Source organism: Schistocerca nitens, chromosome 4 (genome assembly GCF_023898315.1).
Source record: "Schistocerca nitens isolate TAMUIC-IGC-003100 chromosome 4, iqSchNite1.1, whole genome shotgun sequence".
NCBI classification, from domain to species: domain Eukaryota; kingdom Metazoa; phylum Arthropoda; class Insecta; order Orthoptera; family Acrididae; genus Schistocerca; species Schistocerca nitens.
This window is the reverse complement of record NC_064617.1, coordinates 458,419,367-458,491,455: the sequence shown is the minus strand read 5'-3', so window position 1 is coordinate 458,491,455 and position 72,089 is coordinate 458,419,367.

Genomic DNA, 72,089 nt, shown 5'->3' with positions numbered 1-72,089 from the left:
GCTACAACACGACCTACTGACATCGCATCATATTATGAGATGTGACTTAAATTACATTTCCATCATGTTGCATTCCGTGAGATCTGTTCAGCACAGCGATTGTACCGTGATTAAAACACGAAATATGTCAGCAATCAGATGTTATTCAATCTGTACTTAATTGCAGATCTATTTTTCATCTGCAGTATAGATAACTTCAATATGTATGAAGTGTCTCACGTAAACTCAAAAGTTTTTCAAATGCACATGTTATTACTCGATTTTACACTGTACAGAGCGTAATTCAATTTTTTAAGTAGGCTATGTACACTGTAAGACAGTAATATGCGTATTTTCAAGCCTGTTGGGTCTAAATATTTCATTTCATAAGCATTGACAATAGTTATACTGTAGATGAGATCTAGATGTGCAATAAAGTACAAATTGAATCACGCCTGACTGCTGACCTACTTCCTATGTAAATCACATTTGTTGAGAGATCAATTGGATTTGTTGCCATATAGCCAAGGGGCGTTAATGACGAACATGGAGGCCAGTTCCATAGGCTATTGTTCAAAAGGAAAACCGTATCAATACAAATGGTGTACCACCTATGTTGTGAGACTACTGCTGCTCCATAAAAAGCAACGTTATTGTTGCAAAGTATCACATGAAATTGGGAAAGACATATTGTTCGATATGATGTCCTTTATTTTTCTTCACTCATCTTTCTCATTTCTTTGATCCCTTTGTGTATGGTTCAAATGGTTCTGAGCACTATGGGACTTAACTTCTGAGGTCATCAGTCCCCTAGAACTTAGAGCTACTTAAACCTAACTAACCTAAGGACATCACACACATCCATGCCCGAGGCAGGATTCGAACCTGCGACCGTAGCAGCCGCGCGTTTCCAGGCTGTAGCGCCTAGAACCGCTCTGCGACCGTAGCAGTCGCGCGGTTCCAGGCTGTAGCGCCTAGAACCGCTCGGCCATCCCGGCTGGGTCCCTTTGTGTACAGTAAGATTATTTTCTGTATTCATTTGGAAGTCTTACTGGGAAAGCAACTCATTTGGCCAGATCTTTACAATACATAAGCTGATTTATGAATTTAGGGTAAACATTATACATGGAAACTGCAGACGCTACAGAAATTTTGAATGTAATTCCGGATTCAGGGGGCGAATTATAAACCAGAAACATGGTATATTATTCTTGTACATGAAAATAGCTTTTTGTTGTTATTGACAAAGTTATTGGAAATAGGATTAGGATCTCGAGATGCTACAAGTCGTTTACAGCTGAGACCAAACTATCACTGACAATACAGGCATCCAACGCTTAGAAAAAAACCAGCCCATTCGTTCAGACTGACGAAAACATGTTTGCATATAATCTGGTAAAAGGTCATGGGAAGCAGCGATCCCGGTACTCAAACCTCTCCTACCCCAGGAATCATAGTGTGGGGCGATATTGGGTATGACGGCAGGACAGGTTATACAACTGCTGAAAGAAGGTTGAATGCCTACCAGTATGTTGTAGGGACGGTAAACTTCGTTCATTACCAGGGCATTTTACAGGTGGATAATGCGAAATACTAAACTTTACATCATATACACTTTGTAGATACAAGGATCACTGACTAGCATTCTCCCTCCCCAGATTAGCCAGCTGTAGAGCGCGTCTGTGATGCGATTGGAACACCCATACAGGGAGGAATGTTCAATATTAAGAAATATGACAAGAACAATCATTTGAAGCCATAGTGTCTGGTAAACACGGGGTCTAAAAAGTATACCTTACGAGCTAAGAGCACTTCTTCACCGTCAGTACTGCGGAACAAATCTTTCATACTGCATTCTTTTTGCTTTCCATATTTTGGAAGGTAGCAGTATGAACCAAAACTAAAATTAAATGTCCAACAAACACGGCTCTAAATTGCTTACATTAGAAGCTATGAGCACTCGTTCAGTAGAAGGCATGTGTTTCACAGTGTAAGGATGAACAAGTGCTCGAACTCGTAAGGCATGCATTTTGGAGGCCATCTTTACTGGACTCTCTTGTTTGAATAACCGTTTCTTTCACACCCCTAAATACTCACCATTGTTCCTGGGAGTCCTGTTTTTTATGTCTTCATATCATCGTCCAAATAGAAATCTTAATGACCTTACACAGCATGATTCGTAGGCATGGCAAGTGACTCCTCAAGACTACGTTCGGAGGTTTACGTGCATTAAATAGGATGCGCATAAAAGAACGTGGCAGGAACTTGTACACATTGGTGGGGGTTCCATTGTGAACAACTAGCGTGAGGTAAGCAGGTACCGTTCAACAGGTGAAGCATATGTACAAATACGTAACTTACACAACTTCCAAGCTAGGGATGGCGAATCTGAAAACGATGGTGCTGACAGGTTATGTCAATTACGACCAATAATTTGACAAATTTAGACTTTCTATTTCAGTAGGCTACCGAAACAGAAACTGTAGCGTTAACATAAGTATCAGCCAAACCAAAACATGATCCAACACACACTGTCAACAAGAAACCTCATAAAACGAAAACGGTGTGAAAATGTAGCATAATTTACAACATAGTTTAGTAAGATACGGACACCGTAAAACAAGGAACACCTATCATATGGAAATTGTGTGCCAGCCACCCTGTAACGTATTTGGAAGTAGCATCTTAAAAATGAAATTTTCTACTTCTACTTCCGCTCGTTACAATGTAAGGCACCTTTCTCCTTCTTTAGTCTCTTTATTGTGGTTCCTTTAGTCATCTGAAGCACAGTTTAAAAGAGATATTTGGTTCCTCGTTTGCCCGTTCTGACAAAAACTTTTGCCTTGTCACAAAATGACGTACAGCTGATATTGAAGAACTTTACCTGCAATAGTGGTTCGAAAAGACTTCAGAACCACCCTATGTACACTACTGGCCATTTAAAGTGCTACATCCCAAATGACGTGCTGCAGAAGCGAAATTTAACCGACAGGAAGAAGATGCTGTGATATACAAATGATTAGCTTTTCAAAGCATTCACACAGGATTGGTGCTGGTGGCGACACCTACAACGTGCTGACATGAGGAAAGTTTCCAACCGATTTCTCATACACAAACAGCAGTTGACCGGCGTTGCCTGGTGAAACGTTGTTGTGATACCTCGTGTAAGGAGGACAAATGCGTACCATCACGTTTCCGACTTTGACAAAGGTCGGATTGTAGACTATTGCGATTGCGGTTTATCGTATCGCGACATTGCTGCTCGCGTTGGTCGATATACAATGACTGTTAGCAGAATATGGACCCGGTGGGTTCAGGAGGGTAATAAGGAACGCCGTGCAGGATCCCAACGGCCTCGTATCACTAGCAGTCGAGATGACAGGCATCTCATCCGCATGGCTGTAACGAATCGTGCAGCCACGTCTCGATCCCTGAGTCAACAGATGGGGACGTTTGCAAGACAACAACCATCTGCACGAACAGTTCGACGACGTTTGCAGCAGCATGGACTATCAGCTCGGAGACCATGGCTACGGTTACCTTTGACGCTGCATCACAGACAGCAGCGCCTGCGATGGTGTACTCAACAACGAATCTGGGTGCACGAATGGCAAAACGTCATTTTTTCGGATGAATCCAGGTTCTGTTTACAGCATCATGATGGTCTCATCCATGTTTGGCGACATCGCGGTGAACGCACATTGGAAGCATGTATTCGCCATCTTCATACTGGCGTATCACTTGGCGTGATGGTGTGGGATTCCATTGGTTACACGTCTCGGTCACCTCTTGTTCGCATTGAAGGCACTTTGAACAGTGGACGTTACATTTCAAATGTGTTACGACCCGTGGCTCTACCCTTCATTCGATCCCTGCGAAACCCTATATTTCAGCAGGATAATGCACGACCGCATGTTGCAGGTACTCTACGGGCCTTTCTGGATACAGAAAATGTTCGACTGCTGCCCTGGCCAGCACATTCTCCAGATCTCTCACCAACTGAAAACGTCTGGTCAATGGTGGCCGAGCAACTGGCTCGTCACAATACGCCAGTCTCTACTCTTGATGGACTGTGGTATCGTATTGTAGCTGCATGGGCAGCTGTACCTGTACACGCCATCCAAGCTCTGTTTGACTGAATGCACAGGTGTATCAAGACCGTTATTACGGCTAGAGGTGGTTGTTATGGGTACTGATTTCTCAGGATCTACGCACCCAAATTGCGTGAAAATGTAATCATATATGTTCTAGTGTAATATATTTGTCCAATGATTACCCATTGATTATCTGCATTTGTTCTTGGTGTAGCAGTTTTAATGGCCAGTAGTGTATTAAACATAAAGGAACTGCTGCTGATGAAATTCATGAGCTCTTCGTTGGCTTTGGGTAGGCGAACACTAAGAATTAGTTGATATTCCTGCTTGTCCTCTAGGGGTGGTTTTCTTGTAGAGTCTGTTGGTGAATTGGTTTCTGATGACGAGAATCACCTTTGAAACTTTGCTATTAGCTCTTTGGCTGGCGAATGGTACTGGTGATGATGAAATGATGATTTGTTGATATGATGGTTGCCTGGTGGGAAGCGAAGGCTAGAAAGGTGTTGGTACAGTGTTTTGGCACCTGGACTTCACCGTCTGCAACTTTTTCTTCTTGGCAACCACAGTTACTTCTGGGATGCCCTCTTCCTCGTCATGGTTGCCTTCTCCTCTTCACGTCTGAGGTGGCCTCATCCTCGTTGTTAATGGAGTTTTCCTACTCATTAGGAGTAAGAAAGGGCACAGGTGTTGATGATTTCCACAGTCTCCAGTTGCAGAATGTTGAGCAACCTGTGCAGCTGTTTATGGGAGAGAGAATGGGGCTAATGGAAAGGAGATCCTCGATGGTCAGGAATAGTGAACGACTGTGCATTGAGGTGATGGCGATGAGTACCATCCTGGAGGATGTGGATTATCTTCAATAGCTGTGCCATACTTTTCTTTTATGGAAGAGAGGGGCAGGCAGGTAGAGGCATTGCGATACATGTTCAGGGGAGCGGCGGTGGAAGGGCACCTGTGGGTGTGGCTAGAAATGTGGCCGCTGGCCACTGGGCCCGAACTGTGGTGTCGGAGGCCTGGTATGTGGCTGGTCGCCCCTCTGTGGAAGGGGTGTCTGAGGAAGCTGTCAGCCTGCTGTGTGGCCAGCTCCTCTGGAGAGGGCCGCCAACGACAGACGTTTCTACCTCTGGTGTTCTTTCGGCCTGCTGTGTAACCGTTGCCGAGTCTGAGGAGGGTGTCGAACAAGGAGCCTCTCTCTCTTTATAGTCGCCTGCGCATTTTCTTGCAACTCTGCTCTTCGGCTCCATAAGGTCGATGTTGGTGGAAACGGGCGATCCTTCTCGGACGGCCCGGAGCTCGTCCGCGACAGTCACGCGAAGTTGCTGTAGCTGGCGTCAGCTTTCGTCCAGGGCTGCTTTGAGGATAGCCCTCTCCGTCGCCGTAGCGGTTTTCAAGGCAGCTACTGCTTCGCCGGTAGCAGTACGTAACATGGTCCGCATGTCGTCGCCGCTGTCTGTTGTGTGCGGGTCGGCGCTGCGCCTCTCACAGGCACGCCGGCTCGCCCCACTGCCTGCTCTGTTGTCGCGGGTGGCTTGCGCGGTGGCGGGCTATCCTCTAGCGTCCCTGAGGGGAGGGAGAACCCCCCGCGGTGCAAAATAATGGAGAGGGGTAAGTCTTCACTCCACTCACTCTGGCGTGAGGTCAGTCGCTTGACGGCGCGTTTCGGCACGGGCCCACCCGTTGCTGTCGCGCCGTAAGGCACGGAAGCTCGCACTGGGGCGTATCGCTTCCAGTCGGGCGTGCCGCGGCAGTCATTACTCGGGGAAGTGATGCGTCTCTCATAGCCTCTCCTTCCCAAGTGGCTCTTTCCGCCTTCCCGTGGTGCCAGATGTCAAGCTCGGCATTCTGCCTTGCGACAAAAGGGAGAGCTGCGACCCAACCCGATGCGAAAGCGAAGGGTGCGTGGCACAGGGGGAGCTGTGTCGGGGGACCGAATACCAGTCCCTTTCTGTTCGCAGGGCACAGACCAGCGGGTGCTCTGCATGCCGGCGATCTCGTTTGTCGGCGTGGGATCGCGGCGCGAGTCGGCATGGGTGCTTCGCCGCGCCCCTGGGTAACCGGGGCGTGTTCTGCCAAACCCTGGAGGTGGTGACATCGACTGGGCCGGGTTAGATGGGTCCAGACCGCCGAACGTCTGGGGGACCGGCCCGCCACCTGAGTAGGAGTGGGTCCTTGGCCGAGAGGTGGAAACTAGGGCAAGTAGGCGGCGAAGGGCAAGAGGTGCATTCGCCTCTCCGGAGTGCGGGGTGCAGTTGCCGAGGAGCGTCGCGTGAAATCGCCGATGACGGGGTTACCGAGGGGGACCAGTGCACTGGCGACGGTGCGCTGAAGCCGGCAGCTTGGAAGTGTCCTTGACCTAGGGGCGAGGTTGGTGGGCGAGCTGCAGAAGTCCCCCCCATGGCAGAGGAGCCGGTCCGGGGCAAGAGGCGGGCTCCCACCATTCTTCATCACTCGTTGCAATCATGGCCACAAATGAAACGAGTGATTCGTGTGCGCCTCAACCGGCTTCCGCTGCGCCTGATCCCTCTCCCCAGGACGAGCAGGGACAGGCAGAGAATGAGTCAGCGATGCAGAGATATTCTAGAATCACGTCGCTCAGGGAGCAACAGATAGAAAAGGGCAAGATAAGTCAAGCTGGACTTGCCATCATCAAAAATGAACTGGCAGCATGGGCTATTGCCCACGCTAAACTCGAAGGCAGGGTGGAAGAACTTGAAAAAGAGAACGACAGATTAAGGAGGCAACCGGCAAAGACGTGGGCGGCCGTGGCCGCGCAAGCGCCCACTAAGCGCCCACAAAACACGACCAGAGACACAATTGACAAGATGACAAAAAGAACAGATACAGCAGTCTTCCTTAGGACACTGCCTGGACAGGACATGAGCGTCAAGAAAATACAGGAAGTATTCACAAAAAATATAGACCCTGTAAAAGATAAAATCAGAATTAAAAAGGTAAAACCAAGCAGAAATTCCGTAATAGTCGAAGTTGCCTCTGAGGAAGACAGAGACAAGCTGTTGAACAACCAGAAACTGAACTCGGTGGCTAAATGTGAACCACCGAGGAAAAGAAATCCTCTCGTTACATTATATGATGTTCCCACTATTAGGACAAATGAAGAACTCACAGAAACAATTAGACAGCAAAACTTTGACGAAATAAATGAGGAAGAATTTAAGAGTTGCTTTAAGTTGAAATTTAAGACTGGGCCACGGGGTCGTGATGTTGTGCATCACGTCGCCGAAGTCTCAGCGCAAATGTGGAGAAATATAACAACAATGGGCAGACTATATGTTGGCTTCCATGCCATGAATACAAGAGATTATGTCGTGGTACCTCGTTGCCACAACTGTGGTGACTTGGATCACATCCTAAGGCTGTGCACCAGGGAGCCGGCGTGCACTAAGTGTGGGGAAAATAGTCATAGCCGCAAAGACTGCAAAGCGGCGGCAGTTTGCATACCATGCAAAAATCGAGGGAAAAAGTCTTGCGGAGCCCCAAGCAGGAATTGCCCGACATACAGAATGTTGGAACAGACATTAATGTCCAGAACTGATTATGGTTGAGCCCGGCATACCGAACAGGATGCCAAAGCGAAAATCCCCGAGCAAAAGGAGGAGAGATACCATGAGGGCAAATAGATTCAAGGATTTTCTGAGGTCGCTCTCGGGCACCACAAAAATTGAAATAGAAGACAAAGCTATACAAACTGAATTTCCAACAATGGATATAGGCATACAAACTAATCTCCCCCTCATGGCTGCAACTCTCTCCTCTGGAAGCCGGGAAACAAAGCCGAAATTACACCAACGACGGCAAGGGCATCCTGTGGCTGTCGCAACTTCTAAAGACGATCACACAAATAAACAACCTATTCAAGAAAACATAGTGACAAGCTCAAGCACGAGCCCCACTGTACAAAGCACATCAATAGTTAGACTACCACCGGTCGATCCGGTAAGGGTGTACCCCAACTTGGAGTACACCATGCAACTATCTAGACTGGAGCAGCCGGCTACCCTGACCACTGCCTTACGACATGTGGTCCGTGTAGGACATGAAGAAAGCAGGAAGATAACCTTCTCGGTTATGGAGGCTGTTGACAGAATCCAGTTAAAATCAGAGAATCTCCCCACCGACTTCAGAGCCTTGCGAGACCTGCTTAAAGAAAGTGTTTGAAAGACGAGGTGAGAAATTTGATCTTGACGACATTTACCAACAATCAGTAATAGCACATGGACGAATTGCGTTCGACTGGAGTAAGACCTGGCCACATGACTGAATACATACGTACTTCCCCTAATGACAAAAATAACTATTGGACAACTTAACACTCATAACAGCAGACTCGTGATGCAGGAGCTCCGAAGGGAGGTGGAGGAGAGGAGACTAGATGTAGTCTACAGGAGCCATACTCCCTTGCTGGGAAAATAGCTTTTGCTGCCGCGAACTGGCAAATAGTCAGCAGAGGGGATGACCAGAAGGCGGCAATTATAATCACAAACAAACTCTTGAGAGTCACCACACTCCCACAGTTAACAACTAGCCACTGTAACGTCGTGGAGTTACAATCCCCTATGGGAATCATTACTCTCGTAAACATGTACTTCCAGTATGGTGATAATATAGAACAGTACATAGACCACCTAGCGAGAGTTACCACGGCGTTGCTTGGAAGAAAAGTTGTAATAACAGCTGACATTAATGCTAAATCCCCCCAGAGGTACAGTGCCACAAGAGATGCTAATGGTGAACAAGTCGAGGAACTCATTATGGCATCACAACTCGTGGTGGCCAACAGGCCTGGCAATCCTCCTACCTACGCTGCAGGAGGAGGACAGGGCACAAATATTGATGTCACTCTTGTAACACGAAACACAGTTAATTATATTCAAAACTGGAGAGTTACAGAAAACGCCACCACATGCGACCCTAATTTGATAAATTTCACCTTAGGAGAAAGAGAGTGCCGCTGGGCCACGGGGTGGGAAGTACAACTAAATTACAGAAGAGCCGACTGGGAACGCCTAGCAAGGGAGTGTGACATTCCCCATCACCGGAAGGTGACATGCATCTGGACATGGACGTTGACCAGAGAGCGGAGGAACTTATGAATGCAGTTACAAGAGCGGTGAGGGCAGCTGTACCAACTAGAAGGAGGGCCATGGCAGCCTCTCCGTCACCATGGTCTGCTGAACTAGGAGAACTGCGTCAATCTGTCAGAAGGCTGAGGAGGCACTACCAGCGCAGTGTCGTCTGGCAGGAACGACAAAGGTGGCAGTTGCTATATAGGGAGGAAAAGCGGAAGTTCCATAAGGAACTGCGCGAAGTTAGGATGAGAAGCTGGGAAAACTTTGTGCTCAACCAGTTAGTCATGGACCCGTGGAGGCTTCCATATAAGTTGGTAAGAGAAAAAATCCGCTCTCCTTTGGAGCTATCAACGGTCAGGTACGGGGACAGGATGACGGAGTCCTGGCAGGAGACTGCAAAAGTCCTCCTCCGGTCCCTGTTGCCTGACGACAATGCGGATGAGGAGACAGAGGGTCAAAAGCAACTCAGAGATGAAGACCGAGAAGAATACATTAATGAGACGGCTGTCTAGCCCTTCTCAGAGGAGGAGGTAGCAACCCATATAAGATCACAGCAAAGAGGAAAAGCACCTGGGCCAGACGGCATTGTGGCGGAGGTGGTGCAGTTTTTGGCGCCTCAGCTGACTGCGCCACTTACACTTCCATACAATGAATGCCTTAGAGAAAATTCCCAAAGAAATGGAAAACAGCAAATGTAATCATTGTAAAGAAAGGACCAGACAAGATCCCCGCAGTAGTGAAATCTTACAGGCCGATTAGCTTGCTGGATGTATTTGGTAAAATACTGAAGAAATTGCTAGCTGACAGATTGGCAGCACACCGAGTGTTGTGCGGGATGAGCGACAGGCAGTTCGGGTTCAGGCCGGGGCGGTCGGCATCTGATGCAATCGCCCTGGCGGCCGAGGTCTGTGGCTCGACCCCGCACAAATACGTGGTTGGCATCATGGTTGACATCAGTGGCGCCTTCGACAACCTGTGGTGGCCTTCGCTCCTCTCCTGCTTGCGGGAGAGAGAGTGTCCAGGGCCGCTATACGGTTGCCTGAGGAGCTATTGCAAGGATCGGGAGGTATGGCTATCATCCTCTAGCGAAAAGTTGGAAAGACAATCACCAAAGGATGTCCCCAAGGTTCCGTCTCAGGACCCCTCTTCTGGGACATCCATATGGAGCCTTTATTAGATAGATTACAACAAAGTGATGAGGTGCTAGAGGTGATAGCCTACGCGGATGACCTCCTCCTGTTGGTGGGCGGCCGCAGCCGCGAAGACATTGAACCGAAAATAGAGACAGCTTTAGACAAACTCCAACAGTGGTGCCACACGACTAAAATGACGATATCGCCTAGCAAATCCACTTACTTGTTGCTAAAAGGACACCTTATCAGAAATCCGACTGTCAGAATAGACGGTACACCAGTTCTCCGACGACGTGAGACACGCTATCTAGGAGTTATCATTGATGAGAGGTGGAGCTTCGGAAAACACATTGATACCGTTACCCAGAGAGCTCTTCAGATATTAAATAATCTCACTTCAATAGGCCATAAAAGATTGCATCTCCCCCCACACCTAATTAGACTCTATCATAATAGTATCCTAACCTCAGTTGTGGGCTACGGCTCGGGAGTCTGGGCGCACAGGCTCACGAGGGTTGTGCCCGCCGTGGCAGTGAGAAGGGTACAGAGAAGCATGGTATTAAGGGCTGTGGGAACCTACAGAACATCTCCAGGGGGGGGGGGGGGGGCTATTAGTCATAATGGGGCTATGCCCTCTGGACATAAAGATAAGACAACAGGCGGCTTGGTATTGGGCCAAAAAGGGAAATTTTGAGAAGATTATAGATATCATGGGTATTAGGGTGGGGGGTAAAAGAGAAATAAGGAATAGAGGGGAGGAGCTCTGGCAGGAGACTTGGGAGGTAGAAGAGGCCGGACGTAGAACCTTCCAGTTTCTACCTGATGTGAGGGAACGCCTGGGATTGAAATACTTTAAGCCTACACGAGGTCTGATCCACTTTCTCACTGGCCATGGACCCTATCCGACATATTTATGTCAATTTGGAAAGAGGGCAACACCAGCGTGTGACTGTGGCGATCCGGAGGGTGCACCCGAGCATTTAGTTTACGAATGTCCCCTCTTCAATGATATCGCATACAGACTACGAGACAGACTACCCAACTATGACACACATCAACTACTCAGACGAGAGGAAACTTTTCAGACCTTAAACACATTGGCTAACGAGGTATCTCGAAAAGTTCTAACTGAATACTTAAGAGAGATACACTAAATAATAATGACAATAACCACCGATTGCGTCCAAGAGCCCTATTCCCATGCCGCCTGTGCGTGGACTGGCCGACTTCATCTAAGTTGGAATCCGCCACGTGCAGGATTAGGGGGAGTAGGGATCAACCACCGATTGTGACACACACCAGATATGACGTAGGATAAATTAGTTCGTAGGACTTAGTTATAGGAAATTAAGATAGGAACTGCAGCGAATTTAACATCGAGGCCTGCCCAGTGACAGGGGCACGCTCTTCGGGATTAGCTCGAAGAGCAAGGCATATTAAAGTGGGTTTATATCTTTCACTGGCACACATGTGACGCTGCAGAATATACATAAATTAAATTAGTTATAGGAATTAGGTATAAACAGTAGATGTAGATATTAGATGCCCATTGTTTGTTAATAACTGTAGCTCACTTATTAAAACTAAAACTAGCTGCAAAATTTAATATAAGTGTATAACTGTTAGGACCCACTAATGAATTAAGGAAGTGGGTTAACTTGTATAATTATAATGGTTTTCCTAATAAAGATTTTTTTTTTAAAAAAAAGTCTTCACTCCATCGGAAAGGTGCGGAAGGATGAGAAGAAAACTTTCTTTAGAGTCATGCTTCCAAAGAGATTATTAGGAAACTGCCATGTTATTTCCATATAAATCATGTTTTTTTGTTTCAAAGTGTCGGCCAGAACTGTGCACATTAGCTTTAACTGGGTCTTAGCTGTCACAGAAGCATTTTTCCCAATAGAAAACTGAAATACACATTTGTGAATGTTCAGCCTTTTCATCACGCGCAATCGCTGCCAGCTGTTGGGCGTCACTATGAAAGTAGTAGCAAGTCAATATAGCAGTGCGCAGTGACCACCAGAATACACGCGTGTGGTCGGTTCGCTGTATTCCACTGTATAACCTAATATGGTTACTGTCTTTTTTTCATGAAAATTAATTAATGATCTGGTCCATAAAATCAAGTCTAGTGTACAAAGCATCTTTTCAAAAGAGGTACATAGTTTTGTACAAAACTTGCATCAAAACCATTAAAAAATTATTTAAAAAAGAGCTCAACCAGATAAATAAGAATTTTCCTTCCTCCAGAAAAAAATTGACAGGGTTACACTGTGTTATCCGCTACGCCACATATTTGTATCGTTTTCGTTTGGTGAAGTTTGCTTTTGGCAGCCTGTGGTCGATCATGTTTCGGTTTGGCTGATCCTTCGTTAACGCCACTATTTCTTTTTTGATATCGTACTAAGAAGCTACTAACATTAGAACTTCTAAATTTATCGAATTATTCGTCTTACTGATATAACGTGTTCATACTACTGTTTGCAGAGTTGCTAGCCGTAGGTTAGAAGGTGTGTGAGATACGTGTTTGTACAAAGGCTTCAGCTGAACTGCGCTACCCTACCTCTCGACGGTCGTTTAAAACGGAACCCCGCACAACTGTACGCAGCTACGTGCCAAGTTATTTTATGTGGACTCTGCTTGTTACATGCAATGTTACGAACGTCATCTCGAGGAATTTCTTGTCATGTCAGCAAAACATGCGGTGTGAGATCATGAAGATTGCTGGCTGGAGGGTGGTTTGAAGGTACACATTTCTTTTCGCAGGAGAACTGATCACTATTCAACGATATAATATCAGCGATTATTCTGCTTCATGTTTGGCGGCCTTTTGGCCGCTTTGGTCGTAGCGGCAGTGTTTCCGTCTGCTCTTCTTTACGCGGTGCCAGCCAGGTATAACTACAGCCGCGAAACTCATCAAGTGTGCTTCACCATAGTTGATGCAAGTCTGTACGACGAGGCCTGGTTCGTTGCTGACGCGCGTGTCTTGCGGTTTTGTTGCACTTAGCAAACGACATGTCGACGCGACAGTACTTGGCCGTTTGGCCAAGCTGCTGGCATCGAAAGCATTACTCCCCTTTATCCACATCAGAGGGCGTTTACGAAATTGTGGCATCGAAACGCAGAAGCCCACGGACGTGTTAGAAGTTCCCGTTCTTCTCGCACTACGTCAGGCTCTCAATAGATGCAGGGGCCTTTTCTCGCTGGTGACCAGCCGGATATCGACCACTGCGTAGAAACCGAGCTAATTCAGTTCTTCGACTACTTCTCACGTTGTCACGAGCCAGGGTAGGCCACGGATGGCGGCCTTGACTTTCTCGCGCGTACTTAGTTGTTTTGGTGGTGCCTCTGTGACAAAGAAGTCTGACAGATGCTCCTTCGTTGCGACATTCCTTCTTGAGTGTCGGAGGACGCGACGGTAGGCTACCGTCACCTTTCGCCTTAGCGCTGTACCCCCTTGTGTGGCAGCTGTGAAGTCAGCTCTCAGCTCGGCCAACAGTTTACCCCCGTGTATTTCAACACTTGATGCGGAACTGGGGCGTCTTCAGCTGCAGTCGTCGACATTACATCGATCACCGCCTTCTTGGCCTCTCACAGAGCGGTGGTCCAATGAACAACGACAATTTGGTTTCCATTTCGACAATTTGCTTTTCCACTTCAACAATTTGCTTAGTCGGAAACACACGCCAGTCAGAGCTCCTGCAGGCGCGCATGCAGGTGTGACCTATACGGCGGCGCTCAACAAGAAGTATACGGATGTGGAAGTGTGTAGAGCGGCTGTTTGCAGTCACCTGAGGCGGCTGGCCCTTCAGACCAGTGGAATGAAATCACCCAACCTTCACGACGGGAATCCGTTTGTATGCCGGTGCCACGTTATTTTGCGCAGTCTGTACACGAGTATATTTGTGCCCTATGGAGCCACACTTCATACTGACGATGATGGAAATCAGTTTTAATGGGAATAGTTTAAGTATTTAATACCCTCTATGTGATAATGATCATTTGGGCTTTTGGAAATGTCAAGACATCTGGAAAGCAGTTGTGACGCTGCGATTGATAATGGAAGCAAGAAGCAATGAAAATCAAGAGATGTTCATTGGATTTTTCGACCTGGGAAAAATGTAAAATGGTACGAGACGTTCGAAATTCTGTTAAAGATGAGAGCAAGCTCTGAGGGGATAAGGATAGTACAGAATACGTACTAGACTCAAGCGAGAACAACACGAAGTGCTTGGATTCAAAAAGGGGATAAGATAGGGATATAGTCTTTAACCAATACTTTTCGCTCTATATGTCGAAAAATAAATTACTGAAATAAAAGAAAGGTTCAAGAGTGGGATTAAAATTCAGTGTAGAAAGAAATTAAGGGGAAGATTCGCCGATGACATTTCTATCCCTAGAGAATGTGATGAAAATAATTAACAGTCCAGTGAGTATAAGTTATGGATTGATAGAAAATCGAAGGAAGACAAAAGTAACGAGGAGCACCAAAACTGAGAATAGCGAGAAATTTATCATTATCGTTCACCACGAAGTAAAGGAGTTGAAGGTATCTACCGAAGAAACAAAATAAACCATGACGGGTAAAGCAAGGTAGGCATAAAAAATCTAAATAGCAAAGTGAAAAACGACGTTGCTGGCCAAAACAAGTCAGCTAGCATAATAAAATATTTCTGAGATCGTACGTTTGGAGCACATTACTATATGTTATAGAACCATAGTCTGTGGGAAAACTGGTTCAAGTGGCTCTGAGCACTATGGGACTTAACTGCTGTGGTTATCAGTCCCCTAGAACTAACCTAAGGACATCACACACATCCATGGCCGAGGCAGGATTTGAACCGGCGACCGTAGTGGTCGGGCGGTTCCAGACTGTAGCGCCCTTAACCGCTCGGCCACTCCGGCCGGCGGGAAAACAAAACAATCGAGGCATTTGAGATGTGGTTCTATAAGGGGGTGTTTAATTTTAGATGGACTGATACGGCAAGGAGTGAGGAGGTTCTCCCCAGAATTCTGAAAAAAGAAACACTGACAAGAAGAGGCAGGACAATGATGTATGTGTTAAATCATTAGGGAATAGCTTTCATGGCAAAAGAGGAAGCTGTATGTGGTAAAACACGTATGCAATGACAGATACTTAAATACATCCAGCAAATAATTTAGGACTTTGGGTGCAAGTGATCCTCTCAGATGAAGACAGTAGCACAAGAAAGGAATTCGAGGTGGGCCACATTAAACCATTCACAACGTTTAAATCTCAAAAAAAAAAAAAAAAAAAAACCCACAGAATTTGATTATTATAGGATTGTACCTTGATGGTATAACATTATTTCCATCAGTGTCTTTGTGAATTGTGACTTTATGAAAGACTCTGCTGCAATTTTGAATGAGAAATACAGAAGACATAAATAAGTGGAACACCTAGCACGTCCTCCCGCAAGCAGACAGACGCATAGACTTCCTCTCGTCGTAAAGGGCCGCAGGCCGATACACCAGCTGCAGCGTGGAATGAGTTTCCCCGAGCAAACAGAATATTAAATTAGCTCGCGCGCCGCAATTTTTCAACACCGAAATCGCATAACGCGGTGTACACCCTCTTTTAAATTGGATCCTTATAAATATTCTATCAACGTACCGGCTGGCTGCGGCCGGAGCTTCTACACGGAGCGAGACCTGCTCACCGTTGGCGCCGTGCAGCGCCGATACTTGGTAAACAAACCACCACCGACAACACTTACAAAACACTTCTCCTTCGGTCACAAGGCAAAGGTCTCAATGTAAATCTTACACATATACATATTTTCACTTAATGATGCAAAAGTATTTGCTCACAGGTTCATATTGAGCAGGAAAGATATTTTTTTCGTTTATCAGAGAAGCGCAATAAACTCAGAAAGGCAACACCTGTCATTACCAATCTGGTATCGACAGTTGTACCATCTATCTTTAATTTCAAAGATATTCAGCAATTTTAGACAACTGGTTACGATTTTAAACTATAGTGTCAATGTAGTGTTCTGTTACACTGGAGTTTGAATTCAGATGGCACTGAAACATGAACTCATGGTTATTGTCTTTCCTCTTCGTGTGGAGTTCGACATCTGTTAACCGCACTAGAGGTTATTGCATTCTGTTTCCATAATTAGAAGTATTTTCCTTTTTACACTTAATTTATTTATGTGCTAGTTCCCTGTTCCCCCCGTTCCTGTTTCTAAGTTATTTTTTATTTATTGAAACATTCTTAATTCTGTGTTCCAAGACCTTGAAAGTTATTCATCTATACCAAATCGGATGATCTTATCCTGACCATTACTCAGTTCTAGATTTTATGGCAAAAATAGAGCCCAGAAGTTGTAGCTAATATGAAGATAGACTACAATCCGTCATTGAGTGGAAATGGAGTTTCCAATAGAAACATTCATACGAACGAATCGGATATCATCTTTAATGTTTATGTAGCAACGGGAAAGGAAATTGGATGACGATTAATGCTCCCTTTGACTTCGAGGTCATGAGACGTGGAGAAACGTATCTGACTAGACGATAATGAAAAAGTAAAGTGGTCCTTGTGCCTTCCTCAAAGGTTTAATTTCCAAATTTGCATTAAACGGTTTAGGGTAACCAGAGAAAACCCAGAAATGGATGTGCATGTAAGGAAATATGAGTTAGTAATCCAGTGTGCTATCACTGGTTCTTCTCTTTCGCTAACATGGACGAAACATGCTATGAGAAAGATAAGATGTGTGAAATACAGAATTGCTATCGGAGGTCCAATAGTTGGATTGTGTTCTTTTCTCAGACGAAATATTTGAAGCTTCAGATGTTTCCAGTCTAATGATTGTTTCATGATGTCGCGAAAATGCAAAGATACAGATTTGTGTATATCCACTACGGTTTCTAGTGACAATCTGTAAAATCCATTCCACGTGGAGTATGATTCCTCTTAAGTTTGCTAGATGGTGCCCTTAACTACTGTTTAGCAAGCAGTGGAGATTTGTGATTTATATGCTGAAGTAATCACGAAGTATAAAGTCTCCTGAGTAGATGACGGAGGTCAGTGACCTCTATGGTGAGTGATGGGGATGGGCTACTGGTGATGAGGAAGGCCTGCAGTTCACCACCCTGGGTCTCACTTCAGCGGTGTGGTGGGTATGTACCAGATGGATGTGAGATGGCACATCACGAAAACAACTTTTATAGATAATCTTTTATTCCATGCCATAATATTCATTTGTAACAGCACTAGTTGACGGACAACGCTATCAAAGAACAACCTAGACTCGAGTGGTGGAATGTGCTAGGGTCAGCAACCAGCGTCTTTCTTGTCACGCCCGGTTGCAGTGTCGCCTTGGGCATCAGATGGCGTGGTCAGTTTTTCCACTGTGTCACGCTGACATCCGCTGAGAAGGTTGGTGTGTGGCAGCCAGATTCTTTAGCCACGCCAGCTGGTGTTATTACAGAGTTTAGTTCAAGATGTACCAGAGTGTGCAGAGTCAGTGGACCCTAGATCAGAAGACAACACTCACCACGGTGACCTGTTCCTGCACAGGTGATGCACAGTCTGGCTGCACAGGTGATGACAGCTGGGTGGTTACATGGTAAATTTACGAGGCATTGTTACTAAGTTGGCAGCTTGTAATACACTGAGTAATTAAGCAGATGGCCCGCTAGTTGGTAGGCACCTAGTGAGCAACATTCCGACGTACCACCGACAGCAGGCACGCAACTAGTGGAGACAGCTACATTGATACTAGCTCTACAACCCATGACTTTACGATGTCTGGTGTAGTCTTTCCTCGTAGCTGGATCTGGGTGGTGACTGCCTACCACATGCCTAAAAATAAATAGTATTTTTTCAAACTCATCTACATCTACATCTCCATGGATACACTGCAAATCACATTTAATTGCCTGGCAGAGGGTTCATTGAACCACCTGCACAATTCTGTATTATTTCAATCTCGTATAGCGGGCGGAAAGCATGAACACCTATATATTTCCCTTATGTTATCGTGGTGATAGTTTCTCCCTATGTAGGTCGGTGACAACAACATATTTTCACATTCGGAGGAGAAAGTTGGCGATTGTAATTTCGTGAAAAGTTTCCGTCGCAACGAAAAACGCCTTTCTTTTCATGATTTCCAGCCGAAATCCTGTATCATTTCTGTGACACTCCCATATACCTGATAATACAAAACGTGCTGTTTTTCTTTGATCTTTTTCGATGTGCTGAGTCAGCCCTACCTGGTAAGGATCCCACACTGCGCAGCAATATTCTAAAAGAGGACGGACAAGTGTAGTGTAGGCAGTCTCCTTAGTAGGTCTTTTACATTTTCTAAGCGTCCTGCCAACAAAACGCAGCCTTTGGTTAGCCTACCCCACAACATTTTCAATGTGTTCTTTCCAATTAAGTTGTTCGTAATTGTAATACCTAGGTATTTAGTTGAATTTATGGCTTTTAGATGAGACTGATTTATCGTGTATTGCAGTCCACTACTGTTTCTGAAACTTCTTTCTGCTAAGTCAAAACAGAAACGAGGCACAAGGTGCTGTTGTAGAACTGTGGCATCATTTCTCCAATCTTTTCCTCGTCACTAATTTCACAGCCGAGACTATGCTGCAATGGAGTAGCAATATCTCCTTGAAAGGCTTCTGAAGAAGCTCCAATGATACTTCTGTAATGTCATCATAACCTCAATATGTCTTCTTAAGTAAGGACACCGACTCACGTTAGATGCTGAGGTGTCATACACCTCCCTTTATATGATGTCTCCAGTTGTGGTGGCCACTGGATTCTACTACTATGACAGATAATGCGATGATTCAGCGCTTGCATCTTATACTGTGCCAAAATTTCCGCTTCGCTTACACACGTTTGTTGGAATGACTGAGCAGTTCTCATCATATAAGAACAAGCCTTCCCTATATGCATCAGTTAATGAAAGGTGTCGTCGCACTTTAAGTATCCTTGTGCTAATTTAATCTCACTGGACTCCCTCAGTACAGTCTCCCATTATTTTGATGTGAGAACTAAAATACTCGTGTTGCTGTAGTCTGTGAGATGGCTAGTAGTGTAGCTGTAGATTCGCTTAGTTGTATCACAGCGTATTCTTGCTCCTCTTTTAACGGCATAGGATCTTCTGACGTAAAAATTACCTCAGCAATGTTGTACGAACACTGCCCCATGGGGAGTAGGGGTAGGCTGTCAGCAGCACAGTTAACCACTCGTCAGTCAAGAGATCACATAAAATACATAAAATACCACAGGAGAGCAGTACATATATAAAATATGGGGATAAAGGGTGAAATGTTTACATGAGAAGGGGCAAACAACTTCAGTTAAAATGTATAAAAAGTGGGTAGTTTGACGAGGCATGTTTACACAAAACCCACATACAGTTAAAATGATACTCGGTAAAGGCATAGTATGGGGTGCTCAAAAAGTCTCTCCGCAGTGCCGTATGATAGTTTGCCGCGCGTGCCGTATGATTGTTCACCTGCCTGGGTTACTTCCGTTCAAGTGGACTCTCCCAACACACCACTGTTTTGTTTACGTCAGCCTGCGTCAGTAGTATCGCTGGAGTGTGTCGTTACGTGTTGACGTGAACGTTTTAGTTCCTTTGTTTCGTTTTTGTCACTGTTAAAATGCTAACCATTGAAGAACGCGTGTTTTAGTCGAATAAATATTCAAAGCTGGTGGGTAAATTCACAGTTTCAGTTCGTCACACATTTAATTCAGTTTTCCCGGAGACAACACTCCCACATCGCGATGCTATACGAGATTTGATTAACAAATTTCGAAGTACGGGTTCAATGACAGATACACCGAGAAGTGGTCGTCCCAGCGCCTTGTCTGAGGATAAGCTACTCCATATTGCCGATAAAATGTCCATGAGTCCGAAGAAGTCAGTAAGAAAACTCGCCCAGGAAATCGATGTTAGTGTCGGAACGGCCCACACAGCTGTAAGGAAAAAATGAGAACTTTCCCCATACAAAGTGACAGTGGTGCAACAACTGAAAAATACTGATCATGGCAAGAGACTGCATTATTGTCAATGGTTCAAAAATTTCGTTCAACAAAATGGAAGGGATATTTTTAATGAAACTTTTTTACTGATGAGGCGTGGTTTCATTTATCCGGGTATATGAATTCGCAAAATTCTCGTATGTGGAGTACTACAAATCCATTGTGTATTCATGAGGAACCACTTCATTCTGTGAAAATAGGAGTTTCGATAGCAATTTCTAGACGTCGGATTGTGGATCCCATATTTTTCAACGAAACAATAAACGCACGACAATACTTCAGTGATATTCTGTACCAGTTCATAGGAGAACTTTTGTTAAGTGAAATATTGAACGGTTATTTTCAGCAAGATGGTGCAACCGCGCATACACCTTGCGTTTCAATGTCACTGCTTGCTGATATTTTGGGTGATTGTATAATTTCACAGGGACTTTGGCCTCCACGATCGCCTGACCTAACACCACCTGACTTTTTCTTCTGGCGTGCAGCGAAGGCAACTATCTACAAATACCGTCCAAAATCCATCGATGAACTGAAAACTGCAATACCCACTTTCACTGTTTAACTTACAGAAGAAATGTTACAGGTTATCTTTGGAAACATGATTAAACGATTTGAACTGAGTACTCAACAGAAGGGGGGACACACTTTCTACATTTAATGTGAAAATTTGTAAGTAAAAATGAATATTCAATAAATTAATAACTTGTATTTCGCTGAGTTTCATTTCGGTATATTCACTGCGGCATACGGCACGCGCAGCTAACAATCATACGGCACTGCGGAGAGACTTTTTGAACACCCCGTACATAAACACTGGCGGCACGAACAGCACAATTAAAAATGGCATACCCGGGTTCCCGGGTTCGATTCCCGGCGGGGTCAGGAATTTTCTCTGCCTCGTGGTGACTGGGTGTTGTGTGATGCCCTTAGGTTAGTTAGGTTTAAGTAGTTCTAAGTTCTAGGGGACTGATGACCATAGATGTTAAGTCCCATAGTGCTCAGAGCCATTTGAACCAAAAACGGCATACACAGTATGGGATGACAACACTGAACACGCACTGCACTTAATGTTACATACACGACGAGCACTAAAACACGACAAAGTAACTGCATTAAAATGGGAAGAGCCTGCCAAGGGAGTGGAGGTTGGAGAGGAGGGAGAAAGAAAAGAGAGGGGGGTTGATGGAGGAGTGGGAGCAGGAAGGATTGGGGAGGGGTGGAGTCGGTAGCACATCAAGGGGCAGGAGATGGGGAGGGACTGGAAGGACTGCGAAAGGAGAAGTGAGAATGATAGGGGGGAGGAGGGAGGAGACTTCAGAGGGTGGCGAGATGAAGGAGAGAGAGCCCAAAGGTAATGGGAAGGGTCAGAGTTGGAAGGACGGATAAATATCGGGACCAAACACATAATCTGGGGAGACATTGGAAGTTCCTTTAGGAGAAGAGGCAGATGATGTGGTGATGGAGAGATGGGGAGACACATTGGTAAAGCCACGGCAGCAGGCGAGGAGTGGAGAGGAACAGAGATTCTAAGGGGTGAGGGGGTTCGAGGTGGCGACTGGTGTAGAGGATACGGATGTGTTCAGGGAGAAGGAGCAGGTGTGGAAGGGAATGAGGTCATAGAGGGTCCTTGTGAGGCACAGGAGATGGATACAGAAAGTAAGGTGGAGAGCATAGTGTTCAAAGGTTAAAGAGAATTAGGAGGGGTGGAGGTCCATGCAACACTGGTGTAGCAAAGGATAGCACAGATCAAAGATTTGTAGGTATGAAGGATGGTGGAAGGGTGCAGTTCCCATGTTCAGCCAGACAGGAGTTTCAGGAGGCAGAGTCTACTGTGGGCCTGGCATTCGATGGTAAGGAGATGGGGATTTGTGGTGAGATGTCGGTCAAGACCAAGGTTTTTCAAGGTTGGGGGTGAGTTGGATAGTGAGACCATAGATGGTGAGGTAGAAATCATGGAGCCAGAAGGAGGGGGTGGTATGTCCTGGGTTTTGGAAGGATTAAATCGAATGAGCCACTGGTTGCACCTATTGGAAAACTAGTTCAGGTAGGTTTGGAGGGCATGCTGCGGCCATTGAAGGGCAGGATAGAAAGGAAGGTACCATTCACACTGGTGAGATAGGAAGGACGGCTGGAGAGGAAGGAGGCAGAGAGATGGATAAAGTTGATAGGAAGGGCCATACATGGCCACAGGCGTTCTTGAAGTCAAGGGAAACAAAAATAATGGAGCGACGGGTTGGAGGGAGAGGAGATGGGTGCAATTAAGGAGTTGGTCGTCGGCGGAGAAAGAGATACAGAAACCGCACTGCGTTAGAGAAGGAAGTGTGCCACCAACGCAGGAACAGCGTCGAGAATCCTTCATTTCCCCTCAAGCAGGTTCTGTAACCAGTCTCTGTGCCATAACTGTATACATTAAAATTCAACCTGTTAATACTGCTATTAGAATAATAATGTGGCTGTTGCGCCTAATCATTTAATTCCCGATTGGTAAAATTTTAATTAATGGGTGGTAAACGACTGCATTGTTATCCTCATGTGGCTGTTGTGACTGTGGATCTAAATACAATTCAAAATTTTCAAGTGAATAAAGGGGCAACCAATGTTGTCATCTTGTAATGCTGTTCTAGTGGAACTTGCACCTGGTCATTTAAATTCAATTTTAACTGTTTCGGTAAATAAGAGTCCAACCCCTCAGCTGCCTCCAGTTTCACTATTCTGTGACTGTTGTGCCGGCGCAGTTAAACTGTTTTTCGTAAATTGTTTTTATTCTAGCTGCTGCCCCTGAAAATTGTTGGTTTGTGGATTTAACAAAAGCTTGTTAAGAGGAACCTATATAATCAACCAGCCTTTTCATTTTTCTCACACTGTGGTACAAAATGCCCAACAAGATGCAATCGAGGATCTTACGAAAGTGTTAGAAGCAGCTCCCATGTCGAATGTTTCTAAGTCAGGTGTTGTGCAGCTCTGGACGAAATGTCAGTAACCGAAAAGTTTCTTCCACCACGGTCATACAGGCCGGAAGAATCGTCAGCAATGAATAACCTGCAACCGACTTAAGAATAACAACAACATAAATCAGAGGTTTCACTACTATTATCACACGTCGAAAACATATTGGGTCAATAAAGTCAGCAATACAAAAGTTTGTATTCGACAGAGTATCAGTTATTACAACCAGAGAAATGTATGTATGAGTAATCATTTTTCGTGTGAATGTGTTCATTTCGTTATCTGGAGTGAATAGTGAATTATGATAATAACAATAGCGTCAATAATTCCAAATGTGATTACAATTTTGAACTGAATATGTGTAAAATAAAGATCTTTTGAAAAGAAATCTAATCAATTGTATTTATGTTAGATCAATCATTTCAATATAAAAAGCTTATATTTGAATATAAATGAAATTATATTTAACTATTTATTAATTAAAAACCTACAATTTATGTGATTTCAGAACAATATATGCGTCTCATGTAAACCGGTTTTCTTAATGTATAAGGTACTCCGAGCATTGCCGCGTATTGAGAACGCCAATAGTTTGCCTGTATAATCAGCTACAAAAAGTAATGAATAGCTTGTTTGCATATAATTGCAAACATATTCTAACAGAAACGTAATGGAACTTCCAATTTTCACATTGATGGAAGTAATTAATTTTATGAAAGCAATTTTCTGAATGTAAAATGTGTTCAATATATGTAAGTATTTTGTTTGCAGTGATGTTTATTGAGATTTAGTCTGTAAATAGTGAAAATTTGGAAAACATTAAGTAAACTAGTATTATGCCTCACTATAAATAATTTTTATGCGCATATTTTCATAAATTGTGTGAAAAATGTAGAAAAGTTGACAAAATACAATACAATGCGTTACGAAATTTACAGTAGTAAGGAGACAGAGTAAAAATAATAATTAAAATAATTAGTTATGCATTTAGTACAGCGCGCAGTGGTGCGAAAGTTAGTCAACTTCAGCGCCACAGAATTTTGTACCAACGTGATGCAAAACTAGCAAAAACTGTTATTAATCACCCACAAAAGCAAAATTAAGAAAAAAAAGAACACAGAAAGTAGTGTTACCACATTCCACATTAGTGTGCTTCAGTAAGTCTTTGATCTCAGAATCGGAAAATTTTAATGTTTGCAGTATAAGATGAAATATTATGGTTCGACATTCGTTTTCTAATGCAAAAACCGCTTTCCTCTTGTTCTCCAGTTCCAGTTGAACCCTAATCCTTTTTCGTGTGAATTTCTCTTTAAATAGACAGACCTGTTCCAACATTCTCAGCATAATGTATTAACATTCAGCCTACAGTCACCTACTATGTGGATACCCTTATTTCTTACCTGAGGGGTCTGAAAACTAGTTTTGTTTCTTGAATGACATTCTCTTTGTTGTATAGTTGGGATAATACTTAACAGTTGTTAGTATACATGAAACTTTATATCAATAGCTTTCTCTGATAATAAAATTATTTTAATAAAGTTCTGTTCTTCCACAATAATTCTGATGATGACTGTGAAGTTGCAGTTCTACTAAGTATGACCGACCTTTCATCAGCTCTTTATTAGCAAACAGACTCAAATTCTCATATATAGATCAGAATAGTTCCCAAAATACATCCAGGGCTTACAGACAATTCCATTATAACAGACAGGAGAGAAACCGGAAATGTTTCGTGTGTCGCTAGTTTCTCCTAAACCATTTTCATGTGAAATACAGTATGGTGCCAGATTGATTCCAAACAGCGTAATACTTCCGTCATGTGCCTAAACTTCATTATATCATAATGATGTTACAAACTTCATTAATTTACACCTACATATCTCTCTTTCAAACTATTCTGAACAAAATAATTAGCACTTCTAATATAAAATCTTTAAGTTAATTTCCATCCAAGAAAAAACATCATACTTTATATCGAAATAGCATAGTACATTTCAAAAAGACACGGAATTTCGCCACAAAATTTTTCTAATCAAACACACACACACACACACACACACACACACACACACACAAACACAAACACACTCACCCACACACACACACGCATACACAATCACACACACACTTTTCGATCCCAGGGTGCGTCTGTTTGGAACACAATCCTGTTTTCCCACCATCTTTCTTCGTTCACTCTGGTCCACTCCTCGCTACTACAAACTACGGGCAGTTAATTATGGATCTCCGCCATCTTGTTACTTCATTACGAAATGCTAAAATAGTAACACGTTAATGACAGATTTTGTAAGTAACAGAACCTCTAGCTAGCATGAGACTGAAATAAACACATTCTAACACTAGAGAAGTGCTACACTGCCATTTACAACAATGCCATACGATCATTTCATTTTTCACTATTGAATGACTGCAACGATGACCTAAATATAGTTGTTGTAAATCACAATATTGTGGTTTTAATAATTTTATTTATTCCATATTTTACCAGTTCCGATCTTTTTTTTAATTTTATTGCTTGTGAAAGAACTTACTGATCCTTTTTATAATATTTTCTTCGTTCTTTTAACATTTATCTTGAGCAACTTGTGTGTTGTATGATTACATGAAAAAGAAACAGTCAAGTCACGAAATATATGTGAGAGCCGTAATGGCGGCTAAACATAACCTCCACACTGTCTAATTCTGATCAGGAAACAAAACTCACCGATACTTCCTAATGATATACATGTGCGCGCGCAACTAGCTGTAGGCCGTCGTCTTTATTGAATAGAGGGAGACAGCACAGTGGTCAGCACACTGGACTTGCTTTCGGGAGGACGACCGTTCAAACCGGTTCCAGCCATGCTGATTTAGGTTTTCCGTGATTTCCCTAAGTCACAAATGCTGGGATGGTTCCTTTGTAAGGGCACGGCTGATTTTCTTCTCCATCCTTCCCTAACCCGAGCTTCTGCTTTGTCTATAATGACTTCGTGGTCGACGCACGTTGAACACTAATTTTCTCTTCTTTCTCTATTGAGGCTTAGTAGGAAATTTTTATCTCGATAGCAGAACATGCTCTGGCTTAAGGATGTCGAATTACATTCGACGAAAGATTTATGATGTAACACACAAACTATTTGTCTGGTAGAGTTATTAAAGGGACGACGGTGACAACAACCTTAATAAGAATTGTGGCATCCAGCTAAGCGCAGTTTGGGGCCCAGTTATCGGAACGATGATGGGGGTGCAGCGGGTGCGCAAAGAAAACGTACCAAATGCTCACCATTGACTGCACAGACGGCATCACCGCTATATAAGAACAGCAGCAGCAATCACGCGACGGTCACGACATGAAAATTGCCGAGGAACACTTGCCCGACGGTTTGTGGACGTTTGACAACTTGAGATGGCTTTAATACATTTTATCAGTCTTTTGCTCAGTGTATTTAAGCCTAGATAACTCTCTACTTGCTCATAATGTTCCAGTGTTGAGAGAAAGCCCAGAGCTCAAGGTGGCAAAAACATAGCGGCAGTTAAGAGCGGCCAGTGCAGGAACGTGGGTCCACCAAACCCCTACACACCCATTCAAATTCCTCTATGGCTTATGCGCTTTGGTACGGCGAGACTTAAGCAGGACAAGCAGTCTGATATTCTTGTGCGAAAGGCAAATGAGAGATGATTCAGTGTCATTGAAAAAATCTAACTAAATTTAATTACCTCGTAGAGGAAACAGTTTAATAAACCCTTGATAAATGGCTTCTTTAGTGTTGTTTTTTAATCTGAGACTCAACGGAGGACACTGGTGATTAGAAGAAGGGTGGCCCGACTTGTAACGCGTTGGTTAAGCACGTGTGAAAGCATCAAGGGGATCGTCACCTCCAGTGGCTGATCCTGTACAGACGCGGTGTACCTTCTATACAGATTTCCCAATAATAATCTCAGGGATTACATTCTAAGAAGAACTGCGTAATATACACACATCCAAAAAAATTTTTCATCACCCCCGTTCCCAGAACTTCTGATGATAGACGTTGATTGTGGACAATGTATCACAGACACAGTCCGTTTGACTGTTCAGAGATGTCACTAAACCTACCCAAAGATGTAAACATCAAGCATGAGCAACGCCAATTAGACAGCCCATCAGTTCTAGTCATTCCACCAGGAAGGAGGTACACGACCCCGGTTGTCTGTAGTTCAATCGAGCCTAGACGGTCAATACCTCGGTTCTATCGCGTCCACGTTGTTACTTCGTGCGAGGAAGGGCTCTCAAACAGGGGAAGTGTCCAGGCGTCTCGGGGTGAACCAAAGCGATGTTGTTCGGACATGGCCGGCCGGAGTGGCCGTGCGGTTCTAGGCGCTACAGTCTGGAGCCGGGCGACCGCTACGGTCGCAGGTTCGAATCCTGCCTCGGGCATGGATGTGTGTGATGTCCTTAGGTTGGTTAGGTTTAATTAGTTCTAGGTTCTAGGCGACTCATGACAAGTCGCATAGTGCTCAGAGCCAACCATTTTGTTCGGACATGGAGGATACACAGAGAGACAGGAATGTCTATGACACGCCTCGCTCAGGCCGCCCACGGGCTACTCTTGCAGTGGATGACCGCTACCTACGGATTATAGCTCGGAGCAACCCTGACAGCAACCCCACCATGTTGAATAATGCTTTTCGTGAAGCCACAAGACGTCGCGTTACGACTCAAACTGTGCGCGATAGGCTGCATGATGCGCAGCTTCACTCCCGAGGTCCATGGCGAGGTCCATCTTTGTAACCACGCAGCGCAGTATAGATGGGCCCAACAACATGCCGAATGGACCGCTCAGGATTGGCATCGCTTTTTCTTTACCGATGAGGGTCGCAGACAATCATTGGAGACGTGTTTGGAGGCAAACCGGTCAGGGTGAACGCCTTAGACACACTTTCCAGCGAGTGCAGCATGGTGGAGGTTCCTTGCTGTATTGGGTGGCATTATGTGCGGCCGACGTACGCCGTTAGTGGTCATGGAAGGCGCCGTAATGTACGATACGTGAATGCCAGCCTCCGACCGATGTTGTTGTTGTTGTGGCCTTCAGTCCTGAGACTGGTTTGATGCAGCTCTCCATGCTACCCTATCCTGTGCAAGCTTCTTCATCTCCCAGTACCTACTGCAACCTACATCCTTCTGAATCTGTTTAGTGTATTGATCTCTTGGTCTCCCTCTACGATTTTTACCCTCCACGCTGCCCTCCAATACTAAACTGGTGATCCCTTGAAGCCTCAGAACATGTCCTACCAACCGATCCCTTCTTCTAGCCAAGTTGTGCCACAAAATTCTCTTCTCCCCAATCCTATTCAATACCTCCTCATTAGTTACGTAATCTACCCACCTTATCTTCAGCATTCTTCTGTAGCACCACATTTCGAAACCTTCTATTCTCCGATAGTGCAACCATATTGGCAGCATATTGGCGAAGCATTCGTCTTCATGCACGACAATTCCCGACCCCATCTTGCACATCTTGTGAATAACTTCCTTCAGGATAACGGCAACGCTCGACTAGAGTAGCCAATATGTTCTCCAGACATGAACCCTGTCGCACATGCCTGGGAGAGATTGAAAAGGGCTGTTTATGGACGACGTGACCCACCAACCACTCTGTAGGATCTACGCCGAATCGCCGTTGAGGAGTACAACAATCTGGACCAACATTGACTTAATGAACTTGTGGATAGTATGCCACGACGAATACAGGCATGCATCAATGCAATAAGACGTGCTACTGAGTACGAGAGGTACCGGTATGTACAGCAACGTAGACCACCACCTCTGAAGGTCTCGCTATATGGTAGTACAACATACAATGAGTGGTATTCATAAGGGATAAAAAGTGCCGAAATGATGTTTATGTTGATCTGTATTTCAATTTTCCTTACGGGTTCCGGAACTCTCGGAACCGAGGTGATGAAAAACATTTCTTGATGTGTGTATTAACATATGAACGTGATCTGAATGTTCGAGTACAGATTACATTCAGCTGATAACTCATATCGCGTGGGAACAAAGAAAATATCCAGAATAATATTCCGTTATGTAATTACATCAACCTTGTAACGGTCTCCAATTTTCATCTGTAAAACTGACGAGACAAGTCCTCAATGAGCTGCGTGCAGTACTGAAGTTTGCAGAGTGATAATGTACAGTCTTAGACATAAAAATTGACCGCCGGCCGGCCACCACAGAGACTAAGTCCGAGTCGTTTACTTAAGGTGGCCAGTAAAACTGACCGCCCCTGACAACACTAAGTCCGGCCATCTGCACAATCTGGCAACACTGTAAGATGCGGAAGTGTTAGGAGGAAGTGTTGTCTACTTCCGAGTTGATATGAATGGAGTGAGCCAGTGGTATTGCGGTAATAGTCGTGCAATCTAAACTTAGAGTCGCATGTTGGCGTCCAACTGCCTTTTTTTTTTTTTTTCAACACATTTCGGTCTAAAGTTATGAGTCTGATTGAACATCTAAGACAATTCGCTTAACATTCTACCCACCCGCAATAACAAGTATTCCAGAAACAATTCCACAGGACAGCTCGTGGCTGCGTCGCGATCAGAACAGCTTACGCTCGAGCGTTTCCTTGCGCTGCAGCGTCTACCGGCCACCGGCCAGACGCCACCCGCCGCCTGAAATCTGGCGCCGCCCATGTGAAGGCGGCGCCGCGCTGTCAGTGTATGTATCAATGCCATTTTCGAATTTGAAGTTCTAGTTATCATCTTGCAGTTAAGCATTGGATTTTGCATACTTGAAAATCATGATCTACAGTTAAGTATTGTAAAATTGAGTCGCAAGTGGAAAAAGGTGTAACATCTGCTACACAACGTTTACTTTAGGTATAACAGAGGGGTGAATGTAGAGGAGGCAGCTAGGAAGATTTTAACTGTGCGTGCAGCGAGTGCTTTTGGGAAAAATACGCCAGAAAAAGATATTCTTGTTTCAACAAAGATCGTTCTGGCATGAATGATTTTCCACGTTAAGGAAGTCTCGACTACTGATATATGTGACATTTTACCATATTACCATCATGCGACATTTGCATTCAACAGGCAAAGGTCAGAAGTCTGGTGTAGGAGTACTGCATGCTCTAATTCGAAAATGCGACATTTGCATTCAACAGGCAAAGGTCAGAAGTCTGGTGTAGAAGTACTGGATGCTCTAATTCGAAACAACAACACTCAACGGAGTGACTATTATTGAACGTCATTAGGTCGCTCATTGAGCGTCCCTTTGCAGTACTGTTACTGGTGACGTGTTATGATTCCTTTATCGTTAACTTTCTAAGAAGAAATGAAAGGCTGAACCCCACCAAAAGACGTAGACTAGAGCAAAGAGTAGTGTGAACATAATATTTTACATTTGCTAGCTCCATAAGTGTGTTTTGGACTACGAATTCTGCCCCTGGGGGTGTGTGCTACACAGCTGGAATTTGTTGTCAACAACTGAGACACCTTTCGGTCGCAGTGTAAGAAAGTCGAGCAACAAAACTACATCACCTGTGCTACTGCATGATAAGTCACTCTGTTGATTTGAGAAAGAAAACTTTCCAGGAGATTGATAGGAAAGTCGTCTCTCAGGCACTTGTATTGATAGGGAAGTCCTCTCTCAAGCAGTTGTCCCTCTCTCATATATTCGTAAAATTTTACCTTTCCCGCTCTTGATCGATCAACCGTCAAGGCAATTCACTTCTAGAGGAAAATACTCTTAAAACTACACTGGTTTAATCACATCGTTAGAACCAGTGGTTTTCTACAAACGTAGAATTTTCAAACAACTTTAGCATAATTAGATTGTTGTAGATATCGTGAAAGATAATTCAGCTGCTGATTAATTTCTCTTTGATGATTAATGTTGCGATTTGAAAATTACTGGAAAATGCAATTAAAATATTCACTGTGCCAATACAAATTAAATTCAGCTTACTACAGAAACATCACGACGGCAATCTATCTTAATAAGGCATTATGTGTCTGTAAGACGATTGAGCCTATTTTAACACGAATTAGTAGAATATTACCGAATTTTAACTTCGAAAAGATCTGTATTTACTTCATTTCCTGTATCACTCGCAAGTATTATGAAAATGTGGCATTTCATAGTTAAAATTATGTATTCACAATAACAAAAAATATGTTGGCAGAAAACAAAAGTGGCATTATGAAATTGGCAGTACCGTAAGGTTTCCGATCTGACACTAAGGGTTACTATAAGTAGCAAGCCGAATTTTGCTCGAGCGTTATCTTACGATTCCCTTACTGAGTTTTGTATCTGCCTGCTTGTAGCTCAGCTACAAAAGAATTAAACATCTGGCTTTCAGTGAGTCTCAAAAGGCGAACGAAAGCAGCTTGCACCTGGTAGCCAAGCATGTTACCTGGGAACTGGTTTTTTCCAAAGTGGGAAGACATCCTTTAGTAGTTGAATTGTTGGAAAATGTCAGTCAGACGTGTGCCGTTGGTCTAAGCGTTTCGGTATGTTGAATTTGTACCAATGATTTTTCTACAGGTTTTTTCTGTTCCAAATAGAGAATTGAAGTCTCCCATTAGTATTTTCACGTCACCTTGGTGAATTTTGCTCATAGTATTTTCGAGTGTGTTCCAGAATTTTTCGACATTTTTGGTGTTTTTCTTATTTTCGATGTTGGTGGGGGCATGTGCATTGATGAGTATATTTTTTATTGTGGCTCTGAATGAGCACAGTCATAAGTCGATTGTTGATGGGTGTGATTTCTATGACAGAGTTGATGATAAATCTGTGTTCGAGAAAAGCAATGCCGAAGATTGGTCGGCCTTTCGCTACCTTTTGTTTATTTTGCTGTTGGAGATGCAATGGTTTCCATAATGCAAAGTTTCACTGTCAGCTAGTCGTGGTTCGTTAAGGGCAAGGATGAGAATTTTTTGTTGGTCGATTTCTTTTGTGAGGTTACTTAGTTTTCGTGCTTGGATCAATGTACCGATGTTTAGTTTTCAAATGCATGTTTTCTGCTTGTAGGGAAATTTAACAGAGATCTTCGATATTCTCTGCCGTGCTAACCTTGACTCCCCAGAATCCGAAAATCCTACTGCCGCCTGTCGACAGCCGGGTTGTGTACCAGTTGGGGTAAAGTTCACTTTGCTTGCACAGTTCATGTTTGCTTGTGTTTCGTTGGTTTGTCTTGAGTGATACCAGGACCGGACAGGACCAGAGGGTGTTGAATCCTTTTGAAGCAAATAATTTCAGCCGAGCTCATTGAGCTAACAGACGGTGACCAGAGTAGCGGTGATTTTCACTCAGACGTGCGTGGATTTTGGTTTCAACGGATTGAGTAGTCGTTGAGGATTGTGTTAGTATTTGGTTCACCCTAAGTATTTGATATCCTCGGTACCACCCGTATGGGGGAGGGTTTCCCCTATCGGCCCCTTCGGGATTATTATTATTATTATTATTATTGTCATTATGTCATCAGCAAATCCGATATGGTGCATCTTCCCACCACTGAAATAGATGTGCATTGTTCGACTCAGTATTTCCATCACATAAATATGGGTTATAATTACGTTACATTGCTGCTAGTAGACATATTTCTCACTTTTTCTTGGGCAGTTGCTACCTGTTACTCCATCATAGAAATTTGTGTGCGCAGCATTGTTGCAATACAAACGTTCAAATTATCCGATTTCTGTAATTTCATTTCGATACCAGATCGCTCTAATCGGATTCAGCCGGTCAGGCTTAATGTGGATATCCGAATACGACTCTCATCATTTGATAGACTGGGTAAACCACATTCTTAATCGGACGGTTGAATCTAGATCACTTATTTATGACGGCGCCTGAATTATTAAACACTGTGGAAAATAATAATACAATGTGCTTATTAGTAATATGTCATTTAAATATAAATATATGAACGAACGAGATAACAGTTTATTTACAGGAGCAGAGCCCCATCCATCATATCAGAGCAGTGCGAGATAGGTTTCAGGGCCAAGACAGGATAAAGCTGTTCTCGTTTGTTCCACGATCACCTTACATCAACCAGATATAGAATATGTCGGCAGAGGTAACAAGGCCACTGTCATGTGGACCTACAAATGCAAGCGACCTTTGGACGAATATAGAAAACGTATGGTGGGACGTAAACCATCACGCTACACTGTCGACGACTTAATGAAATCCATGCCCCCACGCCTTAGAGAAATCTTACGTAATGATCATGGGTGGGTTGGTTACTGAAAGTATACTCGTCCACAAAACCCATGTGGACAATTATCTGATAGTCGGTCAAGCTTTGCTTTGTCGCAGCTGTTTAGATACAAGTCCATTTACTTTCAGTCTCCTCCTTACAATTCTTGCGATGCAAGGTAATTGAAAAATCTCATCCACTCGACGCCAACTGAGGAATTGACTGCTGCATGTGTTCTTCAACACACAGTAGTTGTCACCCTCTGTGTGTGTGTGTGTGTGTGTGTGTGTGTGTGTTTTCGTGTTCACGTACAATCTGAATCAATACTATTAACATTAGAGAGACAACCAACAATAAATATTGCATCAAATATGACTGTAAAGTATTTAAGTGCGATGAGAAATTACAAACTGAATTTCTAACCAACCCACGACCTGCATATTACGTTACGTTAAGTAAGATGTATTAACTCCACAGTATCGTTAGCAGAGACAGTGCGCTCTTGTTGTCGAGGCTCGCGACAAGTGCAGCGGTTATCAGTGCCCAATGCCGCCCGAACTGTTTATGTTGGCTGAGCGTGGACACATCAGCAGACACTTCGCCATAAACAGAAAGAAATCACCTTGGCTTTGACTGCAGTGAGCGGATATCACTGCCTGCGTGTTCTTATAGTAACCAACGTGAGACTCTACTCACAGGTGCCATGGAGCAATTACAACGGGTATCATGTCATTAGTCATCAAAATATTAACCAGTGATGAAATGTTCACTCTGTTTGAATCCCAAGAAAATAGGTACCTTCTCACAAAGGAATGTGAGGTGATATCAAAATTTATCCAACATACAAAAATTAACTGCAGGGCTTTCATGTATGCAGTAGTAGCACACGAGGAAATATTATGTCTTGGAAGAGTATATTTCATTTTCTCTTATCAAAGTAGCGCCCTTGTTTTAGTATGAAGTGAGAAAAAAACACGAAAAACTTAAGTTTCTGAGAAGCATATCAGTCATTTCCTCTTCTCATATCATAACTTTTATTTTAGTATGAAGTAAAAAAAAAACAACCAGTTTAAGGTTGTGAAGCATACTTGTATACTTCATAAAAGGTTCAAATGGCTCTGAGCACTATGAGACTTAACTTCTGAGGTCATCAGTCCACTGGTACTTAGAACTACTTAAACATACCTAATCTAATGACGTCAGACACCTCCGTGCCCGAGACAGGATTCGAACCTGCGTCCGTAGCGGTCGCTCGGTTCCAGACTGTAGCGCCTAGAACAGCTCGGCCACCCCGGGCGGCATACTTGTATGCTGACCATTCGTTATTGGACTAAATATGAACTACAATCTGATTCGCATATATATGACATGGGTTAGCGCCGGCACAAAGTAATGACTAAGGGTTGGATGCCGTTGAAGTCCCGTTACACTGATGGCAAGACAAATGTTCGCAAATCACCTCTATTGCCTCAAAAAACAATTGCATCTTAAATATCGAAGAACCGACGTCCACACTGTCACAGCGCGTTGAAATACAGCTAAGACAGCACATGAATATTTGTGACCGACTGGGCTTCGAACCTGGACCTCCTGCTTACTAGAAAGACATGCTGATCACTGCACAATATTTTTTTTTAAGTTTGATAAGACTTTCAGCACAAGGTAGGCGGAGGCAAAGATGGCAGTGGTCGAAGATCCGAGGCCTGGCCTCAAAGCCTCCCCCATACCTGAGCAGCTGCATTATTCCCATGTATTCCATGTTTGCAGCCATATATACCTTTAAATTGTGGAACAAAATTGAAGTATTAATTAAGGTAAAATAAATTACAGATTGCCGCCTCCAATGGCGTGCGTCCCTTGTAGAACATAACTTATAACAGTGAAAAGGGTGACGGAAAAATACATAACAAACATTCATTCAGAAATATATTCACAATTTAAGGTATTTTGCACTGGATGCATATGAGGTCTGTAAGGAAGCCATATATTTTTCCACAAACGAAAAAAATTTCGGAGCCGGAGGGGTTTTGCCAAATTAGAACAGTTATGATTTTAGAACCAACGAAAAGAATATTCCAGGAATAAAAAAAGTGAATGAACGGTATTCTGCTTCTAATAAAAAAAACTGTCCAACTCTTCGTAGTCCACATAAAGCAATAGATAAAAAAATTGAAACTATTCCTTATATTTGTTATTCTTCTTCAGCGTAAAATGTTGTTCTGCAATATAAAACATGTACTCTTCTAAGTTCTGTTTGTTACGACGTAAAACACAAACTGTCCCAGAAGCCACGAATAACTGTTATTCTTTGCGGACGGGTAACATCTCCAGTCGGGTTGTAAAGCTTCAGTCATTGGTATATGACTTTCTGCGGTTCTGTTGATAGTGCTAATTTCTTCCTAGTCCAGTTCCAAATTCTGATTATATTTTCTCATAAGAAGATGTGCGCTACAGTTTCTACAAGCCGACATTTGTCGCAGTATGGAGATGGTCTCAATTAGAATTTCCATAACCGTTCCGCTGAGGGTATGGTTTCGTTTACAACGTCGCACCGTACGGCACTGACTCTAGTTGGCAGAATTTTATTGTTGATATTTTTCCAGACGTTCCTCCAGTTTTTTGTAGGTTAATTTACCGGAATTGGTTTGTGAAGACGATGTGTGGTAATATAATCACAGACGGTCCTAGTGTTGGTTTGTGCTGGTGGAAGTCTTATACAGCTCCAATCGCCATTGTGCTTTCGGACGTAATCTAGGCTGGCATGCAACATTAACAGGAGCGTTCCTATCCCCAGGATCTAACGAGAGGAACAGAAGTTTCGTTATGCCTGTCTTAGTGGCATGCATTAGTTTAAAAGCACGTCTTTAATTCCTAGTCCTCCATTTTGCCTCTGCAAAGTCGCCGTGTGGAGGGATACTTTGAAGATAATTTGTTTCCACACATACCAAGAGGCTACAGCTAATATTTTATGTGCAGTGACCAGCAGTATCGGTAAGACTGCTGCGACATGATATATTTTGCCGGCCGCGGTGGTCTCGCGGTTCTAGGCGCGCAGTCCGGAACCGTGCGACTGCTACGGTCGCAGGTTCGAATCCCGCCTCGGGCATGGATGTGTGTGATGTCCTTAGGTTAGTTAGGTTTAAGTAGTTCTAAGATGGACTGATGACCACAGCAGTTGAGTCCCATAGTGCTCAGAGCCATTTGAATCATTTTGAACCATGATATATTTTGCTAAGTGTATGTGTATTTATGAAGTGAACTTTCTGCAGTCGGTCTAACAATCGCATGTCATGGTCCTTCAACAAGATTACGATGACATTAAGTTTCCGCTCCCAATTGTTCGTGGCCATGCGCTTGGGATTCGCCCTTAACCTCAAGCCGAGTTGGAGTCTCTCTTCAGTTACATCCAACCGGTGCGCACCTGTTGCACTATTGTAAGAGCCGAGATGCAGGTCCATTTGGCTACAAGAATGCGTATGTTCCTCCAGCATGACGGGACTCCTGCACATTCTAGTCGTCAGGTGACAGATTATCCAAACCTAACATTTCCCGGAAGGTGGATCATTAGATATGGGCACTTTTCTTGGCCTTCAAGGTCCTCGGACCTTATCTCTTTGGATTTTTGCCTGCGGGGATGGTTAAAGGCGAAGTCTACAAATAAAAAGTAAACCCAAGAGCCGATTTGATCGTTCGGATTATGAATAGCGCAGCCCTCATAAAAGAACGCAAAGACGACCTCAGTAAGGCTACGCGTGGTGTTATTAAGAGAAGTCAAATGTGCATTGAAGTTGGTTGGTGAATTTTTGAAAATCACCTTTGAATGTCCTCATTTGCCTTTGCTTTGAATTTGTTAGCGTTACGTACTAACAGCTGTATCTCTGTACTCAATAAAAAGTGGACGCATTTATATGGAATTTTTTTCATCGGTACTACCACCTGCTAAAATATGTACGATTCCTTCTGAAACACCCTGTATATGGATATATATGTGTGATATCTGTTCTTTCGGACACGTCCGAAAGAAAATTCTTCATGGCATTGTGCAACGACCTTCGATCTAGTAGTAGGGGCTGATACAGATTTCAGAGCTGCTTGGCTGTCTGAATAAAAGTAGATGCTACGATTTTTGTAGGGTCTACTCTAATTTTCCTCCGTGCACATGCTGGCAGAAAAAAACGTGTAATACTGTGGCCATCTTCCCTAAAGAGATTCTAGGCAGTACACCAGACCTGGTACTTTCATCTGTTTTCGACCTGTCAGTAAACCACTATATTATGTCTCCTGCACGGTGTTGTGGTTCGTTTTTCCACTGCTCCCTGCTTTCAAATGTTACATGGCAAAGTTTATTGAAACAGCTAAAAGTTATTGTGTAGTTAGTCGGCATTTCCCCAGACATCATCTTACTGATTTGGGATTCCGTATATTCTAACTATATCCAGTTATTTCCAATTTTTAGCCTTTCTGTCCCTGCCGCGGCCTCCATTTTAAGCCACAGGTGTAAGGCGGGCATGTCTAGCATAATATCCATTCCAAGAGTGGATGTCCTGCTAATTCCATCTGTTTGTGAAAGCAAGCCAGTCTCTGCACTTTGCCAGACTCCCTAGCAGCCACCTTCTGTTCGACTTTGTTCATAATATAGGTCAATAAATTATCATTGGTCTTTTTGCAGGGATGTATATCCAGTACGTACTGGGTTTAGACCCCAGTTTACCGTACAGCAGCTTCTAGTGCTTATAAGATTATCTTTTGCAGTGGAACATATTCTTTATGTGAGGTGATCATAATACTTTTCCATCCAGGGCTACCTCTAGATACACTACAACCCTCTCTAAAGTTTCATCGAGAAACATAATTTTTCAGTATAAGTGCTGGACATGCTTCCCCATAAATAATACTACACCAGTTTTCGTGGGACTCGTCTTTAAATACTTTTTCACAATGTTCAGTGCACATAAGTTTAACAGTACTAGCAAATTTTCTAAGTCTTACTGTGAATAGATCGTCTACTTATTCTTTTCAAATGTAGTCTCCCACAGTCAGCTTATCTATGAGTTCATTCACCACTAGGTTCTTCATCTCTAACCATTTACTCGAAGGTCGTATTACTCGACACCCAGGAAGAGACAGAGAGCATCCAGAAAGGGTAGTGCTTTTTCCACCTTCCCAACAAGTTGGTGAAAGGTTACTTCACGTGATTTGCTTCGCAAGTATTATGAAAATGTGGCAGTTCATAGATAAAATTATGTATTCACAACAACAAAAAATATGTCGGCAGAAAACAAAAACGTGGCATTATGAATTTAGCAGTACCTCAAGGTTTTTGCTTTGACACGAAGGGTTATTAAAAGAAGCAAGACGAATTTTGCTAGAGCGTTGTCTTACGATTCCCTCATTAAATTTGTATCTGCCTGCTTGTAGCTCTGCCACAAAACAATTAAAAATCTAGCTTTCGGCGAGGCTCGAAAGGCTAACAGACACATGCACCTGACAGGTAAGCACGTTACCTAAGAGCTAGCGAATAGGCGCGGTGTCTTCCACTTACTTATTGGCCCAGTAAGCGCTATGGCAGATAAACCGCAACATAAGAGGCGACAGTAGTTGTATTTCTCATGTGGAACGACTTTCGTGGACTCAAAAGGATTAACTGATATCCTTATGTCACGTCTCAAGCGAAAGTCACTCAGTATTAAATTGAAATGACACGATAATATCAAGTGAATTTAGCAGGATAGTTCTGTGCCATCAAGGAAGTAACTCGTCGGTCACAGAGTTGCCAAACATATTCTGCGCTGTTGCCAAGTTTCAGTTATACCGCCAGGAAGGATACCAGCTGATGTTTTCTGTGAGTGACCTCGGAAGTGGCTATAGCTTCTTTTCAAAGTTGCGGGTGGCAAGGGCCGCAAGATCCTCATTATATATCAATGAGTCTTATTCGCATTTCTGTAAATAGGTTTAGGGGCTATAGTGCAATTACTTGTAATACATCGATGCACTTAATGCAAACTAAATGTCATAAATTAATAACTGCGGCAATGATTTGTGTTTTACTGACTTAATCGGACAGAAACCTTGAAAGCGTATTCACCAGACGTGATTCACAGTTTTGGAACTTCTCCAGTGGTTGAGTTGGCAATGTATATTTTCTGTACAATATTGTTATTGAGATCACTGTCATTGGCACATCCACCAGAAGACAGGCATGGCCTGGCTTATTGTTGTCAGCTTTCCTGACGGATATTCTGCCTTTGTTCGAAACGTGAAGACTTAGGGTGAATTCGAACATTCCATATGGCGAAAATTTGATGTTTCTATTCTTCCAGCTCTAACATTCAAATAACAGTTACAATAAGCGGCAGAAAAGCTCCTGTGAATAAACAGTTAATAACGCAATCATAATTACTGGAATCTGACAAATTCCATCTGTCATCTGATAATTGTGGAAAACTACTTTTTTCGTCTTCACAGCACCACAGTATGAACTCAAGGGTTTCATAGGATACCTATACTTAATTTCGTTGCGATCGTTTTCAATGACAGTACGGGAGGAGCAAAACCATCTGACTTGAAACATACTTTTCCAGCGGGATTTGAATTTTTGGCTACAGTTGCAGTAGCACGTCCAGTGAAGTATCAAGAATGTGAGCAATCACTCATTGCTATAGTGTAGGCTAGGGCAGAGAGAAGCAGGTTTCCGACAAAGTAAACGATGAGAGACACTGTCGCTGTCACTTATTAATCAGGAATTTTTCAGAAAATTACAACTGTGTCTAGTGAAATGAGTAGGTTGATGCAGCTCCAGTCCGGCACTATCACTGAGTTGCCAAACATTTTCCGAATAGCACTTAAGATAAAAATGTGTATGTGTGTGTGTGTGTGTGTGTGTGTGTGTGTGTGTGTGTGTGTGTCTGTTCTTTCGGACATTTCCGAAAGAACAGACACTATGAATCGAAATAGACAGCCTTGTTAATCAATTAAAGATTGAAGGACAGATGTCCAGGCTGTTATGTGCATTAAAATAGAACAACTGTGTCAGATGAAAATTTGTGCCTCGCCATGTTCGAACCCGGATTCGTAGTGTCTTTCCTTTCGGACATTCCCGAAAGAACCGCGCATTTGGTATGCGGCAAAGCTGGGAATTCGCGTCTGATGAGGAGCGTGTGTAGATAGGTGCTGAAAAGAGGTTGGCTGCTGCGTCCCGACAGTGCCCAACGTTGGGGGTTGGAGTCCTCCCTCCAGCATGGCTGTGTGTGTGTGTTGTCCACAGCGTAATTTAGTTTAAGTTAGATTAAGTAGTGTGTAAGCTTAGGGACCGATGACCTAAGCAGCTTGCTCTCATAAGTTCTGACAACGAATTTACAAAATTTTAAATCCAAAATACTACATCTCGGTTCTCACAATAGTGAAATAGGTGCGCACTGGTTAGCTGTAACTGAAGAGAGACTCCAACTCGGATTGTGGTTAAGAGCATATTAACTTAAATTGTGAATATATTTCTGAATGAATGTTTGTTATGTATTTTTCCGTCACCCTTTTCACTGTTATAAGTTATGTTCTACAAGGAACGCACGCCATTGGAGGCGGCAATCTGTAATTTATTTTACCTTAATTACTACTTCAATTTTGTTCCACAATTTAAAGGTATATATGGGTGCAAACATGGAATACATGGGAATAATGCAGCTGCTCAGTGACAGGAATCGGGGAGGCATTAAGACCAGGCCTTGGATCTTCGACCACTGCCCTCTTTGCCTCCGCCTACCAGGTGCTGAAAGTCTTATCACACTTTAAAACAAAAAAAAACAAAAAATAGTGCAGTGATCAGCATGTCTGTCTAGTAAGCAGGAGGTCCAGGTTCGAAGCCCAGTCGGTCACAAATATTCATGTGGCGTCTTAGCTATATTTCAACGCGCTGTGACTGTGTGGACGTCGGTCCTTCGATATTTATGATGCAATTGTTTTTTGAGGCAATAGAGGTGATTTGCGAACATTTGTCTTGCCATCAGTGTAACGGGACTTCAACGGCATCCAACCCTTACTCATTACTTTGTGCCGGCGCTAACCCATGTCATATATATGCGAATCAGATTGTAGTTCATATTTAGTCCAATAACGAATGGTCAGCATACAAGTATGCAGCCCGGGGTGGCCGAGCTGTTCTAGGCGCTACAGTCTGGAACCGCGCGACCGCTACGGACGCAGGTTCGAATCCTATCTCGGGCATGGATGTGTCTGATGTCATTAGATTAGTTATGTTTAAGTAGTTCTAAGTTCTAGTGGACTGTTGACCTAAGAAGTTAAGTCCTATAGTGCTCAGAGCCATTTGAAACTTTTATGAAGTATACAAGTATGCTTCACAACCTTAAACTGGTTGTTTTTTTTACTTCATACTAAAATAAAAGTTATGATATGAGAAGAGGAAATGACTGATATGCTTCTCAGGAACTTAAGTTTTTCGTGTTTTTTTCTCACTTCATACTAAAACAAGGGCGCTACTTTGATAAGAGAAAATGAAATATACTCTTCCAAGACATAATATTTCCTTGTGTGCTACTACTGCATACATGAAAGCCCTGCAGTTAATTTTTGTATGTTGGATAAATTTTGATATCACCTCGCATTCCTTTGTGAGGTTCCTATTTTCTTGGGATTCAAACAGAGTGGACATTTCATCACTGGTTAATATTCTGATGACTAATGACATGATACCCATTGCAATTGCTCCATGGCACCTGTGAGTTACTATAAGAACACGCAGGCAGTGATATCCGCTCACTGCAGTCAGAGCCAAAGTGATTTCTTTCTGTTTATGGCGAAGCGACTTCTGCAGTGTCCACGCTCAGCCAACATAAACAGATCGCGGCGGCATTGGGCACTGCTAACCGCTGCACTTGTCGTGAGCCTCGACAACAAGAGCGCACTGTCTCTGCTAACGATACCACGGAGTTAATACGGGGTGTTTCAAAAATGACCGGTATATTTGAAACGGCAATAAAAACTAAACGAGCAGCGATAAAAATACACCGTTTGTTGCAATATGCTTGGGACAACAGTACATTTTCAGGCAGACAAACTTTCGAAATTACAGTAGTTACAATTGTCAACAACAGATGGCGCTGCGGTCTGGGAAACTCTATAGTACGATATTTTCCACATATCCACCATGCGTAGCAATAATATGGCGTAGTCTCTGAATGAAATTACCCGATACCTTTGACAACGTGTCTGGCGGAATGGCTTCACATGCAGATGAGATGTACTGCTTCAGCTGTTCAATTGTTTCTGGATTCTGGCGGTACACCTGGTCTTTCAAGTGTCCCCACAGAAAGAAGTCACAGGGGTTCATGTCTGGCGAATAGGGAGGCCAATCCACGCCGCCTCCTGTATGTTTCGGATAGCCCAAAGCAATCACACGATCATCGAAATATTCATTCAGGAAATTAAAGACGTCGGCCGTGCGATGTGGCCGGGCACCATCTTGCATAAACCACGAGGTGTTCGCAGTGTCGTCTAAGGCAGTTTGTACCGCCACAAATTCACGAAGAATGTCCAGATAGCGTGATGCAGTAATCGTTTCGGATCTGAAAAATGGGCCAGTGATTCCTTTGGAAGACATGGCGGCCCAGACCAGTACTTTTTGAGGATGCAGGGACGATGGGACTGCAACATGGGGCTTTTCGGTTCCCCATATGCGCCAGTTCTGTTTATTGACGAAGCCGTCCAGGTAAAAATAAGCTTCGGCAGTAAACCAAATGCTGCCCACATTCATATCGCCGTCATCAATCCTGTGCACTATATCGTTAGCGAATGTCTCTCGTGCAGCAATGGTAGCGGCGCTGAGGGGTTGCCGCGTTTGAATTTTGTATGGGTAGAGGTGTAAACTCTGGCGCATGAGACGATACGTGGACGTTGGCGTCATTTGGACCGCAGCTGCAACACGACGAACGGAAACCCGAGGCCGCTGTTGGATCACCTGCTGCACTAGCTGCGCGTTGCCCTCTGTGGTTGCCGTACGCGGTCGCCCTACCTTTCCAGCACGTTCATCCATCACGTTCCCAGTCCGTTGAAATTTTTCAAACAGATCCTTTATTGTATCGCTTTTCGGTCCTTTGGTTACATTAAACCTCCGTTGAAAACTTCGTCTTGTTGCAACAACACTGTGTTCTAGGCGGTGGAATTCCAACACCAGAAAAATCCTGTGTTCTAAGGAATAAACCAAGTTGTCTACAGCACACGTGCACGTTGTGAACAGCACACGCTTACAGCAGAAAGACGACGTACAGAATGGCGCACCCACAGACTGCGTTGTCTTCTATATCTTTCACATAACTTACAGCGCCATCTGTTGTTGAAAATTGTAACTACTGTAATTTCGAAAGTTTGTCCGCCTGAAAATGTACTGTTGTCCCAAACATATTGCAACAAACGGTGTATTTCTATCGCTGCTCGTTTAGGTTTTATTGCCGTTTCAAATATACCGGTCATTTTTGAAACACCCTGTACATCTTACTTAACGCAACGTAATATGCAGGTCGTGGGTTGGGTAAAAATTCAGTTTGTAACTTCCCATCACATTAAAATACTTTACAGTCATATTTGATGCGATATTTATTGTTGGTTGTCTCTCTAATGTTAATAGTATTGATTCAGATTGTGCGTGAACACGAAAACACACACACACACACACACACACACACACACACACACACACACACACACACACGGTCATTGATTCCAGTGAGGGTGACAACTACTGTGTGTTGAAGATCACATGCAGCAGTCAATTCCTCAGTTGGCGTCGAGTGGATGAGATTTTTTTAATTACCTTGCATTGCAAGAATAGTAAGGTGGAGACTGAAAGTAAATGGACTTGTACCTAAACAGCTGCGACAAAGCAAAGCTTGACCGACTATCAGGTAATTGTCCACATGGGTTTTGTGGACGAGTATACTTTCAGTAACCAACCCACCCATGATCATTACGTAAGATTTCTCTAAGGCGTGGGGGCATGGATTTCATTAAGTCGTCGACAGTGTAGCGTGATGGTTTACATCCCACCATACGTTTTCTATATTCGTCCAAAGGTCGCTTGCATTTGTAGGTCCACATGACAGTGGCCTTGTTACCTCTGCCGACATATTCTATATCTGGTTGATGTAAGGTGATCGTGGAACAAACGGGAACAGCTTTATCCTCTCTTGGCCCTGAAACCTATCTCGCACTGCTCTGATATGATGGATGGGGCTCTGCTCCTGTAAATAAACTGTTATCTCGTTCGTTCATATATTTATATTTAAATGACATATTAGTAATAAGCACATTGTATTATTATTTTCCACAGTGTTTAATAATTCAGGCCCCGTCATAGATAAGTGAAAATCACTGCTACTCAGGTCACCGTCTATTCTCTCAATGAGCTCGGCTGAAAATACTTGCATCCAAAGGCTTCAAAACCCTCTGGTCCTGGAATCACCGAGGCCAAACCAATGAAACACAAGCGAACATGAACTTTGCAAACTGTCGACAGGCGGCATTTGGAATTTCAGACTCTGGGGAGGCCAGGTTAGCACTTCAGAGAGTATTGAAGATCTCTTGTAAATTTCCCTACAAGCAGAAAACCTGCGTTTGAAAACTACATGCCGCGCGGAGCCAAGCGGTCGAAGGCGAAGGACCGGCCAGAGTGGCCAAGCGGTTCTAGGCGCTACAGTTTGGAACTGCGCGATCGCTGCGGTCGCTGGTTCGAATCCTGCCTTTGGCATGGATGTGTGTGATGTCCTTAGGTTAATTATGTTTAAGTAGCGCTAAGTTCTAGGGGACTGATGACCACAGCAGTTAAGTCCCATAGTGCTCAGAGCCATTTGAACCATTTTGAAGGCGCAGCAGTCATGGACTGTTCGGCTGGTCCCGGCGGAGGTTCGAGTCCTCCCTCGGGCATGGGTGTATGTGTTTGTCCTTAGGATAATTTAGGTTTACTAGTGTGTAAGCTTAGGGACTGATGACCTTAGCAGTTAAGTCCCATAAGATTTCACACACATACGAATTTTTTTTTTTTATAACAACACATCGCTACATTGATCCAAATACGAAAACTAAATATTCTCACATAGTAAATCGACCGACAAAAAATTCTCATCATTGCTCTTCAAGAACCACGACTAACTGACAATGAAACCTTGCGTTACGGAAACCATTGCATCTTCAAGAGCAAAATGCAAAAAAAGGTAGCGAAAGGCCGACCAACCTTGGCCATGGCATTTCTCGAACACAGATCTATCATCAACTCGGTCAAAGAAATCACACCCGTCAACAATCGACTTACGACTATGCTCATTCAGAGCCCCAGTAAAAAATAAACACTCATAAACGCACATGGATCCACCAACATCGAAAATAAGAGAATCACCAAAAATGTCGAAACATTCTGGAACACACTCAAAAATACGATGAGCAAAATTCAATAAGATGACGTGAAAATATAAAGGGAGACTTCAACTCTCTATTTTGGACAGAAAGAACCTGTAGAAGAATCATTGGTAGAAATTCAACACACAGAAACGCTTAGACCAACGGCACACGTCTGACTGATATCTGCCTACAATTCAACCACAAAAGGATGTCTTTCCAATATAGGAAAATACCATTTCTCAGGTAACATGCTTGGCTACCTGGTGCAAGCTGCTGTCGTTTGCCTTTCTAGACTCGCTGAAAGCCAGATTTTTTTATTCTTTTGTAGTAGAGCTACAAGCAAGCAGATACAAATTCAATAAGGGAATCGTAAGATAACGCTCGAGCAAAATTCGGCTTGCTACTTACAGTAACTCTTAGTGTCAGATCGGAAACCTTACGGTACTGCCAATTTCATAATGCCACTTCCGTTTTCTACCGACATATTTTTTGTTATTGTGAATACATAATTTTATGTATGAAATGCCACATTTTCATAATACTTGCGAATGATACAGGAAATCAAGTAAATATAGATCTTTTTGAAGTCAAAAGTCGGTAATATCCTACTAATTCGTGTTAAAATACGATCAATCGTCTTACAGACACTTAATGCTTCGCTACAGTCTGGAACCGCGCGACCACTACGGTTGCAGGTTCGAATCCTGCCTCATGCATGGATGTGTGTGATGTCTTTAGGTTAGTTAGGTTTAACTAGTTCTAAGTTCTAGGGGACTGATGACCTCAGAAGTTAAGTCCCATAGTGCTCACAGACTTTTGAACCGTTTTTGAACTTAATGCTTCATTAAGATAGACTGCCGTCGGGATGTTTCTGTAGTAAGCTGAATTTAATTTGTATTAGTAAAGTGAATATTTTATTTGCATTTTCCATTAGTGTACAAAACGCAACAGTAATCATCAAAGAGAAATTAATCAGCAGCTGAATTTTCTTTCACGATATCTACAACAATATGACAATGCAACAGTTGTTTACAAATTCTGCGCCCGTAAAAACCTACTTGTTTTAACGATGTCATTAAACCATAGTAGTTTTGAGAGTATTTTCGTCTAGAAATGAATTGCCTTGACGGTTGATCGATCAAGAGCGCGAAAGGTAATATTTTACGAATATATGATGAGAGGGACAAGTGCTTAATAGAGGACTTCCCTATCAATACAAGTGTCCGAGAGACGACTTTCCTATCAATCTCCTGGATAGGTTTGTTTCTCAAATCAAAAGAGTTATCATGCAGTAGCACATGTGTTTTGTTGCTCGACTTTCTTACACTGCGAACGAAAGGTGTCTCAGTTGTTGACAACAAATTCCAACTGTGTTGCACACACCCCTTGGGGAAGAATTCGTAGTCCAAAACGCACTTATGGAGCTATCAAATGTAAAATATTATGTTCACACTACTCTTTGCTCTAGTCTACGTCTTTTGGTGGGGATCAGCCTTTCATTTCTTCTTAGGAAGTTAACGATGAAGGCATCATAACACGTCACCAGTAACAGTACTGCAAAGGAACGCTCAATGAGCGACCTAATGACGTTCAATAATAGTCACTCCGTTGATTATTGTTGTTTCGAATTAGAGCATGCAGTACTCCTACACCAGACTTCTGACCTTTGCCTGTTGAATGCAAATATCGCATGATGGTAAAAGGGTAAAATGTCACATATATCAGTAGTCGAGACTTCCTTAATGTGGAAAATCATTCATGTCAGAACGATCTTTGTTGAAACAAGCCGGCCGCTGGTGTCCGAGCGGTTCTGGCGCTACAGTCTGGAACCGCGCGACCGCTACGGTCGCAGGTTCGAATCCTGCCTCGGGCATGGATGTGTGTGTTGTCCTTAGGTTAGTTAGGTTTAAGTAGTTCTAAGTTCTAGGGGACTTATGACCTCAGCAGTTGAGTCCCATAGTGCTCAGAGCCATTTGAACCATTTTTTTGTTGAAACAAGAATATCTTTTTCTGGCGTATTTTTCCCAAAGGCACTCGCTGCACGCACAGTTAAAATCTTTCTAGCTGCCTCCTCTACATTCACCCCTCTGTTATACCTAAAGTAAACGTTGTGTTGCAGATGTTACACCATTTTCCACTCGCGACTCAATTTTACAATACTTAACTGTAGTTCATGATTTTCAAGTATGCAAAATCCAATGCTTAACTGCAAGATAATAACTAGAACTTCAAATTCGAAAATGGCATTGATACATACATTGACAGCGTGGCGCCGCCTTCACATGGGCGGCGCCGGATTTCAGGCGGCGGGTGGCGTCTGGCCGGTGGCCGGTAGACGCTGCAGCGCGAGGAAACACTCGAGCGTAAGCTGTTCTGATCGCGACGCAGCCACGAGCTATCCTGCGGAATTGTTTCTGGAATACTTGTTATTGCGGGTGGGTAGAATGTTAAGCGAATTGTCTTAGATGTTCAATCAGACTCATAACTTTAGACCGAAATGTGTCGAAAAAAAAAAAAAAAGGCAGTTGGACGCCAACATGCGACTCTAAGTTTAGATTGCACGACGATTACCGCAAGACCACGGGCTCACTCCATCCATGTCAATTCGGAAGTAGACAACACTTTCTCCTAACACTTCCGCATCTTACAGTGTTGCCAGATTGTGCAGATGGCCGGACTTAGTGTTGTCAGTGCGGTCAGTTTTATTGGCCACCTTAAGTAAACGACTCGGACTTGGTCTCTGTGGCGGCCGGCCGGCGGTCAGTTTTTATGTCTAAGACTGTACATTTCTATTGTTATTACAAGACCAGCGGCGAATTAAAACGCTCACGCTACTCCCGAGCAAGACAGGAAATTGACGGTATACAATAAGTGGCCATACGATATCCTCTGCGAAGCGATTACGGATCTTTTTTAGACTCTCTCTAAATACAAGAGTTGGGAAGATGTCCTGCTTTATTAATATTTCAAAAAATTACTATTATTTGGTCACAGCATTCAAAGCAAGAGATCTATTTAGTTGATTTTGCTTAAATTCCCGTCTTGAACTTATGAATTCGTAAAGTAAGGTAGAAATATGTCACCAGTTACTTTAATAAATACTCTGCAGCATTTGTTTCTGTGATTTTAAATTTAAAAGTCGCATAAAGGAACAACGCTTACTAAAATCTCAGGAGAATGTTAGAAATTAGAAATTAATCCTCATTTTAGCGAATCGCATTGCTTATCATACTTCACAAAGTAGTTTAATATCTGCTTGTATGTATGAGCACATGTAAAAATTGGTAATGTGGCGTCCTTCTGAGAACTATATGTGTCGTGGCGATGATTGATAAAATGTCTCTGCACCGAAGACGATTGTTAGTGTGTGAAGCTCACTCTTTTCATCAATGTAATTAAAGGAGAATATACGGATTATACTGCAGAGCGGTCAGATGAATTCACAAATATGGTGATTTCTCTTGTACTAATTTGTTATAAGATGTTCTATAAAGATATATTGCAATAATGCCATGCGGTATCCAGCAGGGCTGGGGAAGTACCTGGCGTGGACTGCTTGTGGAGCGACAGTCCCCCGGCAGCCATGGGGCGTCGGGACGCCACTGCTACTGTAAAGATAATCTGCGGCTGACAACGATCCCGAGGTAGGTTGCCCTGTTTCAGCCGGAGCCCCACGGCCCACAAGATCTGGGCGTTAACGAAATGGGATTATTGCAAGATGGGAGCTGTATGGCGCCCCTTAGGGATGTGGCTACCAAAGAGGGAATAAATCCAAAGTGAACTCTTTGTGCATAGTAGGAGGAGTCATTCCAGACTCGGAAAAGGTGCAGCCAACTGCATATAGCGGCTCATTTCGGAACTAATGGTGTGTGTCGCTTTTGATCAGAAGGTCATGTGAAACTAATACTTCTTGTGTCACGATTTACAAGGTACAAGTGCTCGTAAAAATATGCCATTCCTCGGTAAAACCTTGGATGGTTTATCAAGCAGTGACATGTTCTTACTTGGAATTGCACCTTGGAATTCATGGCAGTTAAAGCATTAGTTTAACATGACCTGAAGACGTACCTTCAGGGTATGAAACCGGTCGTCATACAGTGAAAACACAGTAAATGGCTAGTGCGGATTTGGACTTTCACTTAATTTTAATATAGAGTATTTTACAATATCTGATTTTAAATGGTTTGATTATCCTTCACACTATGTACAAGTTTTTCAGCTGCGGTTGTCCGACCGATAAGTTTATTTGTAGATTAAGTACAGTTGGTAAAGAGTGTTTATTGCTGTTAAAAGTATATGTTGCAGCGTAATTGACTTAGATTGTTCGTGGAAGTTAGTATGGGTGGAGGTTACACTTGATGACCGCAATAGACTAATAATTGTGGTTTCTTTTAACGACACAACGACTCAGATAATACAGTTTCTGAATAGTTAAAAGAAAACTTGAGTATGATCTCGTACAGGGATATCACTTACACAACTACAGTTGGTGGTGACTTCAACCCGCTAGACATATGTTGAAGATAAACGTGTTTAAAGTCGGTGGTAGGAATAAAACGTCGAACGAAATCGTATTAGATGCTTCGTATAACCGTTATTTTCAGCAGTTTCAAGATCCCATTCAGATTGTAAATGGTTTCGAAAACATACTTGGCTTCTTAGCATTAAATAATTCTCAGTAAATAAAGAGCATCATGTCAGATACTGGGATTAGTGACCATAATGTCGTAGTGGTGAGACCAATTCGCCAAAAATAAAAGCAAAGTATATCTAGTTAAAAACTTAGGCAAGAATTCGCTTGACGCCTTCCTAATAGATAAACTTCACTCCTTCCACACTAGCTATGTAAGTTAAGTTCAGATGTAGCGTGGATTCAAAGCGTAAATTGAGAGATTTTACACTCAATAAATTGCTAAAATGTTGTTGGTACACAAAAAAGGTCAGAACACTGTTACAGAAGAACGGAAAAAGAATTGTCAATTTCAAAGAACACAAAATCTCTAAGATTATAAAAGCTCGAAACTTAGAAAGGACTTCAATGCGAGATGCATAATAGCTTCCACAACGAAACTCTTGCTCGAAGTCTGGCAGAAAATTCAATGATCAAACACAATCAGTAACTTCAGTGCACCATGCCAATGGTAATATTACCAACGGCAGCGTCACTAAAGCAGTTACTAAACACGGTTTTGGTTCAAATGGCTTTGAGCACTATGGGACTTCACATCTATGGTCATCAGTCCCCTAGAACTTAGAACTACTTAAACCTAACTAACCTAAGGACATCACACAACACCCAGTCATCACGAGGCAGAGAAAATCCCTGACCCCGCCGGGAATCGAACGCGTGAACCCGGGCGCGGGAAGCGAGAACGCTACCGCACGACCACGAGCTGCGGACTAAACACGGTTTTAAGAAGTTCCGTCACAACAGAAGATGAAGCACATATTCTAAAATTCGAATTAAGAACTACTGCCAACATTAGTAATTTAGACCTAGACTTCCATCATTTAATAAAGGCAAGGCTCCAGTACAAACTGTATACCAGTTACGTTCCTCTCAGAGTATGCTGATACAATACTTGTCAATCATATACAACTATTCGCTCGAAGAAAGGTGAGTAGCTAAAGACTGGAAAATGGCAGAGCTCACCCCAACACTCAAGGAAGGAAGCAGGAATAATCTGAAGGATTACAGACCCATATCACTGACGTCCATTGGCGACAGGATTTTGGAACAATTACTGTATTCGAACATCATGAACTACCGCGAAGATGACGGTCTGTTGAAACGCAGTCAACAGTTATTCAGAAAGTATCGTTACTGATCGTTATTGTGAAACACTATTAGCTCTTTATTCACATGATGTATGATTCCATACTTCTAGATTTACAGAAGGCTTTTGACACCATTCCTCCGAAGAATCTTCTTATGTGATTGTGTGCCTATGGAAAATCGTCTCAGTTGTGTGACTGGATTCGTGACTTCCTGTCAGAAAGGACACGAATATGTAGTAATTGACGGAAAGCCATTGAGTGTCAAATTGGTCTCTGACGTTGCCAAAGGTGTTATAGGATTTCTGCTAGTCATGATGAGTATAAACGATTTAGAAGACAATCTAAGCAGCCTTGTTAGTTTGTTTGCAGAAGAAGCTACGTAATGAGACTTATTATAACGCTAGTGTCTTCAGTAGAAGGTACTAATTTAGCTTGTTGAATGTTAGGTGGTAGGTAATTAGACAAGCAAACGTGGTACTTTTTGCAGACGATACTAGTATTATAACAACTTTCATTAGAGAGAAAGAAAGAGAAGAGTTTGCAAATTATGTTTTCCAAAGATTTATTAAGTTGTTCTCTGAAAATAGACTTTCCCTAAATTTTGAAAGCACGCTACATTCATCTCTGTACACTGAATAAAGTCTTACCAACAATTGATGTAGCACATCAGCAAGAGTCAGTAAGTGAGGTAGAACCCACCCACTTCTTTGGACTACATATTGTCGAAAATTTGATTTAGAAGAAGCATATTACTGAGCTTCTCAAACAGATAAGGTTAGCTACATTTGTTCTCCATATAATTGCTAATCTTAGACATAAACGTGTCAACCTTCGGGTATATTATGCATATTTCCACGTAGTAATGTCGTACAGAATACGTTTCTGCGGTTGCACAAAACTGAACAGTAAAAATAATACGTGGTGTTCCTCTGGGGACGTCGTGTAGGTACCTCCTCAAGGAGCTAGGCCTTTCAATTACGCATTTACAATACGCATATTCGCTAGTAAAATTCATCATAAATAATACATCACAATCTGAAAAGAACAATGATGTACGTAACTACAACATTGGAGGTAAATATGGCCCATATTAACCATTTTTATAGCATTCAGTGGCTCAGAGAGCAGTTTAGTATGCAGAAACGAATGCCTTTGATCATTTGCCCAAAACGTTAATCGTCTGACAGATTGCGAAGCAAGTTTTAAATCTAATTGAAAATCATTTCTCCTGGACAAGCCCTTCATCTCCATTGACGAATTCCAAATTAAAAAGTAGAAGCCAGAAAAAATTAAGTGTAGTTGCGTGAGGAGGACTACAAACAATAATGTATTCATTAATGTTCTCACTAATCATGTATACATATCCTGTAAACTAACTTCTTCCAATAATTTCGATAAAAGAATCATTGAAATGATCTGTGGAATATGTAACTAACAAAATAACTTAACCGTCTACCGAAGTCACCAGAAGATCAAAACCAGTTGCAAAATGACTTAGGTATCTCAGTGACGCGAAAAGTGGAACCGACTCGAAATAAGGAAAAGTGTGATGTCATCCACATGAGTGCTATAATAAATCCGCTAAATTTCTGTTAGAGACTACATCACACATATGCAAATACTGCCAATTCACCTAACTACATAGGAATTACCACTACGAGCAAATAAATAATTGGAGAAGTCACTTAGAAATTGTTGTGGACAAGGCAATCCAAAGACTGCGTTTCATTGGCGGAACAGTTGGAAGATGCGACAGGTGTACTAAAGAAACTTCAGGCACTTCGCTTCCGTTTTCTGCTAGAGTATTGCTGTGCGGTATGGATCCTTACCAGACGGGATTTATGAAGGACAATATCCAAATTAGGACAGCTCGTTATGTATTATCAATAAGTCGGAGTGAAAGCGTCACGAATATGTTAAGGGAGTTGTGGTGGCAGTCATTAAACCAAAGACTTAAAACGAAGACTTTTACGATGCGGCGAGATCTTTTCATGAAATTTCAATAACTAACTTTCTCCTCTGATTGCAAAAATATTTTTCTGTCGGGAACCTTCGTAAGAAGAAATAACCATAGCTAGAAAATAAGAGAAATCCAAGCTCGGAAGGAAAGCTTTAAGCGTTCTTTCACGTTCTTAGAGAGTGGAACGGTAGTGGAATAGTCTGAAAGTGGTTCAGTGAACGCACTGCCAGGCACTTAAGTGTGAATTGGAGGTTAGTCATGTGGGTGTAGATGCAGAATGAAATTATGAAACTAAATTATGTATGGTCAGTCTTGCGCTTATATACCTGAATGGCTGACGTGATATTAGACGCTCAAATAACATTAATGTGACCATCGCCTACTTTCGACGTCTGAATGCAATAACCACTCACAGACGACCGGTGGCTGCACTAGCAGACTAGCAGTGGGAGTAGGGGGGGGGGGGGGGGAACGACGCAGAAAATAGTCAATTCGTCTTAGTAAAGTCGAAATGAAGCCCTTTATTAGACACCCAATAGGCCACGATCATTGTTTATCGGGCCAACCAATCCAGAAAAAGTTCGGTTTACAAAGAGTTCACGCGCCACCGTGGTTGAAATAAACCGTGGATGGCAAAATGCCTTTATCCAAAACCAGTGCTGCGACAAATGTGGTACACCACGGTCCTTAGATGATAGGTGTGAACGACGGCTGCGGAAATGTGTGTCTTCTACGACCGTTCAACAAACGATGCTGTGTATGGGCCTACGCAGCAGGTGCCTGGTTCACGCACTCTTGCTGACTGGTATTCATTGGCGACAAGGGCTGGAATTTCCTCGACATTACTGCTGAGTGGCGACAAGTGGCCTTTTCATATGACAGATGGCCCTTGTACGCCGTGTAACGTCCGAATCACAAACACGCTGCAACAATCGTCGGAAGGACCAGGCCGGGAGAGGGAGTGTTACGGTCTGGAAAATGTTTTCGTGGTATTTCCTGGGTAATCTCGTCATTCTGGAAGACACAATGGATCTAGAAAAGTATGCATCTATTCTAGGGGACCACGCCCACACCTACATGCAGTTTGTTTACCGTCGACTCTATGGTGTCTACCAGGACAGCAGTGTAACGTTTCACGCGGCTAGCAGTGAACGTATGTGGTTCAAAGAGTAACAAGATGAGTTTACTGTACTCCCCTGGCCTCCAAAGTTTCTAAATTGAAACCTAATCGAGAATCTATACGACGACCCTGATCGGTCTGTTTGCGCCATGGATCCTCAACCGAGAAACCTAGTGAAACTGGCCACGCCGCTGCAGTCGGCATGGCTCCACATCGCGTTGGTACCTGCACCACACTCTATTCCTGCGAGTGTGAGAGCGTTCCACGCCGCAAAATGTGATTATTCAGGCTTGTGAAAAGGACTCACAGTAATGTGACGGGACAGTAATTTATATTACAGCACGCCAAGCTTTTTATTACACTGAATGTTATTTTGAACTGAAATTCTTAATGAAAGGCTGGAAAATTACGGCGCAGTGCGAGTTCTGTGAAAAGCTTCTGAATATGTTCGAATTTTTGTTACTGCAATTTTCATCGACCTCGTTGGTAGATAGACACTTTAGTGTAAGTATCGCAGCGTCCTTATTGAGCTGCCGGCCGAAGTGGCCGTGCGGTTAAAGGCGCTGCAGTCTGGAACCGCAAGACCGCTACGGTCGCAGGTTCGAATCCTGCCTCGGGCATGGATGTGTGTGATGTCCTTAGGTTAGTTAGGTTTAACTAGTTCTAAGTTCTAGGGGACTAATGACCTCAGCAGTTGAGTCCCATGGTACTCAGAGCCATTTGAACCATTTGAACCTTATTGAGCTGAAGATTATTTATTGAATAATTTTATATTAATATGGGAAAATAATTACGAAAACAGAAAGCCCATCATTCATTGGACATTACAAAAACTCAGAGAAATGGAACTTTAGATTTAGCTTAGGGAGCAACTAACTACATCGCAGTCAGATCAATACGCAGGGCCAAGTACTAACATTTCACTGTAATAAACAGTTGTGTCTGTACTGGGATTTGATATTAGGCAGTTGCGGGTGGATTTCACCTGGATCATAATAGTAAATGCTTTGAGCGTCTAGATCGAAAGTGTGAGCAGATAGGCAGTTCATAAAAATATTCTTAAACAATTTCCACCAGGAGAAGCGCCACTGTACATTACATTCCCAAACTCAGGAAATACAAACTTAGAAAACAGCATTATTTAGTACTCCTCTCTCCATTTAAACAACAATAGTATTACAATTATGGAACATGAAGTCGACGGACTGTTCAATATGTACCACAGTTAATCGCTGGCGAGAAATCAGTAGTTTCGTCTCCAGCGGCGTACCATTCTAAAGACAACGATGTAATGCTTCCAAGAGTGGAAATTACCTTCCCATTCACGCCAGGACATGGGCTCTTTATTTAATTAGCCATGACATCTCCAAAGCACGAAAGATTATAGGGTATGAGGCTTGTGGACCGTAAATGGGCCTGTTTGCTGACTAGGTTCGGCGTCATTCATGAGGGAAGGAACTTTTTTTTCATTTATTCCTATGAAAAGTGAAGAATATCCTATGTACACGATGTCTCAGCAATGCAGGCCCAAACCATATGTAACCATTCGCCTACTAAACAACTGTGACCTGCAAAAAGCTACTGTGAAGCAGCATGTCGCTGTAAACTCGTAAGCCTACACAAAAAATTGTAAATGATAAGCGACAGTAAGTTTATGAAACATACTTAAATGATCTATTTTACGAAGAATTTATGAATTCACTGATCCCCTTTTCCTAACTTTTTCCGCAGCAGAATGAATAAATAAAGTTTTGATATTCACAGTAAACAACATACGCTATTGGGGCGAAAACTTAAGTAGAAGAGTTCTAATATACGATCGTATGATATTTGAAACTTCTTTATTTAAATGAGTGTGTCTGAACATAAATTGCAGAATGACTGAGAAGATGAAACTTCTACGTTATTTGATTCTGAAACAGCTGAGTAAAACTTAACGTACTAGGTCTACTTTCTCTTTACTTTTTCTTATTACGTCAGCACTGACCCACAATATTCTAGCGCAACGCAATCTGACTGCTCAAAAAAATTATAAACCTGACTTGAAGTAATTAACAAAAGAATGGCCCTGACTGAAAAGGAATCTTAACAATAAACTATACGTTTCATTAACTACTTACCACACAAAAATCTTCATTATGCGAACTACTGCAATACAGGGAGCGTCAGTGCTGCCATCTACATAAAAGATTGTAACTACTAAAGCCAGTAATTACTAACAGGCATATGGTTAGCAAAGGAAAGATTTTGTTGCAAACCAAATAATGTATATGTACCTTAATAATGTGACATCCAGTTCAAACACGAATATAAATCGTCATTGACCACTAGTACAAAGGTATATAATCATGAATAATATTCAATCTCCAAGTCGAACATATACAGACCGTTAGCCTACGCTAACACTTCAGACCTCTACCCTCCATCAACGCTAACATCTCACATCTAACATCCATTACTGCTGGCTGTTCACCTCCAACTGCCCAACAGTACTTCCATCACTGCTGGCAACTAACTTCCAACTGCCCTAATGGCGATTAACTTCCAACAACGAGTCCAACCAGCAACAGAGTCTCTTACAAAGAAAGCGCAGTCAGAGATCCAATGCAAAGCGCTACACAGCGCTGTCAACACAGAAGCACCCCACTTACATATTTTAAAGTAGCTCCAAGAAAGATTCCGTAACGAGTCTCAATTTTAAAAGTGGAAAAAGACCTGTTTTTTAAAACTTCGGAAATTGTGTTAGGTAATATTCTCAAATTTGTTGCTCATCCATTACGTTTCTACACTACCAGAGTACGGTGGGTGGTTGAGGAACGGGAATAACTGAGAAGAACTGGGTCTCCTTCAGACCAGAGAAAAATTCTCAACTGAGTCTTTTCTTTCTCTGGAATATTTCGTGGGGATATTTTGTACTTTTCTCTGCCTCGTGATGACTGGGTGTCGTGTGCTGTCCTTAGGTTAGTTAGGTTTAAGTAGTTCTAAGTTCTAGGGAACTGATGGTTCAAATGGTTCAAATGGCTCTGAGCACTATGGGACTCATATTAACAGAATCTTCCGTCGGTTCTTGGTAGAACAACATTATAATAATAAATGAAAAGCACCAGTTTGCTTTTGTTCTACAATATTGTAGAACAAAAGCAAACTGGTGCTTTTCATTTATTACTATGGGACTCAACTGCTGAGGTCATTAGTCCCCTAGAACTTAGAACTAGTTAAACCTACCTAACCTAAGGACATCACAAACATCCATGCCCGAGGCAGGATCGAACCTGCGACCGTAGCGGTCTTGCGGTTCCAGACTGCAGCGCCTTTAACCGCACGGCCACTTCGGCCGGCTAGGGGACTGATGACCATAGATGTTAAGTCCCATAGTGCTCAGAGCCATTTGAACCATTTGAATCATATTTTGTACAGCACTTGAAACATCTCTAGAAGGGATCAGAACAGAACACTGTAGCGAACTCATTTTATGCGCATTACGTTTCATCGTATGAAAAATTTGTTTTTATGTTTATAATTACCCCTTTCTTGTACATCAGACGTTTCTTCTTAAATAGTAATCAATGAGGCACGTTTTATGGTACGGAACCTGCTGTACACACGTTTTAATAAAGTAACAAGTTAATGGCGCCAGCTACTTAACTTAAAAGCTGTGCTTGTATTTATTTTAATTTTTATTGATGTCGTAAATTCCCGAACGCTAAAGTTAAGTATTGGTTTAGTTCTAACAGATTGTCAGGAGTGAACCACTGCAATAAAGGGCCAACAATGGAAATCCTCTGGAAAAGTTAAGTGGCCAGTATAACTAGAGTTAACAGCAGACAACATTAAAAGTAAAGTTCACCGCTATAGGCGCCATCTACCAAACAATTGAACGGAAAATGATCAGTCAATGAGGAAATGTTTATCTCATAAACATATGTAAAAACTGACCACTAAGCAAAGTTACGTAAAATGAATAACCCCACTGTCATATGTATTCACCCTACAAAATAAACCATTGATCATTGTAATAAAAACAGAATAATTATGCAAATAATACTACTTTCACTGCGCCTCGCGGAAGTAACTTTCTTACAGTCTTAAAGAAATATAAATAATGTCTGCAATAGCACTGGCGGAGTTATTAATCGGTCTGTCATAAATAAATACAACGATGACTATTATAACCTCATGATTATTTTACTGCTTATGAATTGCCAAGAGCACTTCTGTTGATCAAACCATGTGCCGCTAGCTGAGTTCAACTTTCTACAGCCACAAATTTAGCATTCGAACACCGTATCAATGAACTGAATCTACTACAAACAGAAACAGTAGCAACACCCAAAGATTCTCATGTTTACAGTGGAAGAACTGTAGCTTAGTCGCATCAGCTGAATAGAAATGGGCATCTGAGTTTCAAGGTTGACTAATGAAAAATCCTCCAGCAACACATGTCACTGAAATAATACCGTATGGTAGTAAAGCAGCCACACAGACAACACTCGCCGGCCGGAGTGGCCGTGCGGTTCTCGGCGCTACAGTGTGGAGCCGAGCGACCGCTACGGTCGAAGGTTCGAATCGTGCCTCGGGCATGGATGTGTGTGATGTCCTTAGGTTAGTTACGTTTAATTAGTTCTAAGTTCTAGGCGACTGATGACCTCACAAGTTAAGTCGCATAGTGCTCAGAGCCATTTTTGTGAACCGACAACACTCCACCAACTAAGCAACACGTTTCATTTGCTGCATGTATCGGTCATTTGTTGTTGTTGTTGTGGTCTTCATTCCTGAGACTGGTTTGATGCAGCTCTCCATGCTACTCTGTCCTGTGCAAGCTTCTTCATCTCCCAGTACCTACTGCAACCTACATCCTTCTGAATCTGCTTAGTGTATTCATCTCTTGGTCTCCCCCTACGATTTTTACCCTCCACGATGCCCTCCAATACTAAATTGGTTATCCCTTGATGCCTCAGAACATGTCCTACCAACCGATCCCTTCTTCTGGTCAAGTTGTGCCACAAACTTCTCTTCTCCCCAATCTTATTCAATACTTCCCCATTAGTTATGTGATCTACCCATCTAATCTTCAGCATTCTTCTGTAGCACCACATTTCGAAAGCTTCTATTCTCTTCTTGTCCAAACTATTTACCGTCCATGTTTCACTTCCATACATGGCTACACTCCATACAAATACTGTCAGAAATGACTTCCTGACACTTAAATCTATACTCGATGTTAACAAATTTCTCTTCTTCAGAAACGCTTTCCTTGCCATTGCCAGTCTACATTTTATATCCTCCCTACTTCGACCATCATCAGTTATTCTGCTCCCCAAATAGCAAAACTCCTTTACTACTTTAAGTGTCTCATTTCCTAATCTAATATCCTCAACATCACCCGACTTAATTCGACTACATTCCATTATCCTCGTTTTGCTTTTGTTGATGTTCATCTTATACCCTCCCTTCAAAACACCATCCATTCCGTTCAACTGCTCTTCCAAGTCCTTTGCTGTCTCTGACAGAATTACAATGTCGTCGGCGTACCTCAAAGTTTTTATTTCTTCTCCATGGATTTTAATACCTACTCCGAATTTTTCTTTTGTTTCCTTTACTGCTTGCTCAACATACAGATTGAATAACATCAGGGAGAGGCTACAACCCTGTCTTACTCCCTTCCCAACCGCTGCTTCCCTTTCATATCCCTCGACACTTATAACTGCCATCTGGTTTCTGTACAAATTGTAAATAGCCTTTCGCTCCCTGTATTTTACCCCTGCCACCTTTAGAATTTGAAAGAGAGTATTCCAGTCAACATTGTCAAAAGCTTTCTCTAAGTCTACAAATGCTAGAAACGTAGGTTTGCCTTTCCTTAACCTTTCTTCTAAGATAAGTCGTAAGGTCAGTATTGCCACACGTGTTCCAGTATTTCTACGGAATCCAAACTAATCTTCCCCGAGGCCGGCTTCTACCAGTTTTTCCATTCGTCTGTAAATAATTCGTGTTAGTATTTTGCAGCTGTGGCTTATTAAACTGATTGTCCGGTAATTTTCACATCTGTCAACACCTGCTTTCTTTGGGATTGGAATTATTATGTTCTTCTTGAAGTCTGAGGTTATTTCACCTGTTTCATACATCTTGCTCACCAGATGGTAGAGTTTTGTCAGGACTGGCTCTCCCAAGGCCGTCAGTAGTTCCAATGGAATGTTGTCTACTCCGGGGGCCTTGTTTCGACTCAGGTCTTTCAGTGCTCTGTCAAACTCTTCACGCAGTATCGTATCTCCCATTTCATCTTCATCTACATCCTCTTCCATTTCCATAATATTGTCCTCAAGTACATCGCCCTTGTATAGACCCTCTATATACTCCTTCCACCTTTCTGCTTTCCCTTCTTTGCTTAGAACTGGGTTTCCATCTGAGCTCTTGATGTTCATACAAGTGATTCTCTTATCTCCAAAGGTCTCTTTAATTTTCCTGTAGGCAGTATCTATCTTACCCCTAGTGAGATAAGCCTCTACGTCCTTAAATTTGTCCTCTAGCCATCCCTGCTTAGCCATTTTGCACTTCCTGTCGATCTCATTTTTGAGACTTATGTATTCCTTTTTGCCTGCTTCATTTACTGCATTTTTATATTTTCTCCTTTCATCAATTAAATTCAATATTTCTTCTGTTACCCAAGGATTTCTACTAGCCCTCGTCTTTTTACCTATTTGATCCTCTGCTGCCTTCACTACTTCATCCCTCAAAGCTACCCATTCCTCTTCTACTGTATTTCTCTCCACCATTCCTGTCAATTGTCCCCTTATGCTCTCCCTGAAACTCGGTACAACCTCTGGTTCTTTCAGTTTATCCAGGTCCCATCTCCTTAAATTCCCACCTTTTTGCAGTTTCTTCAGTTGTAATCTACAGGTCATAATCAATAGATTGTGGTCAGAGTCCACATCTGCCCCTGGAAATGTCTTACAATTTAAAACCTGGTTCCTAAATATCTGTCTTACCATTATATAATCTATCTGATACCTTTTAGCATCTCCAGGGTTCTTCCATGTATACAACCTTCTATCATGATTCTTAAACCAAGTGTTAGCTATGATTAAGTTGTGCTCTGTGCAAAATTCTACCAGGCGGCTTCCTCTTTCATTTCTTAGCCCCAATCCATATTCACCGACTACGTTTCCTTCTCTCCCTTTTCCTACACTCGAATTCCAGTCACCCATGACTATTAAATTTCCATCTCCCTTCACTATCTGAATAATTTCTTTTATTTCATCATACATTTCTTCAATTTCTTCGTCATCTGCAGAGCTAGTTGTCATATAAACTTGTACTGCTGTAGTAGGTGTGGGCTTCGTATCTATCCTGGCCACAATAATGCGTTCACTATGCTGTTTGTAGTAGCTTACCCGCATTCCTATTTTCCTATTCATTATTAAACCTACTCCTGCATTACCCCTATTTGACTTTGTGTTGATAACCCTGTAGTCACCTGACCAGAAGTCTTGTTCCTCCTGCCACCGAACTTCACTAATTCCCACTATATCTAACTTTAACCTATGCATTTCCCTTTTTAAATTTTCTAACCTACCTGCCCGATTAAGGGATCTGACATTCCACGCTCCGATCCGTAGAACGAAAGTTTTCTTTCTCCTGATAACGACATCCTCTTGAGTAGTCCCCGCCCAGAGATCCGAATGGGGGACAATTTTACCTCCGGAATATTTTACCCAAGAGGACGCCATCATCATTTAATCATACAGTAAAGCTGCATGCCCTCGGGAAAAATTACGGCCGTAGTTTCCCCTTGCTTTCAGCCGTTCGCAGTACCAGCACAGCAAGGCCGTTTTGGTGATTGTTACAAGGCCAGATCAGTCAATCATCCAGACTCTTGCCCTTGCAACTACTGAAAAGGCTGCTGCCCCTCTTCAGGAACCACACGTTTGTCTGGCCTCTCAACAGATACCCCTCCGTTGTGGTTGTACCTACGGTACGGCTATCTGTATCGCTGAGGCACGCAAGCCTCCCCACCAACGGCAAGGTTCATGGGGGGGGGGGGGGGGGTCAGTATATTCATATTATTCATATCACAATTATTTTTTAAACTTATGTTGGGAGGAATTCTGTGAAATGGTTACTTTCTGAGATTCAAGTCCCTGCAGAGTAAGTTGTTCAGATCTCTGGCCATTGGAACTATACTACCGAAGCACATAAAAAGCGAATAATTTACTGCTTAACATTAACTGAGGTTCCCGTCACTGCTCGTCAGAACATGACGATAACATTATAAAGAAAAACACATCCTAATGTTCTGCAAAATTATATTTATTTAGTCACTAACTGGCTTTCGGCTTCTCAGACCATCACTTGAAAATAGACTGAGAAACTGAACGCCGGTTGATGACTATATAAATATAATTTTGCGGAACATAAAGAAGTGTTTTTCCTTGACAACATTAATTTATAGTTGATTACAAGAGTAACAGAGAGTGGAATACAAACTGCCTCATTGTGCCTTCCTCTGCACCTTTAAATATCTTACCAAGGTTTTTGGCATGCATCATATGTGCGCTCCTTTTAACAGGCAACTCACCTCTCACTTCCACTACATCTTATAGCCGTAACAACTCGCTCACACCTACTGACCCACTGATGTAAGTTGTTCATGCCATCCACTCCCACTTGCCCATTCTCACTCACTCATTCGGCCAACTCATTGTTATTATTTCTCTCTCTAATGTTCACCATCTCCTGTGTCACAGTCCCAGCAGTCTCCTCTTTTCTTTACTGCTATTACATGCTCCTGTCACGTTCTCTGTCTCCCTCTTGCTCACTCTTATTGCAACTGCCTCATACATTACTTTTCACTGCTGTTTTCTCACTGTCACTGTATGTATTTTGCTCATTCTCATTGTCATACTGTGTCTCTCGTTATCACAGGTTCTCACCCATTTCCACTTTATCCTTCTCATTATTCCTCCTCTCTGGAACTGTCTCCTTCACTCTTCCTAGCACTCTTCTGTCACTGCCAACTATATTCCACTGCCACTTTGTCCCTCCCTTACTCGTATACTGTCTTTGTCTCCTTCGTTCTTTCTATACCACAAACACTCTCTCCGATCTTCCATTATTACTTGTCGGTATCTTTCCCACCGCCACTGTCTCCGCCACTCGCTGCATACAAAAGCTTGAATATGTTCGCACGCCAAAACCAGAGGGGAAGCTATTAAGGGTGCTGAGAGAATGATGCACCTTTTACCCCACTTTTCAGTCGGAGGCTTTGAAACAAACAGGAATTTATTCGCATTACCCCCGGGTTCCCGGGTTCGATTCCCGGCGGGGTCAGGGATTTTCTCTGCCTCGTGATGGCTGCGTGTTGTGTGCTGTCCTTAGGTTAGTTAGGTTTAAGTAGTTCCAAGTTCTAGGGGACTTATGACCACAGCAGTTGAGTCCCATAGTGCTCAGAGCCATTTGAACCATTTTTTATTCGCATTTTCTGTGCTCCAATATGAGCACCTTCCCGCTTGTTCTCTTTTTCTCCTGTCGCAGCAGAGCATGTCACTCATTTGAAAAGAAATGTAACGATCAGTAAAATTTTGATAGTTTATCTTTGTGAATTTGAAACGATGCAAAACTAATTTTACACCTCAGACCGGATCTCACATGCTAAAATTTTTGCGTGTGCTTCAGTACTAAAACATGGCGTTCCCAGAACCCTTGTAATGATAATGGAGAAATTTTACAGTATACTTCCCTGTGCTACTTCACTTTATAAACTACATTCTTGCCTCACACTGGATTTACGTGTGGAAGTATGGTGTCTGTATCCTGTAAACGAATAAGGATTCCATAAAAATTTTAAAGATTTTTCGAGATAGGGATCTTTCGGATATATCTTAAAACGACAGCCATTTTATGTGCTTAGCCGTCTTGCTAAAAAAAAATCTTTTTGGTGTTTCTCGATAACGACGGATAATATATAGTAGAGTATCTTTCAAACCCTTTCTCAAAACGGGTAATGAAATTTAAGAAAACTTCCAAGCCTCTTCGAGATCTGGAGCGCAGAGATATGTTATAAAAATTTCAGTCCTATTCTGCGATTAGCCGTCCTGTAATCTGTGGCCCGGTTTCGGTACGAGAAAATGGCAGAGAAATGCTTTTTCAGGTTTTCTAAGGAACTGTCCGTGAACTGATGGTGCCCACTGTAGATCACATCAAATGCAAAACGAACCATAAGATGTATTTCATTTGCCTCAGCTGCAAAAAAAATTTGTGTAACATTCGTATTTTGACCCTGTAATAGAGACACTAAGATGACATTTATGTTGGTTATACAAAAGGTCTCTAGCCCAACGCCTATCCAAAACACTTGATCGTAGCTTTCTATCGGTAGTAGAACGCGAGGTATGAGCATGAGGAAATTCGTTTTCATGCACGTCGTTTGGGAACTTCTGGCAAATTCTGTTGCATGCGTACCAACACTGACAGTCATCTAACTGTGGTGAGGAAGTTCAATAGAAGTTTGATCAGTCTTTTGAGTCTGTACTAGAGTTTTTTTTAAGGAAGGTATCGACAGATAGAGTTTGGAGTTGTCAGAACAGCAGCTTGGCATATACTAGGTGATCCAAACAAATGCATACTCTTTTTATGGATATTACAGTAATATCTATAGAGCTACGGAAAAATTTGAGAATTCCAAATAATGTAACCAAATGTACTCACTAGTCATTTTCGAAAATGATCAAACTCAGCTGATAAAGCGGATCAATAGAATCCAATATGTTACTAATCGTTTGCAACTGGTATTTTGGCACAATACCTAGTCTTGTGCTATAAACATTGTCCTTCACATGCCCCCAAAGAAAAAAGAATCTTAGAGGTCAAATCTGGTGAGTGTGTTGAGTACTCGGTACTACCTCTTCGTCCTATGCATATTGTCCGGTAGGTGTTTGTCAAAGTAACCCTTTACATCGCGATGGTAGTGGGGTGGTGGGGACATGCTCACCCCTCCTGGAAATACCATTCTCCATGCCAAATAATCCATTCGATGCTTGGCACGGTGTATTCCTTTAATAGATTCAGGTAAGTTTCAACAGTAACTGTATGCTCAAAAAAGGAAAGTCCTAGCAACCTAAATGCTGATAAACAAAACCAAACTGCAACTAATGGCACATTCACATTGTGTACCATTATCACGTGAGGATTATGAGCTAGCCAGTGACGACATTTGTGGCGATTAATTTAACCACTGTACTTAAAAGGTCATTTTCCTTCACAATAGGCAAAAATTTAATTCTGTGGTCATTTTCATCCTCACTCAGAGCGTGCAGAACTCAAGGAATAAAACTTTCCTATTCGAGACGCTTCAAAATGCGATGGACGCTCGGTTTTGGAATTCCTGTCTCACGAGCTGCTTGTCATACAGACTTTCTAGGAGATTTCGGAAATCTTTCGATGGTTTCTGATTCTTTTGCGGGGCCGATGGATAATCTTCATCTCCTGGAATGGCTCTTGTGGGCATTCTGGACAGTTCCGATTGGAACGTGTTACGGGTCCATAGGAAAGACAAAGAATGGAACGACTGAGTTCCGTGACATATACACGGTTCACTTTTAATACACACCAACAAATAACAACACTTTTGCGAAGCAGTTTCACACAGATAGAAAACCATTAAAAATAATTATTTTACAGAAAATATTACCTACAGTTACAAATCAGCACTACAACAAAACTAATATAAATTTCAGGAGAACGTGACTCTTATCCCGTGCATTAGAATGAGTAAGAAGCGGGTACCAGAGTTGGTAAGTTATTTAATCTTATAACTCTTATAATTACACTTTTCCCTAAGACATTAAAGTCTCTCCTTTATCTACGATAATGACTGAAGCAGAAGAAATGAACTTAAATTTAAGTAGTAGGTGGAATTCGAACCCAGGTCTTCTTGCGTGTGACGCAGAAATGCTAACTTGCGTAACTTCGCCTGTGAGGCCCGGGAGGTATTACTACACAAGTTGAATGCCCTAACCAACACAAACTGCAAATTATATCTTCTGCTTATTCTCCCTTACACTGTCACTATTGACAGGGCTCTTCGGCGTTTGAATAGCATCCCAGCACAAATTTTAATTCATTTCTTCTGTTTCATTCATTGTCGTAGATAAAGAATGTCTCAGGGAAAAATGCAGTTATAAGATCTATAAGATCAGCTATGGTACAGGACTTTCCCATTACGTCCAGCACTGGGGCGTTATTCCAATGCCGGAGAAGGGCAGCCCGTTCCGTGTTGCTGCGCAATAGAGGTGAGAGTCTCACCGATATGATATCCAAGTTGGGGTGGCAGTCACTGAAACAAAGACGGTTTTCTCTGCCGCGGGATTTATTTACGAAATTTCGATCACCAACTTTCTCATCAGAATGCGAAAATATTTTGTTAACACCCACCTACGTAGGGAGAAAGGTTCATCATAATAAAATAAGGGAAATCGGAGCTCGAACGGAAAGATTTAGGTGTTCCTTTTTCCCACGCACCATTCGAGAGTGGAATGGTAGAGAAGTAGTATGAAAATGCCAGAATGAGATTTTCACTCTGCAGCGGAGTGTGCGCTGATATGAAACTTCCTGGCAGATTAAAACTGCGTGCCCGACCGAGACTCGAACTCGGGAGCTTTGCCTTACGCGTGCAAGTGCTCTACCACCTGAGCTACCGAAGCACGACTCACCCCGGTACTCACAGCCTTACTTCTGCCAGTATCTCGTCTCCTACCTTCCATACTTTACAGAAGCTCTCCTGCGAAGCTTGCAGGACTAGCACTCCTGAAAGAAAGGATACAGCGGAGACATGGCTTAGCCACAGCCTGGGGGATGTTTCCAGGATGAGATTTTCACTCTGCTGCGGAGTGTGCGCTGATATGAAACTTCCTGGCAGATTAAAACTTCGTGCCCGACCGAGACTCGAACTCGGGACCTTTGCCTTTCGCGTGCAAGTGCTCTACCATCTGAGCTACCGAAGCACGACTCACGCCCGGTACTCACAGCTTTACTTCTGCCAGTATCTCGTCTCCTACCTTCCATACTTTACAGAAGCTCTCCTGCGAAGCTTGCAGGACAAGCACTCCTGAAAGAAAGGATACAGCGGAGACATGGCTTAGCCACAGCCTGGGGGATGTTTACAGAATGAGATTTTCATTCTGCAGCGGAGTGTGCGCTGATATGAAACTTCCTGGCAGATTAAAACTGCGTGCCCGACCGAGACTCGAACTCGGGACCTTTGCCTTTCGCGTGCAAGTGCTCTACCATCTGAGCTACCGAACCACGACTCACGCCCGGTACTCACAGCTTCACTTCTGCCAGTATCTCGTCTCCTACCTTCCAAACTTTACAGAAGCTCTCCTGCTTGTATTCAAATGATTCGAGGAAACCTCTGCCAGGCACTAAAGTGTAAATTACAGAGTAACCATGTAGATGTAGATGTAGAGAGCCCAGGCAATAGTGACAATGTAAGGGAAAATAAGTAGAAGATATGATTTTGTGTTGCGGAGGGCATTAAACGTAGGTAATTGGTATAATACGATCAACCACAGAGTTGCGGTGGTGTAATGATTAGCATATCTGCTCAGCAAGAAAGAAGACACGGATTCGAGTCTGGACCGCTGTACAAATTTTAGTTCATTTCGTCTGCTTCAAACATTATTTAATCTTGCCTATTCCCAAATTTGCTTTGGTCAAAAAAACTAAATATTGCCCAGTCGACAGTACAAATTGACCATTGTGAAAAGCTATCAGAAGCGAATCCTGCCCCTGTTTGTGAGTCGGTTTCGATAGTTGGCGAGGCACCTTTAGATCCAGTCTTTTGGCTACCTTCTGAGAGCTCTGTTCAAAATACAGGTTATAACAATATCTCAGATGCTACTGGCAGAAGTAAAGCTGTGAGGACCGGGCGTGAGTGGTGGTTCGGTAGCTCAGATGATAGAGCACTTGCCCGCGGAAGGCAAAGGTCCCCAGTTCGAGTCTCGGTCGGGCACACAGTTTTAATCTGCCAGGAAGTTTCATATCAGCGCACACTCCGCTGCAGAGTGAAAATCTCATTCTGGAACAAGAACAAATTTTAAAAATAGGGCAGTACACCCAAGGGTGCTCAGATGTTCGAGGGTCTGTCTGGAATTCAAACACTAATGCTCGCTTAGGTGAGACAGGCAGTCGACGCAACCATTTTGAATCCGTTGGGAACCCAACCGACAGACAGGCAACTGACCAATGATCAAGATCAGTTCCGCCCCACACTTGCACTAAAACTCAAACGATGTTAACAGCAGAGACTGGAACAACAACCAGCCTAGTTTAAAATACTGTTTCACGTAAGCCCTTTGCCATTTTAAAACTTTTAATGTTGTTGAATTTTAAGTCTTGGGCCTTCAGACGATTTTGAGTTTGAGTTCTTTTACTCTTAAGGCCTTCAGCCTAAACTAAAGACCTGTTTCACGTAACGTCTTTGGTATTTAAAAAAAATAGTGTTTTGGAGTTATAAGTGTTAGGCCTTCAGCCGATTTCAATTTAACTTGTTTACTTCAGCTTAACTTAAGAACTGTTTTAAGATGAGGCTTGCCTGTTAAAATTTCTGATTATGCTTGCGTTTTAAGTTATAGGCCTTCAGCCGTTTTTAAATTAAAGTGGCTTTCAGCCGGTAATTAAGACCCAAGGATTAAAGCTGTGTGTGTGTGTTTTTTTTTTCAAGAATTTTTGGGATCTTGTAATGTTTGATCAAATAATAAAGTTCTATTGTTGAGTGTAACTGACAGCCCTTATTTTGGCCCCTTTCCACAATTTATACTATCTGTCCTGTCCTGCGGAAATAGCAGGGCGTCTCAACAACAATTAAATTATCATGTTTAAAATCAGCAATGTACAACACCTAAGCGCCAAAGAAACTGGTACTCACAAACAGAGATGTGTAAACAGGCAGAATTCGGCGCTTCGGTCGGCAGCGCCTATGTAAGACACCAAGTATCTGGTGTAGTCGTTAACTTGTTTATCAAGATGTGAGTGAGTCTGAACGTGATATTATAGTCGGCGCACGGACGACGGGACACAGCATCTCCGAGGTAGCGATGAAGTGGGGATCTTACCGTACGACCATTTCGCGAGTGTACTTGGATATCAGGAGCCAGATAAAACAACAAATCTCCGATATCGAGGAGGCTGGAAAAAGATCCTGCAAGAACGGGATGACGATGACGGAAGAGAATCGTTCACTGTGACAGAAGTGCAACCCTTCCGCAAATAACTGCATATTTCAATGCTGGGCCATCGACCATCATAGATATTGGCTTTCGGAGCCGGAGGCCCCCTCGTGTACCTTGATGACTGCACGACACAAACATTTACGCCTCGCCTGGGCCAGTCATCACCGAATTGGACTGTTGATGACTGGAAACACGGACGGGTATCGTTTCAAATTGTATCAAAGAGATGGACGTGTACGGGTAGGGAGACAACCTCATGAATCCGTGGATCCTGAGTGTTAGCAGGGGACGGTTGAAACTGGTGGAGGCTCTGTAGTGGTGGGCAGTTAAAGTGATTTGGGACACGTGATACGTCTAGATATGACTCTGACAGGTGACGTAAGTAAGCATCCTGTTCGATCAGCTGCCCCGATCCTACGGATTTGGGCAACTCGAGCAGGAAAATACGACACCCTACACGCTCAAAATTACTGCAGAGTGGCTCTAGGAACACTAGTCTTACTTCCTCTAGGAACCAAACTCCCCAGACAAGAACATTATTGAGCATATCTTGGATACCTTAAACGTGCTGTTCAGAAGAGATCTTCATTCCCTAGTACTCTTACGGACTTATGGACAGACCTGCAGGTTTCATGGTGTCAATTACCTCCAGAACTACTTCAGACATTACTCGAGTTCATGCCATTTAATGTTGCAGTAGTTCTGCGTTCCCGCAGGTGTACAGTTTCTATTGCTCTTCCGTGTAGATAACAGTTAAATAAACTAAATAAACATCTGCTCACATACACTGTAAATCAAAATTAACAATACCATAATCTACGTGGAACAATTCAGTATTAGGACCCTAACACATCAGTAACGTTATTATAAGCAACCATGCACTACGCCTTGTCTAAGTGGCGATTCCAGGATTTTGTTTTGGGACAACTGAGCATAGGCTTTCTCAAGGTAAACGTTAATATACTAAAAGCACACATAATTTTATTTTGCTCATTTAACGCATAGCGAGTCTCTTTGGATGACTTTTTGCAAATTCTTAAATGTCTTCGACAGGTTGTAAGCTGCCAGATATATCTCGGCGAATATACGTGGTAGCCAAACCATTGAACGTTTCATCCGTCATTGACTAGTTTAAGCGAACGAAAGCTACACTACAAGTGGATACTGGTAACGTAGCAAGAATTTGTAAAATAATTTTTATATTAAGGGAAAATTCATTTGTCTCTTTATGTGTCCCTTCTGCTGTTTCGGGGGGCATATTCCCTGTCTCTCCAGAGCTTCTTCCAAAGAGTTATTTCTCCCGATAACGAGAGAGGATGAGGCAAGTCGCTGCTGTAAACACATGCAGCTGCCACTAAAGAGTTCAGATTTTCTGTTTTTACGATGGCACTTGGTATAAGGGTTAACAGGTCGAGAATTGAAGGGTGCTCTGCTCTCGAAAAGCGACTCCTCAACTGTCCCAATACAAAATCTATGAAAGGAAGGAATACATTCAATCTGAAACAAAACACGACATGACATTATTCTCAGAATCGAAAGAAGAGAAAAGGAAAGAAATGCTGCATCAAGCAAAAAGTGTTTGTATGTATTAAAGGTTTATTTCACCTATAGTATTCCTCAGCATCAGGTGCTTCTATATTTGAGTGATGAGCAGAATGTTTGGCGATTCTGGGTGTATGCACTGGGATGTCCAAAGGTTCTACAATATGACACTCCTCTTGGAAAATTTCTTCATATTTCGTTTCTCTGTATCGTTCCAGTGTTCTTATTACACTGCCTACCATCTCACAGCAAAGGTTGAGATGTAACAGCCTGGAATTGCCGTGAGAGTGAAACAGTAATTTCAAATACAGCTGCGGTTACCGTCAAAGTTAAGACAAATATCGTTGAATACAATCCAGAAGACTTGAACTTTCCGTTGACGGAAAAGTTCCGTCCTTTTCTTCAAGGAGCCGTACCACTAAGACTTTGTAACTTAATTCTTTTCGCCTCTGGGTATTTTTCAAGGATAGCTCGCTTGATAAGTTCCAGCTTTTTTACTGACTCGCGCACAAAATTGGTAACGCGACTTACAACTCCCTTCATATTGCGAATACTAGGCAAGCTGCAGGCCCTCACGATAGCAAGGTTTAGTTTATGTGCCGGACAG